The sequence below is a fragment of the Ranitomeya imitator genome, chromosome 7 (genome assembly GCF_032444005.1).
Source record: "Ranitomeya imitator isolate aRanImi1 chromosome 7, aRanImi1.pri, whole genome shotgun sequence".
Classification (NCBI taxonomy): Eukaryota; Metazoa; Chordata; class Amphibia; order Anura; family Dendrobatidae; genus Ranitomeya; species Ranitomeya imitator.
Window position 1 is genome coordinate 30,442,988 of NC_091288.1, and position 57,639 is coordinate 30,500,626.

General features: G+C 42.9%; 1 protein-coding gene across 1 annotated transcript; it reads left to right on the forward strand.

Moving 5' to 3' along the window:
* The first annotated feature begins 14,150 nt into the window (after positions 1-14,150).
* GALNT5 (polypeptide N-acetylgalactosaminyltransferase 5) lies at positions 14,151-44,012 on the forward strand. The gene is made up of 10 exons (XM_069732964.1): positions 14,151-16,239; positions 31,757-31,923; positions 32,049-32,168; positions 35,228-35,363; positions 35,894-36,013; positions 37,465-37,582; positions 38,371-38,694; positions 40,287-40,367; positions 41,896-42,057; positions 43,334-44,012. The coding sequence occupies exons 1-10, from the start codon at positions 14,426-14,428 to the stop codon at positions 43,472-43,474; spliced, it is 3,183 nt and encodes a 1,060-aa protein (XP_069589065.1). The 5' UTR covers positions 14,151-14,425; the 3' UTR covers positions 43,475-44,012.
* The last annotated feature ends 13,627 nt before the right edge of the window (positions 44,013-57,639 follow it).

A 57,639-nucleotide genomic window follows, 5' to 3' on the forward strand; every position in this document is an offset into this window, starting at 1 on the left:
GGAAGCCACTTACAGGAATGAAGACAAATCCCCTAAGAAAGTAATCAGTAAAGTTCCATTACTATTTAAAAATTATTTTAAAAAAAAAATGAAACTTTAGTTATTCTTTAAGAGTGAATGATTTGCCTCCCTGATAAAACATAAAAAGTATCTAAAAAAAAAGTTGTAGTAATTTTCGTACTGAATAATTTAAGCTTTGGTATAATATGCAGCTGTTTCCAAGGATGTGCCTGTAATTTGGGAAACAACAGATCTATTATTTATGTGCATTTATTTGAGAATTTGTCCTGAGGCAGCCTCATCAGCCCCTGCAGTAATCCAGCCGTGTCACTGATTGCACAGCAGATTCACTGCATGCAGGTATTCAATGACAAACTATGTGAACTGTGCATGCCGTCAGCAGGTCCGTAATGGCGTCCGATATTAATATGACTCGTTTCACAAATTCTCACCTTCAGCATTCACAGAAACAACTTCCAGGTATACCAGCTAAACTTGTACCAGGGCCCACTCCAGTATGACCACCATCAACATGACACTGTGATGTAGCACACAGATAATGCACAGTGATGTCACAGTACAGGGATAATACACACAGTGATGTCACAGTACAGGGATAATGCACACAGTGATGTCACAGTACAGAGATAATGCACACAGTGATGTCACAGTACAGGGATAATACACACAGTGATGTCACAGTACACAGATAATGCACACAGTGATGTCACAGTACAGGGATAATACACACAGTGATGTCACAGTACAGAGATAATACACACAGTGATGTCACAGTACAGGGATAATACACACAGTGATGTCACAGTACAGGGATAATGCACACAGTGATGTCACAGTACAGGGATAATGCACACAGTGATGTCACAGTACAGGGATAATACACACAGTGATGTCACAGTACACAGATAATGCACACAGTGATGTAACAGTACAGGGATAATATGCACAGTGATGTCACAGTACACAGATAATGCACAGTGATGTCACAGTACAGGGATAATACACACAGTGATGTCACAGTACACAGATAATGCACACAGTGATGTCACAGTACAGGGATAATACACACAGTGATGTCACAGTACAGAGATAATACACACAGTGATGTAACAGTACAGGGATAATACACACAGTGATGTCACAGTACAGGGATAATGCACACAGTGATGTCACAGTACAGGGATAATACACACAGTGATGTCACAGCACAGGGATAATACACACAGTGATGTCACAGTACAGGGATAATGCACACAGTGATGTCACAATACAGAAATAATACACACAGTGATGTCACAGTACAGAGATAATACACACAGTGATGTCACAATACAGAAATAATACACACAGTGATGTCACAGTACAGGGATAATACACACAGTGATGTCACAGTACAGAAATAATACACACAGTGATGTCACAGTACAGAGATAATACACACAGCTATGTCACAGTACAGAAATAATACACACAGTGATGTCACAGTACAGAGATAATACACACAGTGATGTCACAGTACAGGGATAATGCACACAGTGATGTCACAGTACAGGGATAATGCACACAGTGATGTCACAGTACAGAGATAATGCACACAGTGATGTCACAGTACAGAGATAATAAACACAGTGATGTCACAGTACAGGGATAATACACACAGTGATGTCACAGTACAGGGATAAGTCAAGTAAATAGGGCAGCACACTGCAGCGCCAAAACATGCAAACTTGAAAACACGAAATTTGAACTGCATTACTGCACTAGAAATATGAAAAATGAGAGCTTTTAACGCATAAAAATGGAGCGTAGGACCTCGTATAAGAGAGATGCCGTAAAGTGGCTACGAGGTACACATAAAATTGGCCATTTTTATGCGCTAAAAGCTCTCATTTTTCATATTTCTAGTGCAGTAATGCAGTTCAAATTTCGTGTTTTCAAGTTTGCATGTTTTGGCGCTGCAGTGTGCTGCCCTATTTACTTGACTATATACGAGTTGGCGACTCTGGGTTCAGCACCTGTTCACACTCAGTCTATGTTTGGATGTGCAGGTCAGGTTTTTGAAACAGTACAGGGATAATACACACAGTGATGTCACAGTACAGGGATAATACACACAGTGATGTCACAGTACAGGGATAATGCACACAGTGATGTCACAGTACAGGGATAATACACACAGTGATGTCACAGTACAGACATAATAATACACACGGTGATGTCACAGTGCAGGGATAATGCACACAGTGATGTCACAGTACAGGGATAATACACACAGTGATGTCACAGTACAGAGATAATACACACGGTGATGTCACAGTACAGGGATAATGCACACAGTGATGTCACAGTACAGAGATAATAAACACAGTGATATCACAGTACAGAGATAATGCACACAGTGATGTCACAGTACAGAGATAATGCACACAGTGATGTCACAGTACAGAGATAATGCACACAGTGATGTCACAGTACAGAGATAATGCACACAGTGATGTCACAGTACAGAGATAATGCACACAGTGATGTCACAGTACAGAGATAATGCACACAGTGATGTCACAGTACAGAGATAATGCACACAGTGATGTCACAGTACAGAGATAATGCACACAGTGATGTCACAGTACAGAGATAATGCACACAGTGATGTCACAGTACAGGGATAATGTACATAAAGGTATCAGAGCATAAGAATAATACACACAGTAATGTCAAATGCAGGAACAATGCACACACACAAATTATGTCACTGAACAGGAACAATTATAAAAGTAACGTCATTTACAAGGGATAATACACACATCAGACATAAAAAAAAAGGGTTCACATTAAAACTTAGAATAGGGCCATATGCATTTTTCTTCCTGCCATCCCATGTCTATACTCATCACTAACTACTTTATGGCTGAGATGACTTTGGCCGCTTTAGTTGTCGGTTCTCATAGTTGCTGCTATGACTGCAGTCCTGGTAGTGACAGCCATGATCCAGGGATTCATTCTTATCACCATATTAGTATTTGGGATGTATCTTTCTTTAATACATGGCCCTTGGAAACTGTGCTGTGGTGTTTGTTTTCTTGTGGTGGATATAGGGAACTAATCCGAGCATGTGCTGTGATTTCCTTACTGTAGTTGGACATTTCAGTGCAATAGACATATAAAGTTATATAAACTAAACTGTTTGCTTTACCAGATGTGTCCACCAGGGGGTGCAAACCTCTTTTAGATCAGCAGCTGCCAGTATCACAGTGCAGCTCTTGGTGCTCATTCATTGCAAACCTGCCTGATAAACCACAGACATAGAATGTCTTATAAAAGTGAGACCCCCTCGCCTCCCCCTAAGCATGCACAGTTCTGCACTTCCGAGACAGGAAACATTGTATGTTGTATGTGTGGATGCTGCAAATAACACTGATCGCAGTAATCATTTCTACAATAATAACACTCCATAGAGCGTCACCATCAGACTTCTCATTGCTGAAAATTCTAAAACTCAGTTATACCGCAGTGATTTTATATCTTTTCTGTGTACAAGAAAAAAACAAAACATACACTTGCTAAAATTTAAATATCCTATACTCCAAGAGAGATTAACCCTAATATTCAAAGAGAATATATCAGCACTTATTTAAATATATAAGCAGCGGTGTGGCTGTCCCCTAATTAAAAAGATACCTTTTTTGTAGAGATCTGATGTGCCGGTCTTGAGAAATCAAGTGTAGATGTCATATGCAAATCAGGCTGAAAGTGCACTGGGGGCGTGTCAGTGCACTTGGAAGAAGCCGTCTATGTACTGTGATGTTTATGCCTAGTCTGTTTTGCTCATACTTCAATAATTTTTTTTTATATTTTATATATTTTTTACTTTTCTTTATAATATATATATATATATATATATATATATATATATTATAATATATAAAGCTGAATGTGTGTGTGTGTGTGTATGTATGTGTGTATGTCCGGGATTGGCATCTGTCGCAGCTACAGCCACAAAATTTTGCACAGTCACACGTCTGGACCCCGAGAGCGTCATAGGCTATGTTGTGAGGCGAAATTTTAACCCCGCGCTTTCCAATTCACCAAACAATTTTGCCCCTATCTACATAATGGGGAAAAAGTGAAAGGAAAAGTGTTGGAGGCAAATTGACAGCTGCCAGATGTGAACAAGGGGGACTTAAAGAATGAGAGCGATGGCGCCAAAGAGTATATACCGTACAGATGTTAAGGTGGGGCCCCGACATGGGATACTCACCACACACGGGGATATGAACACACACACACAAAAGGCGCCACACACTACCACGTGCTTGAACACATATATCACCCTCAGCACACATTTCACCACACATACACCAACCTTGCCACATAAAAGTCGAAACACAAAAGTCGCTGCTCAAAACTCGCCATGCGCAAAACTCGCCACATGCAAAACTAGGCTCACGCAAAACTCACCACACGCAAAACTTGCACACACGGAAAAATTGCCACATGCACAAAAGTTGCAACACATGCAAAAGTTGCCTCACACAAAACTTGCACATACTCAAAACGCACCACACATAAAACTCGCCACGCGCAAAACTCGCCATGCGCAAAACTTACTGCACACAACTTGCTACACTAACCTGTCACATGCAACTTGACACACAAAAAGTTGCTACACGCATGTTGCCACACAAAACTCATCTCACAAAAGTCGCTACATGCATGTCACCACATGCAACTCAACACACACAACTTGACACATGAAACTCGCCCTAGAACACACACAAGTCTGGTATTATCCTTCAAAAATAAAAATCTGATTAATAAGCAGACAAACTACAAGAGCAACAAATGTACCATATAGGAAATACGGCAGCTGTCAGTCACATGACCTGTCTATTATGTGTATGTGTGAGCTGTTGGCTGGGGATTTATCAGGCTGCCAATTTAGCTTACAAATACTGAGGTAAAAATACTGACCAAATAACGTGTGAAAGTGGTCTAATACACGAGGAGATGACACACAGATATATACTACATACAGGAGGAGATGACACACAGGTATATACTATATACAGGAGGAGATGACACACAGGTATATACTATATACAGGAGGATATACTATACTATACACACAGGTATATACTATATACAGGAGGAGATGACACACAGGTATATACTATATACAGGAGCAGATGACACACAGGTATATACTATATACAGGAGGAGATGACTTATAGGTATATACTATATACAGAAGGAGATGACTTACAGGTATATACTATATACAGGAGGAGATGACACACGTATATACTATACACAGGAGGAGATGACATACAGGTATATACTATATACAGGAGGAGATGACACACAAGTATATACTATATACAGGAGGAGATGACACACAGGTATATACTATATACAGGAGGAGATGACACACACATATATACTATATACAGGGGAGATGGCACACAGGTATATACTATATACAGGAGGAGATGACATACAGGCATATACTATATACAGGAGGAGATGACAACCTGGTATATACTATATACAGGGGAGATGACATACAGGTACATACTATATACAGGGGTGATGACACACAGGTATATACTATATACAGTGGAGATGACACACAGGTATATACTATATACAGGAGGAGATGATAAACAGGTATATACTATATACTGGAGGAGATGACACACAGGTATATACTATATACAGGAGCAGATGATACACAGGTATATACTATATACAGGAGCAGATGACTTACAGGTACATACTATATACAGGAGGCAATGACACACGTATATACTATATACAGGAGGAGATGACATATAGGTACATACTATATACAGGAGGAGATGACACACGTATCTACTATATACAGGAGGAGATGACATACAGGTATATACTATATAAAAGAGGAGATGACACATAGGTATATAGAGGAGGAGATGACATACTGCAGGTATATACTATATACAGGGGAGATGACTACAGGTATATACTATATACATGAGATGACATACAGGTATATAGCATATACAGAAGAGATGACATACAGGTATATAATATATACAGGAGGAGATGACACATGGGTATATACAATATACAGGAGGAGATGACATACAGCAGGTATATACTATTTACAGGGGAGATGACATACAGGTATATACTATATACAAGAGAAGACGTACAGGTGTATACTATATATAAGGGAGATGACAAACATGTATATACTGAGGGGAAAATGAGGGGTGTGAGGTGAAAATAAAAAGGTGTGAGTGCAAAATGACAGGAGTGAGGGAAAATAGTGGAGTGATCGAAAAATGACAGATGTGAGGTCAAAATGACAAGTTTTAGGGGGGAATGAGAGAAGTGAGGGGGAAAATAAGAGGAGTGAGGGGGAAAATGAGAGGTGTAAGGGAGAAAATGAGAGGCATGATGGGAAAATAAGAGACGTGAGGTGCTATAACTAACCACAGATATTTGCTATGCCCAGGCAACGCCGGGCTCTTCAGCTAGTATATATATAAAGCTGAAATTAGAAGTTTCCATTCGCTATATAAAAGGACACATATGCATGTTTTTCTCAATATTCTTGAGACTTTCCCATGATGCTACACACAGAAGCAGTGTTTCAGGTGTGCATTAAAATACTTCCACAAGTGTGTCTCCAATTAACTCAGATGTTGCAAAAAGACTTCCAAACACATGATATCATCACATGGGCAGTCCAGAATTGTTGAAAGGCATAGTAATCTTAGTGTATATAAACTTTTGAATTTGCAGTAAGTAATAAAAGTCTCTTAAAATATTCTCTCTCTCATTATTCTGGCATTTGGCAAATATTAATAATGATGGTAATCCTAGCTGACCTATTAACCCCTTTACCCCCAAGGGTGGTTTGCACGTTATGGAACGGGCCAATTTTTACAATTCTGACCACTGTCCCTTTATGAGGTTATAACTCTGGAACGCTTCAACGGATCCCGGTGATTCTGACATTGTTTTCTCGTGACATATTGTACTTCATGATAGTGGTAACATTTCTTTGATATTACCTGCGTTTATTTGTGAAAAAAACGGAAATTTGGCGAAAATTTTGAAAATTTCGCAATTTTCCAACTTTGAATTTTTATGCAATTAAATTACAGAGATATGTCACACAAAATACTTAATAAGTAACATTTCCCACATGTCTACTTTACATCAGCACAATTTTGGAACCAAAATTTTTTTTTGTTAGGGAGTTATAAGGGTTAAAAGTTGACCAGCAATTTCTCATTTTTACAACACCATTTTATTTTAGGGACCACATCTCATTTGAAGTCATTTTGAGGGGTCTATATGATAGAAAATACCCAAGTGTGACACCATTCTAAAAACTGCACCCCTCAAGGTTCTCAAAACCACATTCAAGAAGTTTATTAACCCTTCAGGTGCTTCACAGGAATTTTTGGAATGTTTAAATAAAAATTAACATTTAACTTTTTTTCACAAAAAATTTACTTCAGCTCCAATTTGTTTTATTTTACCAAGGGTAACAGGAGAAAATGGACCCCAAAAGTTGTTGTACAATTTGTCCTGAGTACGCTGATACCCCATATGTGGGGGTTAACCACAGTTTGGGCGCATGGCAGAGCTCGGAAGGGAAGGAGCGCCATTTGACTTTTCAATGCAAAATTGACTGGAATTGAGATGGGACGCCATGTTGCATTTGGAGAGCCACTGATGTCCCTAAACATTGAAACCCCCCACAAGTGACACCATTTTGGAAAGTAGACCCCCTAAGGAACTTATCTAGAGGTGTGGTGAGCACTTTGACCCACCAAGTGCTTCACAGAAGTTTATAATGCAGAACCGTAAAAATAAAAAATCATTTTTTTTCACAAACATTATCTTTACGCCCCCAATTTTTCATTTTCCCAATGGTAAGAGAAGAAATTGGACCACAAAAGTTGTGGCACAATTTGTCCTGAGTACTCTGATACCCCATATGTGGGGGTAAACCATTGTTTGGGCGCATGGGAGAGCTCGGAAGGGAAGGAGCGCCGTTTGACCTTTCAATGCAAAATTGACAGGAATTGAGATGGGACGCCATGTTGCGTTTGGAGAGCCACTGATGTGCCTAAACATTAAAACCCCCCACAAGTGACACCATTTTGGAAAGTAGACCCCCTAAGGAACTTATCTAGAGGTGTGGTGAGCACTTTGACACACCAAGTGCTTCACAGAAGTTTATAATGCAGAACCGTAAAAATAAAAAATCATTTTTTTTCACAAAAAAAAATCTTTTCGCCCCCAATTTTTTATTTTACCAATGGTATGAGAAGAAATTGGACCACAAAAGTTGTGGCACAATTTGTCCTGAGTACTCTGATACCCCATATGTGGGGGTAAACCATTGTTTGGGCGCATGGGAGAGCTCGGAAGGGAAGGAGCGCCGTTTGACCTTTCAATGCAAAATTGACAGGAATTGAGATTGGACGCCATGTTGCGTTTGGAGAGCCACTGATGTACCTAAACATTGAAACCCCCCACAAGTGACACCATTTTGAAAAGTAGACCCCCTAAGGAACTTATAATGCAGAGCCGTAAAAATAAAACAAAATTTTTTTCCCACAAAAATAATTTTTTAGCCCCCAGTTTTGTATTTTCCTGAGGGTAACAGGAGAAATTGGACCCCAAAAGTTGTTGTGCAATTTGTCCTGAGTGCGCTGATACCCTATATGTGGGGGAGAACCAGGGTTTGGGCGCATGGGAGGGCTCGGAAGGGAAGGAGCGCCATTTGGAATACAGACTTAGATGGAATGGTCTGCAGGCGTCACATTGTGTTTGCAGAGCCCCTAATGTACCTAAACAGTAGAAACCCCCCACAAGTGACCCCACATTGGAAACTAGACCCCCCAAGGAACTTATCTAGATGTGTTGTGAGAACTTTGAGCCCCCAAGTATTTCACTACAGTTTATAACGCAGAGCCGTGAAAATAAAAAAAAAATTTCCCCTCAAAATTATTTTTTAGCCCCCAGTTTTGTATTTTCTCGAGGGTAAAAGGAGAAATTGGACCCCAAAAGTTGTTGTCCAATTTGTCCTGAGTGCGTTGATACCCCATATGTGGGGGGGAACCAGCGTTTGGGCGCATGGGAGGGCTCGGAAGGGAAGGAGCGCCATTTGGAATGCAGACTTAAATGGAATGGTCTGCAGGCATCACATTGCGTTTGCAGAGCCCCTAATATACCTAAACAGTAGAAACCCCCACAAGTGACCCCATATTGGAAACTAGACCCCACCATGAACTTATCTAGATGTGTTGTGAGAACTTTGAGCCCCCAAGTGTTTCACTACAGTTTATAACGCAGAGCCGTGAAAATAAAAAATCTCTTTTTTTCCCACAAAAATTATTTTTTAGCCCCCAGTTTTGTATTTTCCCAAGGGTAACAGGAGAAATTGGACCCCAAAAGTTGTTGCCCAATTTGTCCTGAGTACGCTGATACCCCATATGTTGGGGTAAACTCCTGTTTTGGGCACACGGGAGAGCTCGGAAGGGAAGGAGCACTGTTTTACTTTTTCAATGCAGAATTGGATGGAATTGAGATCGGTCGCCATGTCGCGTTTGGAGATTCCCCTGATGTGCCTAAACAGTGGAAACCCCCCAATTATAACTGAAACCCTAATCCAAACACACCTCTAACCCTAATCCCAACGGTAACCCTAACCACACCTCTAACCCAGACACACCCCTAATCCTAATCCCAATCGCAAATGTAATCCAAACCCTAACCCTAACTTTAGCCCCAACCCTAACTGTAGCCTTAACCCTAACCCTAGCCCTAACCCTAGCCCTAACCCTAGCCCCAACCCTAACCCTAGCCCTAGCCCTAACCCTAGTCCCAACCCTAGCCCTAGCCCTAACCCTAGCCCTAACCCTAACCCTAGCCCTAACCCTAGCCCTAGCCCTAACCCTAACCCTAGCCCTAACCCTAGCCCTAACCCTAGCCCTAACCCTAGCCTTAACCCTAGCCCTAGCCCTAACCCTAGCCCTAACCCTAACCCTAGCCCTAACCCTAATGGGAAAATGGAAATAAATACATTTTTTTCATTTACTTTTATAGCGGGTTTTTTAGCGGATTTTTATGATTGGCAGCCGTCACACACTGAAAGACGCTTTTTATTGCAAAAAATATTTTTTGCGTTACCACATTTTGAGAGCTATAATTTTTCCATATTTGAGTCCACAGAGTCATGTGAGGTCTTGTTTTTTGCGGGACGAGTTGACGTTTTTATTGGTAACATTTTCGGGCACGTGACATTTTTTAATCGCTTTTTATTCCGATTTTTGTGAGGCAGAATGACCAAAAACCAGCTATTCATGAATTTCTTTTGGGGTAGGCGTTTATACCGTTCCGCGTTTGGTAAAATTGATAAGGCAGTTTTAATCTTCGGTTCAGTACAATTACAGCGACACCTCATTTATATCATTTTTTTTATGTTTTGGCGCTTTTATACGATAAAAACTATTTTATAGAAAAAAATAATTATTTTTGCATCGCTTTATTCTGAGGACTATAACTTTTTTATTTTTTTGCTGATGTTGCTGTATGGCAGCTCATTTTTTGTGGGACAAGATGATGCTTTCAGCGGTACCATGGTTATTTATATCCGTCTTTTTGATCGCGTGTTATTCCACTTTTTGTTTGGCGGTATGATAATAAAGCGTTGTTTTTTGCCTCGTTTTTTTTTTTTTTTTCTTACGGTGTTTACTGAAGGGGTTAACTAGTGGGCCAGTTTTATAGGTCGGGTCGTTACGGACTCGGCGATACTAAATATGTGTACTTTTATTGTTTGTTTTTTTTTATTTAGATAAAGAAATGTATTTATGGGAATAATATTTTTTTTTTTTTTTTATTATTTAGGATTTTTTTTTTTTTTTTTTTTTACACACTTGTAAAAAAATTTTTTAACTTTTTTACTTTGTCCCAGGGGGGGACAATACAGATCGGTGATCTGCCAGTTTGCACAGCACTCTGACAGATCACCGATCTGTCTGAGAGCAGTGCAGCGTTACCAAGTGCCTGCTCTGAGCAGGCACTTGGTAAGCCACCTCCCTCCCTGCAGGACCCGGATCCGCGGCCATTTTGGATCCGGGACTTACTGCAGGGAGGGAGGTAGGAGACCCCCGGAGCAACGCGATCACATCGCGTTGCTGCGGGGGTCTCAGGGAAGCACGCAGGGAGCCCCCTCCCTGCGCGATGCTTCCTTGCACCGCTGGCACATCGTGATCATCTTTGATCGCGGTGTGCCGGGGGTTAATGTGCCGGGGGCGGTCCGTGACCGCTCCTGGCACATAGCGCCGGATGTCAGCTGCGATAAGCAGCTGACACCCGGCCGCGATCGGCGGCGCTCCCCCCGTGAGCGCGGCCGATCGCGCTGGACGTAATATTCCGTCCTTGGGAATTAAAGCCCACCCCACATGGACGGAATATTACGTCCAATGGCAGAAAGGGGTTAAGGAAAAGGTTTATTCTAATTTTGAGAAAAACATGCAGATGTGTCATTTCATATAGTGCATGTAAACTTCTGGTTTCAACTATGTGTGTGTGTGTGTGTATATATATAAATATTTTTTTCTTTTCTTTTTTCCTTTCTATTATTTTTACATTTCTTATGGGTTTTATCTTGGGGTCACGAATCACTTATAAAATATACTACAATACTGTAAGATTGTGTGACACCCCAGGAGTTCGGGTACCACAGTGGTATTGCCTTCCTCTCGGTGAGGGTGATGCCATGCCTGGAAACAAGGAGGATCCCTTTAACAGGTAGCACATACATTCAACATGTCCTGATTCCAGACCAGAAGGGGGAGCGCTGAACCCGGTTTCAGGGGGGCTTCCCTAGATATATGATCTGGTTTGGAGGAGGAGTTAGATCAGATTGTGTGAGACAGTGAAGGAGGAAGGAGTACAGGAGAAGTGAAGAGCTGGAGGGGAGCTGCGACTGGGCTCCCTCCACGCTGGAGCGCAGGAACCGGACACCGGGAGTCCGAGGCTGTGTGGGACTTCATGCCCCACAGCAGAAGCCGCAGGAGATTGAAAGTTACTTGCCCACAACTACACCCAAAGGTACAGCAACATACAGAGCCTGGAGTCCCAGTAAATAAAGACACCTGTAAAAAGGCTCACACTGCCTGCCATGCGGGTACTGTCCTAGGACACAGAGAGAGAGAGAGGACCTTGTGAGAAGCCATAGGCAGCAAGGGACTATAATACAGCGCAGAGTGGAAGTCTCCCAATCTGACCTGGCTAAGGGGATCCCTAATCGTTTCCAGGCTGCCTGGACTCCACCATCACCTGTTACCGGTACCCTGGACTGTGGCCGAAAACCACCAGTAAAAGGTAAAGAGATTGCAACCTTGTGTCCTCTGATTCTTTCTGGCACCACACCATCTTTGCGTACCACACCGAGAGCGCTGGGGATTAAGCTTCACCTGTGGGAAGCATCACCATCACTGCTGCAATAACATCACCCCCAGCGGTCCCCTTTAAGCAGAGTCAGTCATTCCTGACCGAATACCACAGATGGCGTCACGAACATTCTTTATTTTTATTTCAAAACAACCCCTTTAAATACTTTCCATTAAACTTGGACGCCCAGGCCCATGGACCAGGTCACCGCTACCGTGACCACCCTTTTAATGACCACCGTACCCGGCCTGAGTATCCCCTAGGGCGGCCCTGGCGGGCGCTCCAATTGCTTTGCTTAGTAAAATTACCAATCTCTTATGTGTAGCAGTGCAAAAATTACAGACACGTGGGGGGGTCACATTGCAGGTGGGAAGGGGGTCAGTGAGCATTGGAAAAGAAGTGAATGCTGCACACACCATTATCTGCAGTATCTAAGGGGTTAATCTGCTGTGTTTGGAGCCAGTCCCCATTGCATAAGTTACATTCTGGCGCTGTCTTTAAATAGTTGAACTTTGCCTGAAACTGATATCACGGGGAAACTGTTGTAAATATCTTGTTTGTTTATTTGTTATTATTAATTGTAAAGTGCTGCGGAATATGTTGGCGCTATATAAATAAAAATTATTATTATGATTATAAGGCTGTGTGCACACGTTGCTGATTTTTCGCATTTTTTTCACGTTTTTTCACTATAAAAATGCTATAAAACCGCAAAAAACAGCATACATTAAGCATCCCATCATTTAGAATGAATTCCGCAATTTTTGTGCACATGATGCGTTTTTTTCCGCAAAAAAAACCGCATCGTGGTAAAAAACGCAGCATGTTCATTAATTTTGCGGATTTTTTGCCGATTTCCCACTATATAATGCAAAAAAACGCACCAAAAACGTGGTAAAAATGCGCAAAAATGTGCAAAAAACGCATGCAGATTTCTTGCAGATTTCTTGCAGAAAATTTCAGGTTATTCTCAGGAAATTTCTGCCAGAAATCCTGAACGTGTGCACATAGCCTTATTGTTATGTATTTTAGGGTCATTCTTATTAGGCCACGTTCACACATTCGGTATTTATTCATTTGTATTTTTACAGATTTATGACAAAACCTGAAGGATTTCCTAGTCCCAGCAAAGTGAATGAGAATCCTGAAGTCTCGTGCGTCCGTTCCTTGCTTTTTTTCTAGCAGATGTAAATCCGCAGCGTGTTGATTCTTTCGGAGTATTTGCTACAGATTTCAACTATGCTAAAAAAAAAAAAAATCTGTACCAAAAAACGCACCTATTTTGCGCAGCGTTTTTTTCCTACAAAGAGATGCAAAAAAAAAATCTGCACCAAATTGCGAAACAAAGTAACAAAATTCACTTAAGAAATCACTTTAAACACTTTATTTCTTCATCGCGTCCCCCGGTCGGTCGCACAGACCCCATATTGTTTCCAGGTCATAAAAAGTTCTAGGTGAGGAGTAAAGTGTGTCAGTGAAGGGGTTAACCTGTGCACTAATTGCTTTCGCAGTCCTCCTATGATCTCATATGGGCTCCTCCAGCCAGGGAAGGGTTACACAAGCCTCCAAGGTGAGGGCCGCTGCGCTGCACTGCTGGCTTTATGCACTGACACAATTTCCTCATATGTGGCGGCTTCTCAAGTTTCAACACAAGGATGGGTGGAGAGAGTACACGTCTGCTGCCCTGCAACCTTCCCAGGGAGAAGAAGTGTCTCCAAGAAGCAGGATATGGGATGTGATACAGTGTAGCCATGCAGTGCAGATGTGCTGCCCTGAGGATCATCCCCCCCACCAGAGTGGTGCCCAAGTGCCAGCGAGAGCGGAGAAGACGAAAGACCCCAGAAATGCCACGCAGGCAGCAGTGAGTAGGCAACCCCTGTGCTCGTACAGAGAGGCTCCTGTGTGACATCAAGAACTACAACTCCCAGCCACTGCAAGGATGCACAGGGTAAGGAAGTACTTTAGGGGCAGCGGTAGAGCCCTGGCGTTCATCTTCGTCGCCTCTATCATCTGGCTGATATTTGACATGGCAGCGCTGAGGTTTTCTTTCGATGAGGTCAATAGCAAGTTGCGAAAAGAGGAACTTTTCCGCAGGGATAAAGTGGGATCCGAATCCTGGAATCCCCCAGGAAGGGGCAATGTGGACAACAAGTGGCGAGAGGCAAGGGACCCCCTGGGAAAGGACGTTACTAAGTTAAAAGGCATATTTTACCCTCCTGCGGATGAACTTGCTGGACCAGCTCAGGCACTTGACAGTAACGCTAAAATCATGGCCAAAAATCGAAAAAGGACTATAAAGCCCAGGATATTTAATAACACTTTATCTCCGAAAGCCAAAAACCTGAATCTTGAACCGGGGGCTGAGGAAGGGAAAAAGCCAGAAGTTGTAAATGTCACAGATGTTCTTCTGTCAAAAGGGCAATTTCCCAACCCTCCGGCAGAAGAAAGGTTAATGGTCAGACTGAAAAATACTCCCCCTGTTGTAAAGTTGGGGGATGTACCCCATCAGGAAGAACCTGTAGGTGCGGGAGACTTTCAGAGTATGGTTAAAAGCAATGAAATGGTAACGCCTACATTTAGAGTTGAGCCTAAAGATGCCGTAGAAAGTAAGGATGCTGGGGCCCCTAATGATGGAAAAAATGCAGTGGGGCGCCACGATGTTGTGGTCTTCAAAAATGGAACACAACCAAAAGGTGTAGTTGTGTTGCAAGGAGCAAGGGACCCCAAAGATGTGGCTGTGCCCAAGGATACAGGGGATTCTAAAGATATGGGAAATCCTAAGGATGATGTGGCCTCCAAAGATAAATCAGAACTAAAGGGTAAAAAGGAGAAGGAGGCCCCTAATAATGCTGCAGTCCCGAAGGATGCCGAAAAACCTAAAGAAGAAAATGGAGAACCCCCTAAAGATATCATGGCCCCTAAACTTGATGCAGCAGATTCTAAGGTTGCAGGAGACCCCAAAGATGGAGCTAAGCACATGGATGCTGTGGCCCCTAATGAGAAGTCTGCACCCAAAGATGTAGGACCCCTTAAAAATTTATTGAAGGCCAATGATGGAGCTGCTCCTAAAGATGTCTTAGAGCCCAAAGAAGTACGAGACCCTAAAAATGTAGATAATGAAAATGCCAAACAATTAGACAATCTCGATCAACATCCTGATGCAAATGTCGTATTCATTAATAAATTAGATGTCAATAATGACAAAGTAGATAAACTGCCGCCCAACAATGTTTCTACTGACGTTGTACCTAAGGAGGCAGTCAATAATGGTTTACCTAATGGTGACGCCAAGGGATCCAAATCACTGAATGAAACGGTTAAAAAAGTGAAACCTTCTCCGAAGACAGGATCTAATATTACTCAAATCAGTGCAAATGCGAAAATCTCCAACTTGATGCTCAACATCAACGAAGGCTTTTTAGGAAAAGTGGCGAATAAAGAAAAGAACGCTCCGGGTAATATCAAGGAGAAAAACTCAAGTAAAGTGACCAACACCAGATCCGACCATGGAGCGGAAGCTGGAAATGAAGTAATTAAAGTGAAGCCACATACTGCCAAGCATAAAGTATTAACTATTGATTTAACTATGAGTCCAAGAGATGCGAGAGCACCGGGCCAGTTTGGGAGACCCATGGCGGTCCCTAAAGAGAAGGAGCAAGAAGCAGGCAGAAGGTGGAAAGAAGGAAACTTCAATGTCTACCTTAGTGACATTATCCCGCTTGACCGAGCTATCGAGGATACCAGACCCAAAGGGTAAGAAGTCCGTCAAGTGCTTGAAATCTTGATTTCCAAATATGCAGATATTAATGTATAATATATACTTTATTATTAACCTCCTGCTTCCTGTTCTTGACAAGGACATTAACAGCTATATACTCACTCTGATCCTTGTATAAACTGGGCATGCTCTAATTTGAGCAAATGTCATTGTAAAGGGAGAAGGAGTAGGTGAGCTGTGACATCACTTATTGGGAATGATGAATCCTGTGTTATCTACTGTATATAGAGGTGTTATCAGTCATTATACAGGAGGAGGAGGAGGTGAGCTGTGACTTCACCTATTGTGAATGGTGGATCCTGTGTTATCTACTGTATATAGAGGTGTTATCAGTTATTGTACAGGAGGAGGAGGTGAGCTGTGACATCACCTATTATGAATGGTGGATCTTGTGTTATCTACTGTATATAGAGGTGTTATTATCAGTCATTGTACAGGAGGAGGAGGAGGTGAGCTGTGACTTCACCTATTGTGAATGGTGGATCCTGTGTTATCTACTGTATATAGAGGTGTTATCAGTCATTGTACAGGAGGAGGAGGAGGTGAGCTGTGACATCACCTATTGTGAATGGTGGATCTTGTGTTATTTACTGAACATAGAGGTTTTGTCGGTCATTGTACAAGAGGAGGAGGTGAGCTGTGACATCACCTATTGTGAATCCTGCGTTATCTACTGAATATAGAGGGGTTGTCACTGATAGCCCGTCTATATTCAGCAGATAACAAAGGATTCACAATAGGTGATGTCACAGCTCACCTCCTCCTCCTGTACAATGACTGATAAGATCTACTGTATATAGAGGTGTTATTATCAGTCATTGTATAGGAGGAGGAGGTGAGCTGTGACATCACTTATTGGGAATGATGGATCCTGTGTTATCTACTGTATATAGAGGTGTTATCAGTCATTATACAGGAGGAGGAGGAGGTGAGCTGTGACTTCACCTATTGTGAATGGTGGATCCTGTGTTATCTACTGTACATAGAGGTGTTATCAGTCATTGTACAGGAGGAGGAGGTGAGCTGTGACATCACCTATTGTGAATGGTGGATCTTGTGTTATCTACTGTATATAGAGGTGTTATTATCAGTCATTGTACAGGAGGAGGAGGTGAGCTGTGACTTCACCTATTGTGAATGGTGGATCCTGTGTTATCTACTGTATATAGAGGTGTTATCAGTCATTGTACAGGAGGAGGAGGTGAGCTGTGACATCACCTATTGTGAATGGTGGATCTTGTGTTATTTACTGAACATAGAGGTTTTGTCGGTCATTGTACAGGAGGAGGAGGTGAGCTGTGACATCACCTATTGTGAATCCTGCGTTATCTACTGAATATAGAGGGGTTGTCACTGATAACCCATCTATATTCAGTAGATAACAAAGGATTCACAATAGGTGATGTCACAGCTCACCTCCTCCTCCTGTACAATGACTGATAACTTATCAGTCATTGTACAGGAGGAGGAGGTGAGCTGTGACATCACCTATTGTGAATGGTGGATCCAGTATTATCTACTGTATATAGAGGTGTTATCAGTCATTGTACAGGAGGGGGAGGTGAGCTGTGACATTACCCATTGTGAATGGTGGATCCTGTGTTATCTACTGTATATAGAGGTGTTATCAGTCATTGTACAGGAGGAGGAGGTGAGCTGTGACATCACCTATTGTCAATGGCGGATCCTGTGTTATCTACTGTATATAGAGGTGTTATCAGCCATTGTACAGGAGGGGGAGGTGAGCTATGACATTTCCCATTGTGAATGGTGGATCCTGTGTTATCTACTGTATATGGAGGTGTTATCAGTCATTGTACAGGAGGAGGAGGTGAGCTGTGACATCACCTATTGTCAATGGCGGATCCTGTGTTATCTACTGTATATAGAGGTGTTATCAGTCATTGTACAGGAGGAGGAGGTGAGCTGTGACATCACCTATTGTGAATGGTGGATCCAGTATTATCTACTATATATAGAGGTGTTATCAGTCATTGTACAGGAGGAGGAGGTGAGCTGTGACATCACCTATTGTGAATGGTGGATCCTGTGTTATCTACTGTATATAGAGGTGTTATCAGTCATTGTACAGGAGGAGGAGGTGAGCTGTGACATCACCTATTGTGAATGGTGGATCCTGTGTTATCTACTGTATATAGAGGTGTTATCAGTCATTGTACAGGAGGAGGTGAGCTGTGACATCACCTATTGCGAATGGTGGATCCTGTGTTATCTACTGTATATAGAGGTGTTATCAGTCATTGTACAGGAGGAGGAGGTGAGCTGTGATATCACCTATTGTGAATGATGGATCCTGTGTTATCTACTGTATATAGAGGTGTTATCAGTCATTGTACAGGAGGAGGAGGTGAGCTGTGATATCACCTATTGTGAATGATGGATCCTGTGTTATCTACTATATATAGAGGTGTTGTCAGTCATTGTACAGGAGGAGGTGAGCTGTGACATCACCTATTGTGAATGGTGGATCCTGTGTTATCTACTGTATATAGAGGTGTTATCAGTCAGTGTGCAGGTGGAGGAGGTGAGCTGTGATATCACCTATTGTGAATGATGGATCCTGTGTTATCTATTGTGTACACGGGTGTTACCATACATTTTAATCCTGTCTATAATGATAAATAGCTGAAAAGTCTTTTGAACAGAACAGGAATCTTGAGTCTAGCTTTAGGACTAGTGGCTAATATAGAAATCTTGCCATTTTTGATCATTTAGATAGTGGTTATGTATAATTGAAAAAAATATTAATGAAAAAAACATTTAAAATAGAAAAAAATATTTTAACCAATAAGTCATAAGATGATACAGCGCCACTTTTGTCCACTGACTGTTTCAGGTTTTGCAGCAGCTTTCACATGAACACTAGATTCAGACCCAGCATATTTATATTTCTGGAAGAAAGCAGATCTTTCTTTTTTTTTTCATCTCGTACAACCACATTAGGAAAGTGTGTAGGTGTGAGACGGTTATAGACTGTGTCGATCTTTTTACACTATGCTCTAGTTCTATATTAAAAACAGCGCAGAAGAAGAAACCACTCGTGCAAAACTCCCAAGTGCTGAAGTTTAAAGGATGCAAGACCGACTCCGAATATCACATTATCTGGTTTGTGAATAGGAAAGTGATGGCTGCGGTGGGTTAGTGCATCAGAAGGGCTGCTACGAAATGTATAAATGATGCTATAATGCACTGTGACACCAGTCTATTATTTATGTAGAGAGTCCGACAAGTGCTTACTCCTTATATGCACATTATACAAGGTATTTTACATTAATTATAGGGGCTTTCCCATGAACATTTATCACCTATACAGTGGGGCAAAAAAAGTATTTAGTCAGTCAGCAATAGTGCAAGTTCCACCACTTAAAAAGATGAGAGGCGTCTGTAATTTACATCACAGGTAGACCTCAACTATGGGAGACAAACTGAGAGAAAAAAATCCAGAAAATCACATTGTCTGTTTTTTTATCATTTTTTTTTTGCATATTATGGTGGAAAATAAGTATTTGGTCAGAAACAAACAATCAAGATTTCTGGCTCTCACAGACCTGTAACTTCTTCTTTAAGAGTCTCCTCTTTCCTCCACTCATTACCTGTAGTAATGGCACCTGTTTAAACTTGTTATCAGTATAAAAAGACACCTGTGCACACCCTCAAACAGTCTGACTCCAAACTCCACTATGGTGAAGACCAAAGAGCTGTCAAAGGACACCAGAAACAAAATTGTAGCCCTGCACCAGGCTGGGAAGACTGAATCTGCAAGAGCCAACCAGCTTGGAGTGAAGAAATCAACAGTGGGAGCAATAATTAGAAAATGGAAGACATACAAGACCACTGATAATCTCCCTCGATCTGGGGCTCCACGCAAAATCCCACCCCGTGGGGTCAGAATGATCACAAGAACGGTGAGCAAAAATCCCAGAACCACGCGGGGGGACCTAGTGAATGAACTGCAGAGAGCTGGGACCAATGTAACAAGGCCTACCATAAGTAACACACTACGCCACCATGGACTCAGATCCTGCAGTGCCAGACGTGTCCCACTGCTTAAGCCAGTACATGTCCGGGCCCGTCTGAAGTTTGCTAGAGAGCATTTGGATGATCCAAAGGAGTTTTGGGAGAATGTCCTATGGTCTGATGAAACCAAACTGGAAATGTTTGGTAGAAACACAACTTGTCGTGTTTGGAGGAAAAAGAATACTGAGTTGCATCCATCAAACACCATACCTACTGTAAAGCATGGTGGTGGAAACATCATGCTTTGGGGCTGTTTCTCTGCAAAGGGGCCAGGACGACTGATCCGGGTACATGAAAGAATGAATGGGGCCATGTATCGTGAGATTTTGAGTGCAAACCTCCTTCCATCAGCAAGGGCATTGAAGATGAAACGTGGCTGGGTCTTTCAACATGACAATGATCCAAAGCACACCGCCAGGGCAACGAAGGAGTGGCTTCGTAAGAAGCATTTCAAGGTCCTGGAGTGGCCTAGCCAGTCTCCAGATCTCAACCCTATAGAAAACCTTTGGAGGGAGTTGAAAGTCCGTGTTGCCAAGCGAAAAGCCAAAAACATCACTGCTCTAGAGGAGATCTGCATGGAGGAATGGGCCAACATACCAACAACAGTGTGTGGCAACCTTGTGAAGACTTACAGAAAACGTTTGACCTCTGTCATTGCCAACAAAGGATATATTACAAAGTATTGAGATGAAATTTTGTTTCTGACCAAATACTTATTTTCCACCATAATATGCAAATAAAATGTTAAAAAAACAGACAATGTGATTTTCTGGATTTTTTTTTCTCAGTTTGTCTCCCATAGTTGAGGTCTACCTATGATGTAAATTACAGACGCCTCTCATCTTTTTAAGTGGTGGAACTTGCACTATTGCTGACTGACTAAATACTTTTTTTCCCCACTGTATGTGATGACTGTATAAAGCTTAGGGATCCAGCCACTGGGCCCTCAACAATTTATGACAATGGTGGTCTCAAAGTCCTTCTGTGTAAATGGAGCAGTCATGATCATGTGCGACCACTGCCATCACTAACGCTTGTGTATCTGGATAAGTTCTCACATAATTACAGGTCATTCTAGAATAAAGGAAGTTCATAATGTTGTAGTTTGGATACAGAGCATCCAAGTCTTGTAGGGAACTATTGTCACCCCGGACTGAAGAGTTAAACAGAATGTGTCGTCAGAAAATGACCTATTGTTAGTGTCGGGTTTTTTATGTTACATTAATTCTTACATTTATTTTGATTTGTTTTTTATTCATATCACTATGTAAAAAAAAATGAAGGAACAAAATTCACAATGAACAATAGGCCTAATATTAGACTATTACAGCTTGTTCTTTATATGGCCATTAGAAGCAATAGACTGACTCAGACTCTTTGTGTAGAAGCGTTATGTGAGGGCAAAGGTCATTTATTAGAGGAGGAGGAGGTGAGCTGTGACATTACCTATTGTGAATGGTGGATCCTGTGTTATCTACTGTATATAAAGGTGTTATCAGTCATTGTACAGGAGGAGGAGGTGAGCTGTGATATCACCTATTGTGAATGGTTGATCATGTATTATCTACTGTATATAGTGATGTTATCAGTCATTGTATAGGAGGAGGAGGTGAGCTGTGATATCACCTATTGTGAATGGTGGATCATGTGTTATCTACTGTATATAGAGATGTTATCAGTCATTGTACAGGAGGAGGAGGTGAGCTGTGACATCACCTATTGTGAATGGTGGATCCTGTGTTATATACTGTATATAGAGATGCTATCAGTGATTGTACAGGAGGAGGAGGTGAGCTGTGACATCACCTATTGTGAATGGTGGATCGTGTGATATCTACTGTATATAGAGGTGTTATCAGACATTATACAGGAGGAGGAGGAGAGCTGTGGCATCACCTAGTGTAAATAATGGATCCTGTGTTATCTACTGTATATAGAGGTTATAAGTTATTATACAGGAGGAGGAGGTGAGCTGTGACATCACCTATTGTGAATGGTGGATCCTGTGTTATCAGCTGTATATAGAGGTGCTATCAGTCATTGTACAGGAGGAGGAGGAGAGCTGTGACATCACCTATTGTGAATGGTGGATCCTGTGTTATCTACTGTATATAGAGGTGTTATCAGTCATTGTACAGGAGGGGGAGGTGAGCTGTGACATCACCTATTGTGAATGGTGGATCCTGTTATCTACTGTATATAGAGGGGTTATCAGTCATTGTACAGGTGGAGGAGGTGAGCTGTGACATCACCTATTGTGAAGGGTGGATCCTGTGTTATCTACTGTATATAGAGGTGTTATCAGTTATTATACAGGAGGAGGAGGTGAGCTGTGACATCACCTGTTGTGAATGGTGGATCCTGTGTTATCAGCTGTATATAGAAATGTTATCAGTCATTGTACAGGAGGAGGAGGAGGTGAGCTGTGGCATCACCTATTGTGAATGGTGGATCCTGTGTTATCTACTGTATATAGAGGTGTTATGAATCATTGTACAGGAGGAGAAGGAAGTGAGCTGTGACATCACCTATTATGAATAAGTGGATCCTGTGTTATCTAGTGTATGACTGCTAAAAAAGTTTTCTCTATAGAATAAGACTACTGAATCTACTATAAGACGTAGTGGCCACTGAAAATTGCAAGACTTCTTATTTATTTTTTTCTGTATGGTTAGTGTATGAAAAGTTATAGAAAGATCAAAAAACAAACAAACAAACAATAAAGTTTAATGCTTTAAAAAAATTAGATAGTAGTAACATTGACATAGTGATTTGTGTTTAGTATTTTCTTGTTGAATTGTTATCTTTCCTCCTGGCAGCTTCAGAGATATTTTGTACTTTGTGTGGTTTTCTATGGTGTTTATGAGTCAGCCGTAGTGTACTGTAATTGCTCTCGCTGTGTGAATTTATTCTATAATTACTCTTAATGCTCCTGAGCTTGGCCACCCTCGTCCATCTTCGTGGAGGTTTTTTTTGTTGTTTTTCCTGTTTTACAAGCTTCTCTGAATGCTTACTAGCTGCTTCTCATTGTGGGGTTGTATTGTGTTTGCTTTCAGGGCAGACTACTGTTCTACACGTACATGGTGTATACAGAATTCTGAAAATAATGCAACTTTGGAGAGGCAGGTTCAACAGTGTGTGAGAAAAACCCAGCGCAAACAATGATACGGAGCCCAGCGATGTGTGTGCTATCGGAGCAGATCCTTATTTGCACAGCTCTCTGGTTGGAGATACTTTTCACCTCTACTCTTTTATTCAGACTTACTTTATCCTCTGTAGTTCCATGTTCAGATCACACCTGAGCCCTCATCCCTAACTCAATCTGACATTTCCAGCTTGAATCCCGAAAAATATGATTCGTACATACCCAAAGTGTAGCCAAGACAGACACCACCAAAAAAAGAGGTCAAATTGGGTCCTAAGTTGCATATTTTGAACTCCATTTGGCTAATTGAAATCTATTGCTTTGTCGAGGGCACATCTGAATCCTGTTTTCCTGGGGTTCAGTCAGAAGTCACCTCACAGTCAGGAACGTGGTCTACCGCCAGTTTTACTCAAACATTTTTAGATGCTACTAATATACAAGTCCATGACCTAATCACTGCCCGCTTTGACTTTTGTAACATCTATGGGAGGTGGAGCCGCATATTCATGACTGTGATCGGTGGCACCACGTGACCGCTCATACAGGAGAAGGAGCGGCGCGGAGAGGACACTGCGAGGGAGCGGGTGAGTATTTTATTAACAGCGGGCGGGCGCACAGGGGGTGGGAGGGGGGTGGGGACAGGGATCTTTATTTTTAACACGAAAAAAACAAAAAAAAGGATTTTTCATATCTTCTCTCTAGCGAACGCTGCTGGAGAGAAGATATGAATGGCGACTTCAGTACCACACGGGGGGACAGCGCTTACTGTAGCGCTGTCTTCTGCACGGCACACGGACTACACACCGACAGCGTCCATGTGCGGTACGTGTTTTACATGGACCCATTGACTTTAATGGGTCCGTGTAATCCGTGCGCTCCGACGAACATTGACATGTCTCCGTGTTTTGCACACGGACACATGGTCCGTGAAAACACGCTGACATGTGCAGAGACACATTGATTTCAATGTGTCTACGTGAGTCAGTGTCTCCGGTACGTGAGGAAACTGTCACCTCACGTACCGGAGCCACTGACGTGTGAAACCGGCCTTAGGGCTGGCGGAACGCACCGAGTATATTTGATCTAATAATTGATGCGTTCGCAGCCCAGGGTCCACCGTGCAGGAGACGGACCTGCTGCTAGCAAATGTCGGCACAATATGGCGGTATAAGCGAACTCTGTTACTTCACAGAGTCGCACAGAAGGGAAAACGCTGTGCCCTGTTAGCGTCACAGGGGAACACAGCTGCCTAACAGAGCAAAAGCAATCAGTGGTCAGGGAGTAGCAAGCACACAAACAACTCCTCTCCGGTGGAGCCGGAATTCTAATGGCTTTACGCCAGCCCTGAATTCACCATACAAAGCTCCTCACCGGAGGTGCCGGTATTCTAGTGGCTTATTTCATGATGAAGCCATACAGTGCCCTCCGTCATCCATTGCAGACATGTAATGAAAGCTCATGAACAACTGATGGATTATGTCTAGAACAGATGTCTTAATATTCTATAGTTGACAGATGCAAGTGTGCCTCCATCATAGCTCCTATTTACCACAGGGGTTCACATATCATTGGGGCAACCTGTGCAGCCATACAGGGGCCCAAGAGGTAAGGTGGCCCATTGCTACCTCCAAAGCAAGTGGAATTGTGCATTGTATTAAGCTATTAAACTGCAAATGGCCCAAAGTGCAGAGGGATCATCCTTATTTTCATTTGCACAAGGAAAGACGAGAAACAATGGAATGAAACTGAAAAGGAAAAGGTGCAGATTAGATATTAGAAAAAAACTTTTTGGCAGTTAGGGTGATCAATGAGTGGAACGGGCGTCCACGAGAGGTGGTGAGTTCTCCTTCAATGGAAGTCTTCAAACAGAGGCTGCACATACATCTGTCTGAGATGGTTTTGTGAATCCTGCATTGAGCAGGGGGTTGGACACGATGATCCTGGAGGTTCCTTCCATCTCTGACATTCTATGACTCATATGATGTTCTTTCACAAGGGCTCTTTTTGGTCTGTATCGACCAATGGTTTCACATATACGCTGGGAACGTTTCTCCTTCTTTATCACACCTTTCCATGCACATCTGCAAACTTTTGTGCCCATCACATGATACCATTTAAAAAATCCACAACCTACAAAATGAAAAAAAACTACCATCTGATCATTCCTCTTTGTTCTATGTAGAGAAATGTCTTTTCAAGCTTTAATGTCACCCCAGCTTTTCATTTTGAAATAAGCCCTTCTGCAACATTCAGATTGATTAATAAGGACCCCTTCCCTGGGTAAACTATGGTGTGGCACACACGGCCTTACAACTTCAACCTGTATAGGAAGTTTTGGGACCTTAGCAACTTGTCTGTCTCTGAAGACTCAGGTCCGAACTAAATTGGCACTGAAATCAGGGCAGAGATTGGACAAGGTTTGGCATTACTCCATTTTGGCTTTTAGCAGCATCGTACTAACATTGGCAGAAATAAACTTTTGTAAAATAATTGTTCTTTAGAGAACGTACAGTAAAGTACATTGATGTCTTAACAAACTCATAAATAATATGAAAAGTATTCACTGATGACACTTTTTGAACTGGGACCTGGGCCATCATCATTTGCAGCCAAGGCATAAAGGGGCTTGCAAGTCTACAGCCCTCTGGGCAATTATATGCTATGTTTGTCAAACCAAAGGGTCACCCAAGGTTTGACCTATTCCTGTAGCCTGTGTTTAGAAGACCTTTCTAGTTGGTAAGGTGAGAGATCCATAGCCCTCTTCCAAACGTCATACCCCACAGACTTTTAGTTTGGAGAATTCAATGATGACTTCTGACAACTCTACTAAAACTAAATACATGTGCAAATCCCCGGGATTTCTGTAAATGAGCCCCAACACCAAATCGTAAACTTAACAGAATGCAGAGGGGAAGTAAACTGAAAGAGGATGTGAGCTAACTGGAGGTCGGCAGGACCATAGAAAGGCCAAGCCACCATTTCACGTCAGGCCACAAATGGCAATCCGCTCCATCACACCCTTGGCACTGACCTCCCTCTTGGTTGCCCTAGCCACACTCCACACTCAGTTTCGTATTGGCTCGCTGGAGGATCCTTTTCTGGTGTTTTGGGAGGGAGGAAAGAGAATATTTGGTGGCCAAGTCTCCTATCCCCAAAGGGGCCCCTTTGTGAGACCCTACAAGGTATCAGGTGTGGAGGGATGGTTACTTGCTGGGCCAACTGTCTTGTAAAAAAACAGAAGCTACAATGATAATGCCAATTCTGTATAATCGGTACAGTTTCCAAGCATTGGTGACATCATGGTTACACGACCAAAGCGGATTGTGTGCCCCAATACCACCCTTATTGCATTGTGGCCCAGAGATGCCAAAAGGTTGAACGCCTCTGCTACATAGTCTGAAACTGTTTGTGTTGGTTAGAAACTGGTAGAATGTGTACATTCACCCCAACCCCTCCACCACGACCCAACTAGTAACACCCAGATGTCAATTTATTAATGAAGTTTTAGGTGAAATAACACAAGAATGGCACAACACAGAGGTATAAGAAAAGATGCTTCAGAATTGTTAGGTTGTATGGAATACCATTGTATGTCATAGGGGCTATCTGGTCCTAAAAGGGTATGTGGAAATTATTTTCTTTTTTAAAAAAAAACCAAGACATCCGCTTTAAAATGTGTAAATCTATGTTTAAAAATTACTCTTATTATATTTGTATGTTTATATATAGTTTCGGTTTGTTTTCCAAGGCCACTTGTCACCAGTGTGGCTAAGAAGCCCCTATATTTATTAGACTAAACAGGGTTATACCTGCCGATATCAGGAAGATCGGCCAACAGTCTAAAGTGTACCGGGGCTTTCCAACTAGCCCCAATGGTTGATATTCAGAAGGATCTGGCATATCAGATTTCCCATGGCCAATCCTTTTGATAACCTCTGGCAGACTTGTTGGTGGCAGATTCTCTTGGATAGAACATAGAAGAACTTGGCTGAGATTACTGTTTGTTTTTATCAGGAGACAGTAGAGACGGTCGTTGGTTGGTTCAGTTGAAGGTGATCTAATGTGTATGGGGGCCCAAAGGGACGAAGGTTATCACCGATCCATAGACTAGGCAATATCCTACCAGTCACGTGGTCAAGACTGCCGGAGACCGTTGAGTACAACACACAACTTCTTTGGTAATTACACTGCCCCGTTCTATGGAACAGTGGGAGTCCCAGAGGTTGGACTATCACTTATCAGAAAACGTTCTCCTGTCCTGTGTATAGATGATAACTATGACAATACTTTTGTTTTTGTTCTTCATTTCCCCACCAAAATTTGGGGCATAAAAGTTCTCTACGGCAATGTTTTCTACAAATAAAATGCTCTGGAAAAAGTCAGACAACATCAAAAAAATGTCCATGCCAATGACAGCAACGTAAAAACAATGTGCATATAATAGAGGTCCCGTCTGTGCTGAGATAGTGTGCGGTCACCGGCACATGGAAGCTGGAGAATTCACGTGGAAACTGTGGCTTCAGATACAATGAGACGAAACGTAACCCACCTGTTATCTAAAAGGAACATTGTAAAACAGCATTGGAAGAATGAAACATCAGAGCTGAGAACAGAGCCCTAATTCTTTACCACTCCTGAAATGGATCATTTAGTTACCTAATTCCCAAAGTCTTTGTTGTCTTTATCCGAAGCCTTTAATCCTGCATATGACATGCTTGATATGGTTTATATACCTCATGAAAATACGTGTAGATCTGATATTTTTCTTTTCATATTATTTTGATCTCTTTCATCTTTTTTTGTGTTTGCTTTTATTATTTCACTATTAGCTATTCTTTTCTTTCAGGCATTCTAGACATTTTTTTTAAAACGTTTTAATATACACCTGCCTTAATTTCTCTTCTGTTTACTGTCTGTTGGTTTTGTGAGGTGTAATTACAGGTCCGAATCATTATAGTTAGGAGATCCGCTGTCTGTTCATACATCACCGTCAGCATTTTGGTTGTGGAGAAACATGGCTCTAAATTAGCCTTAATTTGGGTCAAAAGTTTGAGCCAAATCTTGGGGCACAGCGAAGCTTCTTCAGGAAGATGGCGGATCAGAGCAAAGGGGCTAGGCAAATAGGTGGTCAAAATGAGGTCCAAGATCAGGCAGCAATAAATAAACAGAGCACAGAAATACAAGGCAAACCACTGAACAAATGCTACATCTGGCAGAAATCTGGGACTGATAGCTTAGCTACGTAGCTGGATAGTCACTTAGAACAGGGAACACCTGGAGGAAGCTCAGCACCTTCCAGTCTAAGATTGGACAGCGGAGCTATCAATTTAAATACTGACAGCTTAGCATACCCCTGCACTAGATTGGACGACTAATCTGTCAGAACACTGCATTCAAGACACACTAAGCAAAGGAATTGTCACACTGTTGTTTTTAGGGGTTTTTTGTGGCATTTATCTGGACTTTTAGTGTGGATTTTTGGGGGGTTAGTATCTTTTGGCATACTCTAAGTCTATAAGTTATATATGCAGTTTTCCCACTGGCTGCTTAAAAAAAAAAAGAAATTAATGATACAAATGTAATTAATATAATTAATAAAAAAAACAAAATTAAAAAAAAAACCAATGAAAAACATATTTCGGATTGAGAGTCCTCGGTGGTTGATACCTTCTAATGGCTCACTGAAAAGATGGTAGCAAATTGCAGCTGTCGAGACCACACAGGTCTCTACATCAGGTGTAGACTAATACAAAACCTGAAGAATCACCTATGATTGAGTGAAAAACCTATGAAATTTATGGCATTTTACTGGCCAAACAATGAAAAAAAGTGTGCAGTAGGCCTTAAAGGGTTTATCCCCATCTCTTAACATTTATGATATATCCACAGAATATGCCATAAATGTCTGATAGTTGCAATCTCCAGATGTTGGATCTATCTATAAAATGAGGCTCTATTTTGCTTTGCCGCACATATGCGGTTCTCTCCATTTATTTGTAAACCAGTTGCAAAAAATTCACTATCAAATATATATTTTTTTAATAGTATTCTAGACCCCCCGGGGCATTCCTCATTACCAGTACTGCCTTGACATAAATGCTAAAGTCACTTGATACAACCACGGCAGCCAATCACAGCACACCGCGGAACTGTTGTGTGCTGTAATTGGCTGCCATAATCCCCTTATACATCTACAAAATAGAGGTCTGACCGATGCGGAACCATTGTGGCAAGTAGGTCAGGGTATAGGGCTAGATAAAACCATTACATTCATATTCTTTTATATAATATACTATGTACAGTTACATGTGATGTGTGTGTAAAATATGTATATAAATATGTGTGTATATATGTATGTATAGTACAGACCAAAAGTTTGGACACACCTTCTCATTTAAAGATTTTTAATGACCCCAAACACACCGCCAGGCTGTGTAAGGGCTATTTGACCAAGAAGGAGAGTGATGGGGTGCTACACCAGATGACCTGGCCTCCACAGTCACCAGACCTGAACCCAATCGAGATGGTTTGGTGTGAGCTGGACCGCGGAGTGAAGGCAAAAGGGCCAACAAGTGCTAAGCATCTCTGGGAGCTCCTTCAAGATTGTTGGAAGACCATTCCCGGTGACTACCTCTTGAAGCTCATCAAGAGAATGCCAAGAGTGTGCAAAGCAGTCATCAAAGCAAAAAGTGGCTACTTTGAAGAACCTAGAATATAAGACATAATTTCAGTTGTTTCACACTTTTTGGTTAAGTATATAATTCCACATGTGATAATTCATAGTTTTGATGCCTTCAGTGTGAATGTACAATTTTCATAGTAATGAAAATACAGTAAAATCGTTAAATGAGAAGGTGTGTCCAAACTTTTGGTCTGTACTGTATATATATATATATATATATATATATATAAATATGTGTATGTGTGTGTATATATATATATATATATATATATTTTATATATATATATATATATATATATAATATATATATATATACCGGCGTGTGTGTATATATAACGTGTATATATATCTATCTATATAAATCTCAGATCTCACACATACACACATCTATCGTTTCATGCTGTACATCTGATAGTATTCCGTAAAGTGATATGGATTTTTCGGTCCTCTAGCACAGCTAATTATAGCCGAATTTCCTGGTGACTCATGGTATACCCGCACCCGTGCCACGTACAGGTGCAGATGTGTCAGTGCATACACCTGAGCCAAGTTACAACCTTATCAGCCTCAGTGTATGACGTCCCGATGACCTGGGAGAAATGACGCATCTAATCGCACCTTGTGCAAGGGAACTCCTGCTGTATATATAAGATTAACAAAGGGCTGGTATCTACTTCTTCCATTATAGGATTCCCGGTAGTTACTGGTTTTCAGAATGCAGTTATCCTCTGTTTTATAAAAAATATGTTGTTGTTGTTGTTGTTGTTTTTTATCCATATGTGTAAGAGAGACAGACGTTGTAGTTTCCTCTTATGCCCTTAAAAGCTATTTATCTTTTAGTGTTAATTTTCTTACTAAAAGCAAAATTGGCCAACTTTCTAATATAGTCTTCATAAAAAAAACACATCTGCCTTTGTGCTGCTGTACAGTGTCTAATTTACCCAGCTCATTGCTTTTGCAGAAACAGTAACAATCCCATCAGAGCTCCTGCTCAGTTGTGATGGTTCTCCTTTCCCTTCTTCATCCCTTCTGTAACAGAAGTAGCAGCAGGTAAGGGGAGGTGGTTATATACAGATCTCAGGAGTTGAAAGGCAAGAAAGCATGCACAGGGACAGAGAGGGTGGAGAAAATGGCTACAGATAGGGAGGAAAGTACACTAGTAGAAAATAAGTGGAGGATAGAAGCTGTGCAGACATGAGCCAATGGAAACAGCAGCACCCTGGATACGCATAGAGCTCACATCCAACCTACATTACTTTGAGGGACACTCCCTCAAGAGAAATATGTGAAACTTGGATCCGTCTGTAAACTGCATTTTAGAATTTCTTAAAAGTATAGCATATGAACTTTACAGAGGTGGAGTCTTTCCCTCTCCGAGTACGGGCGTTGAGTCCCTTGACCTCATCTCAGGTCAGGAGACCCGCGGCCAGTCCGAACGTCTTGGGTTATACACAGACATGAATGTCAGACGTGTGAAACCAGATTAAGGCATCCACTGTAGCGGGCTGCTTGCACATGGAAGTATGGGAACAGTCATGCAGATCGCCTGCCATAACTTATACATAAATGTCTGTAGTATTTATAAAACACTAGTGACTATAATGGAGTTTCCACGTGATCGTTGCAGGTGCTCCAATCAGTTGGTCCACGATGATCTTCCCAACACCAGTATCATCATGTGTTTTGTGGACGAGGTGTGGTCCGCCCTCCTCCGCTCAGTATTTAGTGTCCTCAACCGCTCCCCTGCTCATCTAGTCAAAGAGGTCATCCTCGTAGACGACTTCAGCACCAAAGGTCAGTGTCTTACAAGGTCATAGTAAAGATAGTTTATGACATCTCATGGAGTCAAAATACAGCAGATACATCTGATTCATCAGCCTGACGATTTTCATGTTTTTGTCGTCCTTTGTTTTCTTCAGCCTACCTCAAAGACGACCTAGACGATTTCATGAAGAAGTTCCCCAAAGTTCGGATACTTCATCTAAAGGAAAGACATGGGCTAATTCGAGCCAGACTTGCTGGTGCAAATATTGCCACAGGTAATAACACTTTGAAGGGTTTATATCCATGGAGATTATAAGGTTTCCAGTGCTGTAAATGGAGCGCCCCCAGACACAGGGCCACAAGTCACTCGGTACCGGTCCCTTCTCCTTCTGTTCTGCGGTTGTCACGGTGGCTGGACCCGGTCGTGACCCTGCTAAGGGGCGTCCAATGAAAATGGTAGTACAGTCTGTCAGTAGTTTGTGACGCCACCTGTGGTGTTCTGTCAGGGCAACCGATGCTGCTGTGGGGTCCACTGGGGTGATGGAATGGCAGCTGGATGGTATACCTTCCCACAGGTGAAGTCTGTCCCCAGGGCTTCCCAGTAAGGTGGATGGTGATGGTGTGAGGTGCAGGCAATAACGAGGACACAAGGTTGCAGTCTCTTTACCTTTTACTGAAGGCTTCAGTACACTCAGTCCAGAGCACGTTTAACAGGGCTATCAGAGATCGGCCGGTCCGATGGGCACATCCAGAGTTTCCCTCGCAGATGGAAATCGTTGCCTACCAATAGCGCCTGTGTGTTGTAGTCCTACCCTGCTGAGCATTCGGAATAGTCCTCACAACTGCTGTTCTCGTTCGTTCTCTACAGCTCTCTCTCTCTCTCGTTCTTTGGTTCCAGATGTTACTAGTTTCTAACGTCCCCCAGATAAAGTATGGCTAGGACGCCACCCGTTTGACGGGAAGGCTTGGAGGTCTTCCGGGACCCTAGGGACGCCCCTCTCCCAATATTGCCCCCTATGTCTTCGTAGGTGTAGTAAGGTAGACAGCCAACCTATAATCAACTGTCCAGCCGAATTTGAAGTAAGGCCTGAAGTCAGTTACTCCTACGGTGATCCGGCCACCGACTACGCGCCTCAGTAAGATGTTGCCTTCCTCTCTCGGCACGACTCTTACTGGCTCTCCTTTGTGCTGATCTCGTTTACACTGTTCCACAATATCCTTCCCCTCTTGTCTCTTCCTTAGGATACCGCCGCAAGGTGTGCAGGCGCGGTTTCGTTACGTTCTGTTCTGTCGCTAGGCACCTGCCAGGTTCCCACGCCTGACAGGGACCCCCTGTGTCTTCTCCCCGCAACACCCCCTGCCACGGGATGTTGCCTGGTTCCAACCCAGTCAGCTTCTGACTAACTTCCTCCCCAGCCCCTAGTTTTACCAGTGTGAGGAGTGGCCCAATAAATAAAGTCTTTTGCTCCCCCTAGTGGCCGGAGTGTGAAGTGTAATGTGTTCTGATGATACCTGGTCAGTAGAACTCTTTAGTGCCATCGAACGTACCGCTACTCGCCTTGGGGCCATACTGCAATGACCAGGTCTCTGGGGCGCTGCACTAACACCAGTGATTGGCTAAGATTTGTATCATCCAGTGTTCAATTTCCCCACAGCACCACAACAGGTGAACTGAAGCATTACACTAATAAAAATAAATAATCTGTAATTGTAATTCCTGGACATGTTAGTTCCTCCGGAGTGCGAGAGGCAGCCAATGTTTGCAGCCAATGTTTGCAGCTAATCTTTGCTCTGGCCAAAAGATGATGATTCTTGACCTCTTTTCAACATAGTGCATAATAGTACCTACCATATCAGGAGCAGGTGTACAAAGGGAGTACAGGAGCTGAGCTAGGTCCATACCGGTCAGGTGATAGTGTGAAGGAGAGAATGGCTAATGAAATCAATTATTAACCTTACATAACCTAGCTCAGATGTAGTGTGGCAAGATGGCGTCTGCATCCTGGAACAACGCCCTGGAAGGAATTCTTGGAATGTGAAGTAGATACACTGAAGACTCGATCATATATGGAGCAGACCTAACATGGACCAGATCACCCCCACACTGGCAGTTTTACACAGCCAGCACCTACCGCTATGCTTCTGTCCATCCCAGTACTCCCAATGGTACTCCAATGAAGCCCAGCCTGTGCCATGGTGATGCAGCATGTTACTTGGATTCCCTTGAAAGTCTAAGAAATAAAGCAAAAATTAATTAAAAACTATTTAAAATATAATAAACATTTAAATCATCCACTTTTCCAATGAAAAAAATAAATTAGAAAATCAAAATAATTGGGGGTCATTGTCCTGTCTATCAATATATAACATTTGTTAATCTAATGTCAAAATTGCTATTTTTCAATCCATCCAATTATACACTTGACTGAGAGAGCGGTACAGCATGTCCATGATTGTCAGGATCCAGTGAAAGATTCTATGTGTCTCCATGGTTACAGACTACAAACAAACCATTTGTAGTCTGGTTCTGCAATCATGTACTGTACCACACATGTCTGGGATGGTACAACCCCATTATAAGTATGAAATTAAAGCCAATGGCTCCTTTTTTTTCAGATCTATCTAAAAATTAGACAGAAATTGGAAAAAGGTCTTCATGTAATATTTTCTATGTGCAGCATAAATTTCCAGTTGATGCAATTTTACAAGACTAAATACAGTTTCTTCTGTAAACGAATTGCGATGTATTTGTAAAATTCAGATGCTTCACGGAGGCTCATTATGGGATCCGATATTTTATTTATTTTCTGCGTAACCGTAGACTTGAATGTGCAGGTCTCATCCGACATATCGAATAAACCAGTGCAGCTGCAATTTTTTTTCACTGGTAAATTCGGTCCGTGAAAAAAAGAAAAACACTGATCTGCACTGCCGCATTGAATAAAATTTGCCTAAAATGCGGCCGTGTGAACTTGGCCTGACCTTGAGAATCAATTTCCTTCTTTTTTTTTTAATACCGACTAAAGAACGTCGTCAAAATAGAATCCAAGAAACAATGGCAGAATTGCTATTTTTTTTTATAATTATTATTATTTCACCCCACTTGGAATTTTTCCCCTGGTTTTTTTTTTTCAGCACTTTTTTTTATGGTAAACTAATTGGTGTCATTCAAAACTAAAACTCGACCCTCCGAAAACCAATCCTTCCTCAGCTCCGCTGATTATAAGTCATGACTTTTATGGTAGGAAAAAAAAACAGAATGCCCAAAAGTGACAAATCGTCTGGTCATGAAGTCGTTAAAGAACATGGTGAACGTTCCCTTTTTGTCTTTTAGGAGACGTGTTGACGTTCTTGGACTCGCACGTTGAGTGCAATGTTGGATGGCTGGAACCTCTCCTGGAACAAGTGCGGATAAACAGAAAGAAAGTGGCGTGTCCGGTGATTGAAGTCATTAATGATAAGGACATGAGGTAGAGTTCCCCTGTGTGCAGAGAGAGCAATAATCCAAGTGACACTTTATGGAGAATTTTTTGGAATATTATTTTAGATTATTTTGGGCGCCACTCTCCTGAACATTTTACATTTTTATGATCATACCCTGACATATGCTTTGTAGAATTCAATGTAACTTGTCCAAGACCTAGATACCTTGGAAACCACTATGGGGTCTTTGGAGAAATGGGAAACAGCTCTGATTTGTCTCATCTAGTGATGAGCGAACGTGCACAGATAAGGTGTTATATAAGCATGCTCGGGTGTTAGATGAGAGACTTTGGCGAGCGCCCCCAAAAAATATGTTTGAGATCCCGTGGGTGCATGTTTCGCAGCTGTCCAACATTGCTGGCTGGGTGTGTGGACTTTTAATTCGGTGGTGATGTGTCCATGCAGACCGCATGGTGCCGTTGTTTTCGGACCAGACATTACAGAATTCAATGATGGAGGCCATAGTTCATAAATAAATGTTTATTCTTTATTCTCATCACTATCGCTTCTCCCCCAGCTACATGACCGTGGACAACTTCCAGAGAGGTATTTTCACTTGGCCGATGAACTTTGGCTGGAAGCCCATCCCTACAGACGTTCTCCAGAAAGACAAGATCACGGAGATGGATCCAATAAGGTGAACACTTCTTCTTCTAAGCTTGTCACATTGTCTGAGATCCTGGAATTTACAGATCTACAATATTCCTGTTACACGTCAGAACATCTGTCATTTACGGCCGAGCGCGGACAATAGATCATATTCGGGGCAGGAGGGCACCGACTCCGCACCCAGGGGAGCAGTGCAGACCCTGTTAGATGGTTTAATGATGGCATCTGATGGGTGACATTACTAACGTCTTTGTGTCTCAACCGGAGGAAGAGGCATAATAAACAGATCTTTATTTTTCTTTATTTTTTTTTATATATAGCGCTAACATATTCCGCAGCGCTTTTACAGATCTCGTATTTAACAACAAAGAATTTTATTGTCAGTTTTGCACAATTGATCGTGTGCAGAATTATACGGTCACATCTACGTAAAAAAAAAAAAAATTATATCTTTTTTTTTTCTTTTCATTGCAATCCAAGCATTAATATGAGAGGGGGAAGGGAAGCGACAACTCCGAACACATCTATCAATCAGGAAAGTGGTTGTCAATTGTCAAATTATTGCCCTTACAATCTATATCTACCGGGCTCTGCTCTGGGCCATTATTGGGGTATTATATGAATTTAATGACTCTGGATGATGGCAATCCAAAGCCACTTTCGGTGGAAAAGTTCATCACAGATGTCGTACCTTTAAAGGGTTTTCTAGCCCTGAATTTTTTTTATTATTATTATTGTTATTACTATTATTTTTTTTTAAAAACATGACGCATGGACTAAAAAAATAACAAAATCCGCACCTACCAAACCACCACAGTTCTTTTCTAGCGCTGCCTTGGGTCCATTATTCAGAGATCAGTTTTGTCAATCCTGTTTCTGCCATATGGACATGTGACTATTGCAACCAATCTCTGTTCGGGCTGCAGCAGTCCTTAAAGGGGTGTTCTCATCTCCAAGATCCTATCCCATTATGTAGTAGGTATAATAATAATAATGTTAGCAAATACCTCCAATTACGAATGTAGTACAGTTCTTCTGATTCACTATGTCCCTTACCCCATGGTCAGTAGCTTAGGTATCTATGGTTAAGATGACCACTCATATAGTGACAGTTAGTTGTCAGTGGTCGTAACCATGGATATCTAACCTACCGCACTGCCCGACATGGGAAAACAACATAGTGAATCAGAAGAACTATACTACCTTTCCAGCTGGAGGTAATTTGCTAATATTATTATTACACCTACTACATTTTGGGACAGGAATAAGCCTGTGACTAACTGCAGCCGTCATATGGCCCCAACCTGACCCAGTAGGGGAACTGTACTGGTTCCTTTTAGACTATACTGGATGCTTTAAAAAAAATAGAAATACCCCTTTAATGTATAGACAAAGGGGTTGTTCACCTCTGATAGCTTTTTTTATGAAATGCATGCATTTTAGGCTCAATCATTTAACAAGATAGCTTTTGTTTTTTAGATGTCCAGTAATGGCTGGAGGGTTATTTTCCATCGATAGGAAATATTTCTACGAACTCGGTAGCTACGACCCCGGCCTGGATGTTTGGGGAGGAGAAAACATGGAAATATCATTTAAGGTATCTTTAAATATTAAGAACTATTGTTTATGAACCATTTCCCCCACCTGTAGCCTGTGATACAACCCGGAGATTTTCGTATGTTCATGTTTTAGGAGGTTTTCTATGAAGGGATCTTCCAAGACACTTGCAAAAATTTTCTTTAACCCTGCTGTTGTCTTCGGTCAAAAACGACCGACCTTGAACTTCAATATTCAAGATGCGGCTCTGAAACCCGTGGCCGACCGACCCATCCTCATTTAAGTCAATCAACCACAAGTTTCAGAACCGCATCTTGAACACCCCAAAAAATACCAAAGTTCAAAATTGGTCTCCCCAGACCGAAGACAACAGCAGGGTTAAGAAATAAACTTTTTTTTTTCGTTCGTAGAAGTTTGATTTTTTTTTTCCCCCTGAAGAGGTTTTTAAAAACACCTGGTGAAAAAAAAAGTGAATGTCACTTCTTGAAAGAGGATCCTGATGGAATCGGCTCAAAACTAGGCATTAAATAAATGGCTGCAAAAGAAAAAAGCTTCTTTAGAAAAACTCCAAAATGTCATGAAAAAAAAACATTTCAGGAAGAGAACATTTTACTCCTCCAAAAACTCCACCCCCAAAAAGGACCCTTTCCTAAAGTATTTTCTGTTTTGAAACTTTTAAAAGTTGACAAGTTTTTTTTTAAAAAATCACTCTGTGTGAACAGCGGCTTGTAGGGCATCCATTCCGATATCTTTACGAGCCGTGTCTTTACCAGGGTAGAGGATGAGGACATCCCTTCATTTATAGCTTTGGCTTCTCCTGTATTTTAGGTTTGGATGTGTGGTGGAGAAATTGAGATCATCCCTTGCTCCAGAGTTGGCCACATCTTCAGGAATGACAACCCGTACTCGTTCCCTAAGGACCGGGTGAAAACTGTGGAGAGGAACCTGGCCCGTGTCGCAGAAGTCTGGCTGGACGACTATAAGGAGCTCTTCTATGGTCATGGATATCACCTTCTCCGAGAACGGGTGAACATCGGCGACCTGACGGAGCAAAAGGAGCTGAGGAAGAGACTACAGTGCAAGAGCTTCAAATGGTACATAGACAATGTCTACCCAGACCTGGACGCCCCCCTGGTCAGGGCCGAAGGACCGGTAAGTGCTGCTGTGTTCTAATGTTATTTTTGTATTGTTTTCCACGGCTATAGACTGATTCAGACCCTATTTGCTTGTGAAGTATTTTCTCAGCATGCTCTAACCTAGGCAAGGATCATTGTGAATGGAGGGGGAGGAGGTGAGCTGTGACATCAGCTATTGCGAATGGTGGATTCTGTTGTCTGCTGTAGATAGATTATTATTATTATTATTATTATTATTATTATTATTTATTATTATAGCGCCATTTATTCCATGGCGCTTTACATGTGAGGAGGGGTATACATAATAAAACAAGTACAATAATCTTGAAAAATACAAGTCACAACTGGTACAGGAGGAGAGAGGACCCTGCCCGCGAGGGCTCACAATCTACAAGGGATGGGTGAGGATACAGTAGGTGAGGGTAGAGCTGGCCGTGCAGCGGTTTGGTCAATCGGTGGTTACTGCAGGTTGTAGGCTTGTCTGAAGAGGTGGGTCTTCAGGCTCTTTTTGAAGGTTTCGATGGTAGGCGAGAGTCTGATATGTTGTGGTAGAGCATTCCAGAGTAGGGGGGATGCACGAGAGAAATCTTGTATGCGATTGTGGGAAGAGGAGATAAGAGGGGAGTAGAGAAGGAGGTCTTGTGAGGATCGGAGGTTGCGTGCAGGAAAGTACCGGGAGACGAGGTCACAGATGTATGGAGGAGACAGGTTGTGGATGGCTTTATATGTCATGGTTAGGCTTTTGTACTGGAGTCTCTGGGTGATGGGGAGCCAGTGCAGGGATTGACAGAGGGGAGAGGCCGGGGAATAGCGGGGGGACAGGTGGATTAGTCGGGCAGCAGAGTTTAGAATAGATTGGAGGGGTGCAAGAGTGTTAGAGGGGAGGCCACAGAGCAGGAGGTTACAGTAGTCAAGGCGGGAGATGAGTTGCATAGATGGGTTACATTTCACCGTAATGTTGTCTGTGAAGGTAATGAGAATGTTGAAAACTCGTCTGTAAGTAACAGGAAGTGTGTTCAGTATAAAAATTGCAAGATTTTTTTTTTTAATTTAATATAAATGGTGATATGGAAAGTTGGGGAAACAAGACCCTATATAAAAAAAATATTTAAAATACATACGGTACTTATTCTAAAAACTTGCTTTAAACAATATTCTGATGACACATTTCCTTTTAATGCGGAATTACCAATCATTGGGATTCTTCTTTAATTATAAAATATATGAAAAAAAAATCAAGTTGTATGTGTACTGTATATAATGGCCACTAGGGGGCACAAGAGTACAATCACATTAATGAATAATGTAAATATTTTCAGAACTTTTTTCTTTTTATTATTTTCGCCATGATTCAGGCCGGTATGTATTAACGGATAAATGAAAGCTATAAATTAAAAACGCACAAACAGTTTTGCAATGTTTGACCATGCGACACGTTATGTCTCACGTGAAGCCTGCCTGAACGGTTCAGCTCCATACAGGTTATCGAAAAATCAATCATGTGAGTCAATAGAAAAAAATGCAATTCTGATGCGTTATTTTTTTTATTTTTTTTTTACTTTTAACAAATTAAATTAAAGGTGATTAACTTCGATCTTTGTATTTTAGTTAAGAAACATTGCACTGGGCAAGTGCCTGTCCTTGGAAAACTCGACTGTGGTCCTTGAATCATGTGATGCCAGTAAGCAGGTTTGTGATTTATGTGGTTTTATATTAGATGTGCGTATAAAAAAAAAAAGGAAAGCGTGCCCGGACCATATGTTCATACAACTTAAGGTAGTCAATCCCTGTCTTAGGGCGCAGTCAGGCAGATGTATAAATCGGGCTGAGATCGGACCCAATGGTCGGACGGGCCAGCGACTCTCCCGACCCAAGCGTGATGTCGTCATGTATTTCAATGCTGCTGTCGGGATAGCCGCCGGCCAGTCCGAACCCTGCGGTCCGATCTCAGTTTCATTCCCAGCTGCCATTGACATGTATCGAGTATTGATCCGCTCATCTCCCATATAACCCATATAACTTGCGCAGCAAACGTTTCTTGAAAAGTGACCCCACGACCGAGGTCCTGCTTGAAGAAGACTTGTTACCACTCCTGACATGTTTGTGACCTTCATAAAATAACAATTCTGCATCATCCTCTCTTCGACCTTTACATTGCGTTATTACTCCTAGAAATGTATCAATAAATGAATATTTTCCTTATCAAAGGGATGTATCACAGTCTAAGAGGCAATGTCTCTCCCTGCGGAGAGTGACATGCCTGTGTAAGGAGACTAATAGGCCATGCATTGCTCCTCTGGGAAATTAAATATGCAAGTTGCCTCTTCAGAGAGGAAAAGGCAAACCAGAATCTCAATTTTCAGACCGCTCTTTCGTGATGTTGCCCCTCTTCAGTGCAAAACATGAGATCTGATATGGCTGGGGTCTAAGAGGTAACATCTCTCCTTTTAGAGAGAGTGGCATGCCATTGTAAGGAGACTTCTAGGCCATGCAATGTTCCACTGGAAAATGATGCAAGTTGCCTGTTCAGAGAGGAATAGAAAGACTCTCATCATTAATTGGACTGTTTCACGGTATGCTGAGACAAACCCGCAACTGATAACACCCAGTTGTCTTATTAAAGAGCGCAGCAGCCATTGTGTGAGCCGAGATCTATGAAAACGTTGAATATGTGAACTACCAACTACGTTCCTGCTCGTTAGACTGCACTAATAAAATGAAGGCACTTAGTGCACAAACTCACTAATTCATGAGATCCCAACAACCACGACAAGGCGTCCGTTCTAGAGGGGCCCTAACCTAAAGTCCAGGCATGTTAAAGGGCAGGTAGGATCCAGCCCTAATTGAAAATAGTCTTGGGCCTCACACGTCCAATTTTCTCATACGCGTGCTATCTGAAGAACTGATCGGATCAGAGTTTGGTCAAAATAATCAGTCCGTCATGGCTGCAATGTTCACATAGTCAACGTTTGCGTATTTCCTGGTATGACGGTATCCTGCCACAGCAGCTGACTTCTGGGAGGTTTTTTTTAGAATTGATTTCTGACTCATTTTAAAATATTTTTGTTATTTATTAAAGCAAAAGTATTAGCTTTGATAGTGTTGTGGGCGGTAGGTGACCTCCGTGTCGCGGGTCTTGGCCGGACACAATGTCTCACTGTTATCTGTCGGGTTCCGTTTGGGCAAGGAGTGTCATGTCTTCCTATTCTCACCGCAGAACCAGCAGTTTAACTTCACCTGGTTACGGCTGATCAGACAGAAGGATCTGTGCATTTCACACGGCGACATCCAGAACAGGGTGACTGTGGTACAATGTGACAACCTGGACGCTAGCCACCGCTGGTTACACAGGCTCGTCGCCGCGTTACAGCCCGCGCTGGTGAGTAACCGATGGGTCACAGGGGTGAGGGATATTTACCTTGTGTGTGCCAGGGAACCAGCCCTGCTTCACCCTGCGCCCATATCAGCCTGACACAGGCGTCATTAAGATAACGAAGGCAAACACATGATATATAAGAGTGCGGCCACACGTGGTCCACGTGTCCATCGGTATCATCAGGTTTTCACAGCAGTCGGTGTCTGGGAGAAATCCTGCAATCTGCGTCCAGGAATATCACTGTGCCCAAAACACCCACATAGACAATGGATGGATGGAACCTATATAGAGAAACGTATGTGCCCCCTCCACTTTACACCTGCAGCTTTCCTGACCTCCGTCTACATCCGTGGGCAACACTATGGAGTCGGCTCCTTCGCAGATATAACGGCTAACGCTCTGCTGGGAAGACGTTCTATAAGATCGAGGTCAGATCGAGAGGCCGGGCTCACAATGTCCGCTCTATGATATCCCTAAAGTGTTGGATGAGGTTGAGGTCCGGGTCAGGTTCTTCCCACCAAGCTCCACCAACCATGTCTGTATGGCGCTTGTGCACCGGGCACAGTCATGGGGAACAGAAAAGGGTCTTCCCCCAAACTGTTCTCATAAACTGGAAACGATAATTGTCCACGTCTTGTGCTGAACCTTAAAGATTTCCATCACTGGAACTAAGGAGCTTAGATCGACCTCTGAAAAACACCCCCATAGTATTGTACCTCCTCCACCGTCTGTACAGCGGGCACAATGCAGTCAGGCGGGTAACGTCCTCCTGGAATCACCCAAACCAGACGCAGACAGAAGTGTGATCCGTCACTGCACAGAACACGTCTCCTCCAGAGTCCTGTGGCAGCTTTATACCACTGCATCCGACGCTCGGCATTGTGCTTGGTGGTGTACGGCTGCATACAACCGCTCGGCCATGAAGCTACCAGGGAGCTGAGGGTTTGTGCTGATACCAGAGGAGCTCTGAATTCTGCAGTTATGGGGTCAGAAGAGCGGTGGTGACTTTCCTGCCCTCTGCTCCTCAGCACTCGGCCCCCCGCTCTGCAACATTATGGGGTCTCCACTTTGTGGCTGAGTTGCTGCAGTTCGTTCCACTTCTCAGTAATATAATTCACAGCTGATGGGGGAATATAATAAAGGCAGAAGCTAAGGGGCCGCGCAGAGGTCCTCATGTCGGTCTTGAGCCTCAGGTTGTGGACACTGATATCTCTCCCTGTTTCTGGTCTTTTGCTTTACACGTTTCGCTGATTCTTGACTTTGTGATATTCTTTTACAGGCGGATCATTTAGTTGTCGAAAACTCGAAGCATCCAATGTGCCTGGAGGTCGATCCTTCTCACGAGAAGCTCCAAATCAGCGCGTGCAGCCCATCAAATCACCTCCAGAAGTGGACGTTCCAGACCTACTTCGCTCCATAAAGCAGAAATTCCTACTAACGATAATTCCATATTGCGGTAACGCTGAGCGGAGCAGATGGACAATAGTGTTACATACGACTTGGTATTTTTTGGGGGGGGGGATTTTTTTTTTTACAATGGGTAGAAATTGGATCTACCTTTAGGACTTTGGAAAGACTTCTATTTAAGTTTCCCTAAAAATTGGAAAAAAAATTACCAAAACAGTTGGTTAGATAAAGGTTCCGGGATTTCTACTGATTCTGTTTTTTATGCTACAGGGGGGCAGTGTTGTTACAAAGGGGATTATGGGGGTTGATTCTGATATGTTTTGGTATCAAACTCCAAATTATTTATTTATCTGTGATTAACTTTGTTTTTAGGTGACCGGAAATCCAAATTCTAATGATCATTAGTGGGATATTCAACGGAGTCCCAAACAAAAAAAGAAAATAGCATCTGGCCAGGAGGTCTCCTGGTGGGAGTTGTGCACTTGGGGATGTGATTAATAATATTTGACTTTACGTGTTAATAAAAACCAATTGTTTCTAGGAACAAATTATTGAAATCTGCTTTAAATGTGTGTTTTAGATATATATTTATATCATCAATACATCTATTCTTACCTGGGAATGGCGCCAACCCATTTTGCTGCATTTTATTTATTTTTACTTTTATTTAAGAATCTGTTATGTTTTTTTTTATTTAAATATATTTCAGTTATTGCAATTATTTAATGGTATTTAATGCAGGATCTATTCAGACAATATCCTGTTCATTCTGATTCTAACCTAAGGCTATGTTCACACGCCGCATTTTTTTAACGCAAATTCAAAGCTGCTTTTTACACTTTCAGCAAAAGCTGACGTTTCAGAAATCTCATGCACGTGCTTGTGTTTTTTTTTGTTTTGTTTGTTTGTTTTTTCCTGACTGAATCGCAGCATGTCAGCTCTTTCAGCATTTTTTTTCACCCATCGAAAGCAATGAGAAAGAGAAGAAACTCTGCAAAAAAAAAAAAAGTTTTTGCAGCGTTTTTCGAGAATAAATCTAACTTTATTAAACATACCTTAAACAAAGCACACATGTAATCCTCGCCCAAAAAATACTGATTAAACGCCCCAAAACGTGTGTTTTTTGAACACCGTGTTTTTACTACCAAAAGAGCAGGTTTTAACTGCAGAAAAAAAGCTGCAAGAATAATTCATGTAAACAGAGTCTAAGAGTCCTTCAAATGGTTTAAAAAAAATAATAAAATTGTAGGATAGTGTTAACTATGTGAAGAATGTTAATTATTGCCCTTGGGGTTTATAGAAACACTTGCAAAAAAAAAGGTTGTGTAGTCCATGTCCACCAATAACTACTACTACCAGCACGTAAGGAAACAGCGCCACCTGCTGGTTATCCCCAATTATGCATACTGTAACTCTACCTTTTATTTCTTTCATTACCTACGAAAACTTCCTCTATAAATTTTGTAGTTTCCCTGCATATATCTATATATATAATTGTCTAAGGGTTTTTCCGTCTGTCTGTCTGTCTGTCTGTCTGTCTGTCTGTCTGTCTGTCTGTCCTGGAAATCCCGGCTCTCTGATTGGTCGAGGCCGCCAGGCCTCGACCAATCAGAGACCGGCACAGCATCGACGTAGAAATCCCGCGTCTCTGATTGGTCGAGGCCACCAGGCCTCGACCAATCAGCAACGGGCACAGCGACGATGATGTCATAAAGGACGTAGACATCCTGCGCCTCTGATTGGTCGAGGCCGCCAGGCCTCGACCAATCAGCAACGGGCACAGCAACGATGATGTCATAATGGTTGCCATGGTGACGATGATGTCATAAAGGTTGCCTCGACCAATCAGCAACGGGCACAGTCTGCCGCGAATTCTGGAATCATCATTGTCCATATATTACAGGGACATGCATATTCTAGAATACCCGATGCGTTAGAATCGGGCCACAATCTAGTATATATATATATATATATATATATATATATATCAGTTCTCATTTTTTCTGTATCTGTAGATGTGGCATTGTTGTCTTTAACGCTGTGTATGATCAGGCCCATTTTATCATTAGCTGCAAAAAATGAATAAGTCCTGCATTAAGTGTTATTTGCTCATATTGGTCTTGGTAACACTGATATTCCTAATTGCTTTGACTTTAAGGGTAATTCCCATGTTCACACATGTACCGGTATATTGGCAGATAGCACATGTAATAATAAGCACTTTTGCAATTTACTGTTTATTAAAACTTTCTGTCTTTCTTGAGATATTAACACTATTTTTTCGTTTCTCTTGTTTACAGCTTGTTATCTTGTTGCCTTGAAGACCGACCACCATTGCTCCAGCATTCCTGGCCAGCTTTCAATATAAAGGAGCTTGTAGGGACAGCGGAGGTTCTGCCGTCTAGCAGTGGTGGTCGGTTTCCAAGGCGACAAACTACAAAACGAAGAAAAGAGAAGCGTTAATATCTCAAGAACAGCTGCAAATGTTAGCAGTAAATTGCCAATACTCATGTATGACCCTTTAAAGGGATTATTTTAAAAAAAGATCAATTCTGAAGCAATTTTTATAACCCTCAGCGATCAACAGTTAAAATGGGAAAGCCGTGATTTCCTCTTTAGGAGATTCCTATAGGTTTCTTGAATACTTGTTATTCTCCATCCATTATTTCTCTAGCAGTCTTTGCTTCTTCCTCCCAGCACAACGTATTCCACGTTCTCGCCTGATATATATTCCAATCCAAATTTTACCGGAGTAAAAAGCTTCTTACAGCTCCTGTAGATCCTGTATCTTGATCCTCCCAAGCAGGGCTTTATTTATCCACTACATAGAATTTTGTTTTATCATGTTCCATGTACTCTATGATCATCCATGTTACATTCCAATCCAAATGTTACAGAAGTATCCTGATTCTTCCATGCAGGATTTTATTTATCCACATTATTTTTCCATGTTCTGTGCACTCCATGTTCGCCCATGTGAGATAGTGAAGTGCCGGTTACAGCTCCTGCAGGTCCTGTATCTTGATTCTTCCAGGCGGCAGGGCTTTATTTATCCACTACATATACGGCAGGGGTGTCAAACTGCATTCCTCAAGGGCTCCAAACAGGTCATGTTTTCAGGATTTCCTTCTACTGCACAGGTGATAATTTAATCACCTACATGTAACACATGCACTGGGAACTGTTAGGGCAGCTACTGGTATACTGGGATTTACAGACACTAAGAAGAGCTTTGCAGCTGCTGTTATACCAGGACCTACAGACATTAGCAGATTTTCCTCTGAGCTGCAGTGGACTACAATTCCCAAGGACCCCTGGACTACAATTCCCAGGGATCCTTGTTTGAGTCAGATGACACAGCTTGGCTTGGAGGAGGAGGGACTTGGAGGCAGGAGCTGGGGAGAAAGTGAAACTAAGAATTCACAGGAAGAAAAGAGCGTGGTATCTTGTTGGGAGAGACGGAGCACGGGGGACTTGCCTGGCCCCATGCTGCAGGGTTGCTGTCCTCCCGGATATACTCGTGTTGCTGGAGAGAGTGCGACTTTGTGTTACCCTCTGGAGCAAGTTGCATCAAAAACTTGGAGATTTCTGCCTGCACTCCCACCGTATAAAGGACTGAATCCGGCCGCCCCCAGTTGGTGTCCAGAGAACCATCCGACCGTTAGAGACGTGCCGTGAGTGACTTTCTGAGACTTGTGGTCCTACCAGCGTTATTTACAGTGAGTACATTACAGCTCAGACTATTGCCAGTTATATTCGTCTAAGTGCACCAACTGTTTTAATTTGCGCGCCTGCATCCGCGGCAACTGGGCCCCAAAGTTTGGACTGAGTTAAACTAGAAGAAACAAACAAAAAACCCTACTACGTTATACTTGCAGGGTTGAAGTAGAATTAGAGTGAGATGTGTATATGACCTTGACAGAGCACAGTTATTTGTATTTCATGTTATTCTTTTAAATCCATCTAATTTATGCTGCATAGCAATAAACCTGTTAAACTGTTTTACTCCTGATCCCTGTGAGTGTGTACTGAGAGTGGCAGGGGCTTCCCGAATCAGCCCCTGGCAGAAGATAATAGCCCTTCTGCAGTCCCAGAGAGAGAACTCCAATCAAGATTCGGGTGGAGGCACTGCGCCCTGGAGAGGTGAGACCCCCCATAACACCCAGTGTACCGTGGTAGCCCTAAAGGGGTGTTACAGTGGAGGCACTGCTGAGATCTAGAACTAACACATGAGTATTTACTATGGAGACTTTAACAGGACAAGAAGTGTATTTATGGTGTGAAGAGATGGATGTTCCCGCCAAACAAAGCTTTGCAGTGAGTGGTGAGCTCTGTGATGCGTCTGATGAAGAGATACTGGAAATAGTTAACTGACTCACTGAACTTGCCCACCCTAAAGTGGTTGATCGCCGGAAGGAAAAGGGGGGACAGTTACCCACAGCCCTGATTTCAACCGGGCATATCTTGAGGAAAGAATACTTTCCCTCTATGGTAGTTGTGTCTTCAGAGTATGGTCGACAATGGCAGATCACTTGGCCTACTGAGTCCGAAGTTGAGACCCGGCAACAGGAATCAACCACTCAGCCTAGAAAGACTAGTATATCTCCACCTTCTACTCCACCTAGATTCCGTCCTGAAGAGACAGCGGCCCCTGCTGATGTGCTTATGACAGCTATGGAAAAGTTAGTCAGTCAGTTTGCCAAGATGCAGCCAGAAGGGAACTACCGTCGTCTAAGAATTTTCTCGGGTGCCCTCCCCACCCCTACTGGAGAAGAAGGATATAATTCTTGGAGGGATGTCACTTTACAGTGCCTAGAAGAGTGGCAGTGCACTGATGCTGTAAAGAGGCAGAGAATAGTAGAGAGCTTGAAGGGTACTGCTATGGAGGTGGTGCAGGCTGCTTGGCGGAGCAAGCCTCTGGCAACTTATCAAGATTATATGAGTGCTTTAGAAGATGCTTTTGGATCCCCTGAAGATGCTACTGATCTACTCTTTAAACTCCGTACCACCTACCAACAGCCAGATGAGAAGATGTCCGACTATTTATACCGACTAGATAAGCTGGTTCATAGAATAGTAGCTAAAGGTGGCATCAGCCCTCAAGAAGTTGATCAGTGTCGCCTGGAACAAGTACTCAGAGGAGCTCTCACTCATGATCCAATTGCCCAGCGGATGAGGTCTTGTGATAGAGAGAAGATTCCTGGATCTTTTCATGAGTTGCTTAACGAAGTTCGGAAGGAGGAGGTTATTTTGGCCGCAAGAGAGAAGGCATCCCCTCGGGTGACTACTGTTGCCTTGAAGCCAGAAGCCGAATGCCGACACATAGAACTGTTGAAAGTCATCGAGAAACAGGGGGAGCAGATTACACAACTGTTAAGTGCTCAGGCCAAGACAATACAGCGACTTCAAAGTGTTGCGGAGGTAGCCGAGCAGAAAACACTGGTTTCAGGAAGAGAGAAAGAAGATCTCGGTAGAGTGGAGAGTAGGAAACCAGAAGGGTGCTTCGTCTGTGGGAGTCCAGGCCATATAGCTCGTCAGTGTCCAAAGAGGTGGAGCTCAAAGAACTCTTCACAGCTTCCCCATCACCCTCAGAGGCAGTCGGGAAACGGGAAAGGGGGCCAGTAGAACCCCATACTGAGCCCCCATCAGCAACTAGGACCTACTCTACCGCCCCATCTAATAGTGCATCATCGAAAACCCTGCCTGAAGGTTTAGTGGGACCATCCCCACATGTCCCCGCATATATCAATGGTCAACCTTGCACAGTATTACTGGATAGCGGGTCTCAAGTATCTATCATCTTTGAAGGATGGTATAAGAGATATTTATCCAAAGTGCCTCTGAAACCGTTGTCTGGACTCGTGGTGTGGGGACTGAGTGAGCACAGCTACCCCTACAGAGGATACGTGTCCGTGACGCTACGATTCTCAGAGACTGTTGTTGGAGTGGATAAAGAGATACCCATCATAGCGTTAATCTGCCCAGAGGCCGAGGCAGATGAGAGACAAACACCTGTCATAGTGGGAACAAATGCCAACATCTTCCGTACGTTAGCTCAGTGGTGTCGGGAAGTTGGGGGAGAAAATTACTCGCAGACCCTATCCATCCACCCAGTCTGCCTGGAGGCCTATGTGAGAACGGAGGAGGAGAAGAGGGAACTACGGCCTGAAAGCTTTGACCCTTGTTTTGAAGGAAGCGAGCTAAAAGGAGAAGAGAGGGCTTTGGTCATTGAAGGCCTGATGATGCGAGGTGCAGTTTTTTCTCTAGGTGAATGGGACATGGGCCTCGCTCATGGAGTGGAGCATCGCATTCGGTTGAAGGATCAAAAGCCTTTTCGAGAGAGGTCCCGAAGATTGGCTCCAGCAGATATCGAAGATGTCAGGCAGCATCTACGCGGTATGTTAGACACAGGAGTCATCATAGAATCTAGTAGCCCTTATGCTTCCCCCATTGTGATAGCTCGAAAGAAAAATGGAGCTATTCGGATGTGTGTGGATTATCGAACCTTGAATAAGCGTACGATCCCCGACCAGTACACTGTGCCCAGAATCGATGAAGCTTTGGATTGCTTGCAAGGGAGCCAATGGTTTTCTGTGTTAGATCTCCGGAGTGGCTACTATCAGATACCCATGTCAAAAGAAGATCAAGAGAAGACTGCTTTTATCTGCCCCATTGGGTTCTTCGAGTTTCAGAGACTGCCTCAAGGACTGACAGGTGCTCCAGCCACTTTTCAGAGATGTATGGACAAAGTAGTGGGGGACATGCACTTACGTGAGGTCCTGGTTTATCTCGATGATCTAATTGTTTTTGGGAAGACTCTGGAAGAACACAACCAGCGGTTGTTCAAGGTGTTGGATCGGTTGAAGGAGGCTGGGTTGAAGTTGTCCCTTGATAAGTGCCGGATTTGCCAGACAACTGTGAAATATGTGGGGCACATAGTCAGCAGAGAAGGAATTTCCACCGACCCCGCCAAAGTGGAGGCTGTTGTAAACTGGCCAAAACCCACCAAACTGAAGGAGCTTAGGTCCTTTTTAGGATTTTACGGATACTACCGAAGATTTGTACCCCAGTACTCTCGGATTGCGAAGCCATTAACTGCCCTTACTCAGGGGTATCCCCCTTCCGGGAGGACAGCCCATTCCTCAAGGTCAGGAAAGAAGCTCTACTTCAAAGTTAACGAACTTTTTGGGGATAGATGGACACCGGCATGCGATGAGGCATTTGAGAAATTGAAGTCATGCTTGACCCAAACCCCAGTGTTGGCCTATGCAGACCCCAGCAAACCATATGTGTTACATGTAGATGCTTCTCTTGACGGGCTAGGAGGGATTCTTTATCAAGACCATGAAGGCTGTCTGCGTCCCATCTACTACATTAGTCGAGGATTGACTCCCAGTGAACGCAACTACCCAGCCCACAAACTGGAGTTTCTGGCCTTGAAATGGGCTGCAGTGGACACGCTGCATGACTACCTCTATGGGGTACCCTTTGTGGTTCATACCGACAACAATCCATTAACCTACGTGAGAACCACGGCAAAACTGGATGCCACGGGGTACCGGTGGCTTGCCGCACTCTCTTTGTACGATTTCAGCTTAAAATATCGACCGGGGATCAGTAACATCGATGCAGACACACTCTCTCGCCTGCCTAGGGAACCCTTAAATGAAGAAGAAGGAGGATGGATAGAGGTCCCTGCCCCTGAGGTGAAGACTCTGTGCCATAGACATCAAACTAATGCTCTCCCTATGCAGGGTTGTGCTGAATCCCTAGGAGTATCCAGTGAAGCGCTCCCGTTGTTGTACTGCCAAGTGACAAATGTAACCCCAGACTTTCTCCCTCAACTGACTCGTAATCAAGTCCAAAAGGCGCAGCAGGAGGATCGATCAGTGGGGGTGGTCCGATGGTGGGTTAAGAGGGGCTGGAGGCCCGAAAAGAATGAATTACGAACAGAGGAATCTGTCCTGCTGACGCGGCAGCTAGAGTCTCTGGTAGTAAGAAATGGACTACTATACCGGGAGGCAAAGCGCCAGAAGGAAGGAGTCCACCGACAGCTGGTGTTACCCACACGATTCCGGAGGATGGTCATGAAGTCCCTGCATGATGACCATGGACATCTTGGCATCGAAAAGACCACGAGTCTTGTGGCTGACCGATTTTACTGGCCTCGGATGGAAGCGGATATTGAAGACTACTGCAAATCATGCTCCCGATGTGTGTTGAGAAAAACCTTGCCTTTGAGAACAGCCCCCCTTGTGAACATTACCAGTGATGGCCCACTTGAGCTAGTGTGCATTGATTTCCTCTCCATCGAGCCTGATGAAAGCAATGTCAGTAATGTGTTAGTGGTCACTGACCATTTCACCCGATATGCCCAAGCCTACCCCACCAAAGATCAAAGGGCAACTACTGTAGCAAAAACACTATGGGAAAAGTTCTTCGTGCATTATGGGCTGCCTGCCCGCATCCATACCGATCAAGGAAGAGATTTCGAAAGTAGACTAATCAAGGAGCTATGCGCTATCTGTGGGATCAAGAAATCCAGAACCACCCCGTATCACCCCCAAGGGGACCCTCAACCTGAGAGGTTCAACCGTACCCTTCTGAACATGTTAGGCACTTTGGATCCCAGGAAGAAGGGACAATGGAGCAGGCATGTGAGTCAGTTGGTTCATGCCTACAATTGCACCACAAATGAGTCAACGCCCTATTTTCTCATGTTTGGAAGAAAAGCTCGGCTACCAGTGGATATTAGTTTTGGGACATCCTTTGAAAATTCTAATGGGAAGACCTATTTAAAATATGTGTCCCAGCTAAAAGAAGATTTGGAAAAAGCGTACAGATTGGCAGAGTAGGCATCTGGTCGGTCAGGGAAGCGCAATAAGACTCGCTACGACTGTAGAGTTCGGGAACAAGTTTTACTGCCTGGAGATAGAGTTCTTATCCAACTTCTAGGTCTTCCTGGGAAGCATAAGCTTGCTGATCGGTGGTGTACTGACCCTTATGTGGTGATGGAGAAGCTGCCTGGTGTCCCGGCCTACAGAGTGAAGCCCGAGAAAGGGAGTGGAGCTGTCAAAACCTATCATCGACACCATTTGTTGCCTGTGGGAAAAAATATCCTGTTACCGCCATTGCCAACCCAAGGAGGTCATACAAACCTTCCATGCAATAGGAGAAGTCGTAGGTGTCAACAACCACCCCAGCCTGGAGTTGCTTCAGGAGGAAGTGATGAATGGGGATCTGAAGGTCAATGGAGCTACAGGTGGACTGAGGACCCATGCCCCATAGGGGGAGGGGGGGCCCTGAAAACCAGACTTCTGACGTGGAAGCACAAAAAAAGGACATTCGTCAGGAGGCGAGTGCGCTCTGCCCACCATTGGGGGAGAGTTCAGAAGAGGGACATTTATTAAATGAAGAGATCCACCTGGAGGAGCCCGTTCTTGACCGACAAGAGTCGGGAGCTGAGGAGGGGGCCCCCTCAGTACACACTCGTCCCAAACGGGACACTAGGCCACCCATGATGCTGACCTATGATAGAATGGGACATACCACTGAGGTCCCCCGGCTGATACACTTTAATTCAAAATCTGTTTGGCCTTATTTCCCAGTATCTCCTATGTGTCCAGGAGGTGGTTTGCGTGCATGTAAATTTGGTGTTAGTCAGGATGCTTTAACCCCCATTCATGTTTCAGGTGGTGAGTCCTCATGTCGTGATGGGACACTTTCAATGACTCACCAGGGGGAGAGTGTAACACCTGCACTGGGAACTGTTAGGGCAGCTACTGGTATACTGGGATTTACAGACACTAAGAAGAGCTTTGCAGCTGCTGTTATACCAGGACCTACAGACATTAGCAGATTTTCCTCTGAGCTGCAGTGGACTACAATTCCCAAGGACCCCTGGACTACAATTCCCAGGGATCCTTGTTTGAGTCAGATGACACAGCTTGGATTGGAGGAGGAGGGACTTGGAGGCAGGAGCTGGGGAGAAAGTGAAACTAAGAATTCACAGGAAGAAAAGAGCGTGGTATCTTGTTGGGAGAGACGGAGCACGGGGGACTTGCCTGGCCCCATGCTGCAGGGTTGCTGTCCTCCCGGATATACTCGTGTTGCTGGAGAGAGTGCGACTTTGTGTTACCCTCTGGAGCAAGTTGCATCAAAAACTTGGAGATTTCTGCCTGCACTCCCACCGTATAAAGGACTGAATCCGGCCGCCCCCAGTTGGTGTCCAGAGAACCATCCGACCGTTAGAGACGTGCCGTGAGTGACTTTCTGAGACTTGTGGTCCTACCAGCGTTATTTACAGTGAGTACATTACAGCTCAGACTATTGCCAGTTATATTCGTCTAAGTGCACCAACTGTTTTAATTTGCGCGCCTGCATCCGCGGCAACTGGGCCCCAAAGTTTGGACTGAGTTAAACTAGAAGAAACAAACAAAAAACCCTACTACGTTATACTTGCAGGGTTGAAGTAGAATTAGAGTGAGATGTGTATATGACCTTGACAGAGCACAGTTATTTGTATTTCATGTTATTCTTTTAAATCCATCTAATTTATGCTGCATAGCAATAAACCTGTTAAACTGTTTTACTCCTGATCCCTGTGAGTGTGTACTGAGAGTGGCAGGGGTTTCCCGAATCAGCCCCTGGCAGAAGATAATAGCCCTTCTGCAGTCCCAGAGAGAGAACTCCAATCAAGATTCGGGTGGAGGCACTGCGCCCTGAAGAGGTGAGACCCCCCATAACACCCAGTGTACCGTGGTAGCCCTAAAGGGGTGTTACATACACAAATAATGAGTTGGTGATTAAATTATCACCTGTGCAGTACAAGGAAATCCTGAAAACATGACCTGTTTGCAGCCCTCGAGGAATGCAGTTTGACACCCCTGATCTACGGTTCATAAATATTTTTCCTTTTAAAGATTTGTTTCAGATATGGAGTACAGTAAAGAGATCACGTACGGGTCACATTATAGTTCGTATACGGTTAGGAGCAGGAACACAAGCAGCCGATTGTCCCACAGGCTGAGAAAAGCAGCTGCAGATTACAATACGAACTGACTCGTAATGTAGAAAAATGCCGAAAAGGTAAAGAAAGCTGCGCTGTCACATCTGTCTGCAGAATACATAATTGTATGTTGTGCAATGGTTGATAATACAAACAGAGATTGAGAAGCCTTAACCGTGGCAAACAGGAAACACATAGAGGAAATCCAAAAACGGACGCACATGAACGGTAGATTTGGAGTGGGAGGTATTTGGTTTTATTGTGGTCTACATACTGAGTATAGATTTCCAGTACTGGCAGTGCTCGCATACATGGAACCTCTCGGAACACTTTTTTTTTCAACTTAATGCATTTATTTGGGGTTAAAAATTATTATTTTGTTCAATTCAATTTACATAAAAAAAAAGTTTGCACTGATTTTGCTTTAACGGGTTCTTTGTATTCTGTTATATATTCCTAAGTCAGCTGAAAGGAGCTAAAAAATAAAAGACAGATGAAAGGGTTACAAAGTCCCCCATTGAACCTTCAGAATGAACTCACTGACTGATTCCCATTTAATCCATTATGCAGCCAGCATCAGACAGTGCAACACAGGAGCTGTGGACAGTGAACGGTGCAACATTTTTAATGAAACCAAATAAAAAAAAAAATACCTTGCATTTAAGTAATAATAAACAATCCCCAAAGGCAGACAAGCCCTTTAAGCCATTGATTCAACTTCTCATTAACAATGATATGATCAACTGTTATTAGTATTGCTAAATCGTGGTGATCGATAAAAGACTATTATACACACACACGTTTTAGCAAGTCAGAACTACTTGAATTTCACGAGTGGGTAAGTGTTCACCATTTAATGGGTTAGTCTTGCTCTTCTCACTTTTGCATTGAGGCATGTGCGGTGCAGCAACATCACGTCTACCGTCAACTGCCACGACGTGTGTGATCGACAAGTATTGCGCCCTTTTCCCATTCCAGTGTTAAATCCATCAGCCAATCAAATTGACTTCCTGGCAAGTATCGGTAGAAATGACGTTCCCTATCCTGCTTGCCTTTCAATATGGAAGCAAGTGGAGCCTCACTAACCCTTTAAAGGGGTGATCCCAGCTTGGATATTTACGCCATATCCACAGGAAATTCCCGATAGAAGTCCCAGCTCTTGTGGATCCATTCTTCCACCATGGAGAATGTCGTGGTGGTGGAGCAAGCATAGCACTCCCCATTCACTTCTATATGATTTGCCGTAAATATCTGAGATAGGACAACAGGTTTAAAGGGTTTGAGAATGGGCAGGTGGTCTACAGACCATTGGGGCGAGTATAAGATCTGTCTGTTTTTGACCATCTATAGATGTAGGGAATCATCTCCAAAAGAACCATGCCAATTAGATTTTCGTTCAATTCTGTTGTATCTTGCCTACGTTGACCATCTTCTTCGGGAAGACCACCCCTTACAAAACCATGTGCAATGCAATTTCGTATGGTCGTCTCAAAGGCGTTACACAATAACCACACAATAAGGTTCCTTAGGTCTAATGCTGGGACGACATCACAACTGAGCGCTCCAGAAACATCTGACTCACAAAGGAACTTTAGCAATTCCTTAAGGGGGCAAAGAGCCGAAAGTGACCCCACAATCATTGCAACCTACAATGAAAAACTATTTCAATGAATTTTGTACGGACTTTGGTAGAAACAATTCCAGGACTTTAGTAAGATAGATCATTAAAGTGTAATATTGGACTTCTATATTAAGAATAGTGTCCCCCACCCCATTTTTTATGGACTCTAGGCTGAACCGTAACTTATTTTTTTGTAAAGTATATACAGTCCCAAAATTCTCTAATCCCATCCTGATTCATTTAAGTGGACCTTATCGATATGAAGGGAATATTAATTCTGGTTAACAAAAAAAAATTGTGTCTTTTAATATCTTTGTTTATTTTAATGTATAAATTGGGGGAAAGATTAAATAAATTATTTTTGGACAGAAATCATTGTTGTGAAATCATTTCTCTTATATGTTATGTAACACGATTTTCACTTGTAGAAGATAAGTGTGATGTAACAAATCTTTATCCAGGCAATCCAAATTGAGTCAGTAACGTTTCGGCCTTGAGATATGGGCCTTCATCAGACACGCAAAACAGCAAGAGATCTGGTGCGTCATTCGATATCATGGATTCCTTTCCCCTGTACCTCTTTTTGCCCCTGTTGCAATCCGTGTCTGATGAAGGTCCGTATTTCCGGCCGAAACGTTAATGACTCACTGTTTGGATTGCCTGAATAAAGATTTGTTACATCACTTGGAGGGCCACGTGTCTCCTATCTACTTCATGTGTTTGGGTTTGAACCCTTCTTGAGCACCCAATGCCTTTATTACAGAGGTGCCATCCATATACCTACTCATATTATTTTCACTCATGGGGTAGATTTATGGAAAACAGAGCAGGATCCCGAAACTCCATGCCGGATCTCACAGTGAAAGAGCGAGAGCTTGCTCTTGGCATTAACCTAGCGCCGCCCCGTACTCTACTAAGCCGTTGCCACTCTAGTGATGGTTAATTACCGTTTGGTCGCCACTTAGTAAAGGTTGCGTTAGCGCAAGAAGTGAGATCTCTCTAGATCTCCTGCTTTCAGAACATGGAAGACCAGAGCGTTGTGGGATCCTGCTGTCAGTGCTGAGATTCCACAACCCTTAGGTTTCAGAAACTTTTGCTAGAAAGTGGTGCACTTTCAGGTGACATTACGGAGCGTTCAGAGCCTTTTTGCTGCTGGTTAATATTTGGGAAAATCACCAGTCTGGGCTGCCCAATCTGTTATTAAATAAAATGGGAGCCCCAGATTGGTAATAGGTCCTCTGTAAGTGACGTCTCTCCTTTCTCGTTCATGGTAGGTTCAGGACCGCGTTCTACCTTGAACCGTTCATGGGCTCGGTGGACACAACATGCAACCTGAACCTGTGCCGTACATCTTGGTATGGTCAGAGCTCTGGGTTTCAGATATGGAGCTCTGAATCCCTGTCATCCCAACATAAAATATAAGACATTAGCTACTCGGGTGAGCTCTTATATACAGATTTGTAGAGTTAGTCTTGAATTAAAGGGGTGGGCCCACAATGTGTAGGGTGAAGATAGCTGAGCACCTCTGCTCTCTAGCCAGTCCCAGAAA

Coding starts and splice junctions, on each gene's coding strand:
- GALNT5 (XM_069732964.1), top strand. CDS start 14,426: ATGCACAGGGTAAGGAAGTACTTTAGGGGCAGCGGTAGAGCCCTGGCG. Junction 16,240..31,756: donor GAGGATACCAGACCCAAAGG/GTAAGAAGTCCG, acceptor TGATCGTTGCAG/GTGCTCCAATCAGTTGGTCC. Junction 42,058..43,333: donor CCGCGTTACAGCCCGCGCTG/GTGAGTAACCGA, acceptor ATTCTTTTACAG/GCGGATCATTTAGTTGTCGA.